At 45.8% G+C, this 60948-nt stretch overlaps 1 protein-coding gene across 4 annotated transcripts; it reads right to left on the bottom strand.

The window, feature by feature from the left end:
- Window positions 1–681: 681 nt before the first annotated feature.
- MBD3 (methyl-CpG binding domain protein 3) lies at window positions 682–56391 on the bottom strand. 4 transcript variants are annotated; one of them, XM_029613991.1, is made up of 8 exons: window positions 56031–56386; window positions 55177–55197; window positions 53194–53353; window positions 20276–20413; window positions 12637–12733; window positions 11492–11669; window positions 10753–10929; window positions 682–3400 (listed from the first exon to the last, which is right to left on the bottom strand). In XM_029613991.1, exons 1-7 carry the CDS (start codon window positions 56138–56140, stop codon window positions 10758–10760), a joined length of 876 nt encoding a protein of 291 aa, XP_029469851.1. In that variant the 5' UTR covers window positions 56141–56386; the 3' UTR covers window positions 682–3400; window positions 10753–10757. The 4 variants fall into 4 exon arrangements, with proteins under 4 accessions (XP_029469851.1, XP_029469852.1, XP_029469853.1 ...); XM_029613992.1 differs by having other exon boundaries at window positions 12643–12733; window positions 56031–56370; XM_029613993.1 differs by lacking the exon at window positions 55177–55197 and having other exon boundaries at window positions 56031–56391.
- Between the last annotated feature and the right edge of the window lie 4557 nt (window positions 56392–60948).

Genomic DNA, 60948 nt, shown 5'->3' with positions numbered 1-60948 from the left:
GACCTCACTCAACTGAGGGAGGATGATACGCCTTTTATCTCAGGTGCATCTTGCCAAGTTTTCCTGTTCACCTTACCAGGTTGTATTCCACAATACAAGATGCTTGCCTTTCATCTGCTAGAGACAGAATACTAGCAGGCTGATGTCAGGATAGATGCATATAAGAAGTGACATCAGCAAGCCCGTTGATCTCAGTCACCATCTGTTGGTTAGTGTGCATAACCCATTTGTCTAGACTGGTCTGACTGGATGAAGAGAAAGATAACATTTTGAAAACTGCACTCCTGGCTCTTACATGTGGCTCAAGTACATACAATCTTGACAGCCTTTGTACCTTTAGCTACAGTGAAAAGGGACAAGGCTGAGTTCAGGGAAAAATCAAGTACCCAGGGGTCTTTGAGAATTGCCCTGCCTTACTAATTTAAAAAAAAAAAAAAAGCTGTTTACTTTGCTGAAAGAATTTCAAGTATATTTTAAATTAACAAGTTCTCAACTTCCATAAAAGCATTTAGGATCTTAGTGAACGATTTCATTCACCCCGCTCCCATTCTTTGGAGAAATTTGTATTCAATCCAGCCCTTAATACACTCAATGTAAGGTGAATGTGTGTGTGTTGGGGGGGGGGGGGGGGGGGGGGGGGGGGGGGGAGAGAAAAAAAAAAGACAAACTCTGGTTTCTTTCTTACATTCTTTATATGTACATAATACAAACATACGTAACCAAAGCAATTATCACAGGTATCAAGGAACCAATGTGCATCAGCACCAAACACATTTTTGCTGAAATTTAAATAAAAAACAAAAAGTAATGAAAGAAGCTTTCAGAGATTATAAACCAGAACTAGATCAGCAACTTTCAGCATCAAATATACAATCTGAAATTTAGAAATAACGTAAGCTTCATATTTCAAACACATTTCACCTATGCTGAGCACCTTTTATTTTCATCATATCTGGCCATCTGTTTGCATGAATTCGTGGCCCTCCCTATACACAGACAGGCCTGAAATATCATAGGTGAGTATCACCGTCCTCTCAGCATGTCTGCCACAGATCCATGGATTAGAAGGGCTCCTGACTGCTGTTCTGGGCGTGTGGTACTAAGAAAATACCTTGCCCACTTCTTTAACCTCGGGATCTTATGGAAGCATCAGTTATGTCAGCATCTTCCTGTATTATATATTCCTATACAAGTAGTCCTAATACGCAAATGTTATTTTAAAAATTCAAATGCCCATTTGTGTTTTTTGTAACATCTGCTTTTTATGCTTCTTGTGCTTTTCTTTTTGTCCAAGGGTACACACGTACCTAAGAGAATTCGAAGATTACAAAATAAGAACATCTCTTCAGTTTTGAGACTGTTCCAGTTAGTCACATTTGATAAGATACCTTCATGATTAAGTATCCTTTAGAAAAGACACCTCTGATGGCATGCCTAGTGAGCCATAATCCACTTTACAAAACATATATATATATACTGATGAACCTTATCCACCATCTCCCATCCCTTCATGCCTTTCTATAAAGAAGCATAGCCTGTATTCATTAAAAGCAGGCATGGGCAAAATGATCACAACCTGAAAAGGATAATCCTGGGATCCAGTAAGTTGAGATGTCCCACTATTCTCTTATCAATATGGGTGCAAGGAGTTCTTCTCAGAGAAAGCTGCAGCATCAGGCATTACAGTACTTTCATAACCAAGATCTGTTACATGAACGATACCACAAGTTTTTCTGTGCATTTTAACCAAGATCAGCAGCGCTGATCTTGCTTAAAATCTGGATGTAATCTTATTTTTAAAATGATTTATGTAATTGTATAATAAGGGTGGTGCATTCAAACTGTTCTCTCTCCTTTTTTATTTTTCCTTTTTTTTTCCACTCAGACTGAAGGTTTTGCACCTCCATCATCTTCTGGAGACAGAGAAATACTGATGGACTGCAGGTGGCACCTCATGGTATAGGACAGTATCAGTCAAAACTTCTCCATCTGCTAGAGTGGAGGCAAAACCCAGGAGTCTGGACTGATCCGGGTACACACAGGAAACATTTTTAAAATGATTTATGTAATTGTATAATATGGGTGGGTAAATACATATATATTTAAAGAAACAACAAAACCCAGAGATGATTTTGTTTTATTAAAGTCACAATAGTCTAAGCACATAGGGGGCACCAACTCACAGGACCACCATTGTTTTAACTGCTGGCTTTTGCAGCACATTCCCGAAAAAGCTCTGCCTGAGGCAGATGTTGGGAGAGGGGGTTCATTACCATTATTCTAACTGGAATGGCCTATAATCTCATCAGCTCCTTCAATTTCTGAATGTACAGCAGATTCAAAGGAACACTATGGAAATACCAGAGGTTCCCCCTTACTTATTTGTATGAGGCCCATTTGTTGTAAGAAAGTGGCATGCCTACTTTACAACCAGTAGCCTCCAAAATCTAGAGATAAAGTGGGAAAGAAGAGACCAGAAAAACTTCCAACATATACAAACACAGTAAAGATAAAGATTTTCAAAGTTATTTAATGTGAGAACTCTGTTAGGGATTAGGATAAATGACTGTTCCTTTCACTTTTCTGCTTATGTAAATACATTTAAGTTGCAGTGGTATAATGTGTATTCCCTATGATACATGTAGATAAAATAATGCAATTTTAGCAGTATGTTGGAAAAGGATGCGGCGAAAAGAAGTGAGAACAAATCTCAAACAATTTCATGTGTGTCTCCAAAGAATAGAAGGAAACTGAAAATTATATGCAGAGTCTGGAACTTAGAGATTTTCTTTCCTCTGGGGTGCAGATTCCATGTAAAATCAGGAACAAGCAGGCAATGAATGTTCTAATTTCTAGAACATGAGTAGTATAACGCAGGCCTATTCAACAATGGAAGAAAAGGGAGGACAGCATCTTGTGGTACTATTTAAGACACTTCAAAATCTGGACCTCGCTAGGGTATTTTTCTTCAATTAAAGTTCAACATACAAGGAAATGTGGCATTACAGACTCTTCCTAAAAACCTTCTCTACTGAGCTTATAAGCAGAAATGAACTGCCATTGTAAGCTCTTCTCATACTCTGGAATTTGACAGGTCAGACTGTAGGGGAAACTGACTTGTGACCCACAGATAACAAAATCAGATCTCTTTTCCAGCAATAACCCATTAAATGCTCATAGACACAACTTTCCCTTTCCAGAAGACAGAAAGGGTAGTTTGCCTATTTAGTGGCTTCAAATTTACATAGTCCTAAAGAGCCATAGCCCTCTGACTTCATGGCAAGCAGACATGGTGTATACTCATACGCAGGCTGGTTGGTACAATTCAATCCTGTCGTGTAAATCCTTATACTGGCCAGGCGAAGCTGGAATGTGTAAACTCCTGAACGGATGGAATGCCCTACAAAACAAAAACACCACCATAAGGAACTTTCCTGTGTGGAAAGTTAAGACCACAGGCCACTGCTTTGCCCAAATGTTGCTTCCTCTGTTGGCTGACTGCAATTACTTATCTTCTCTTCAGACAAGATAAAAATATACAAACACCACCAGCCCACTTATGCATTGCCCCAAAAGAAAAACCACTTCTCTAACCCAGGTCTAGGATCCAAAAGCTTCATTTTGGATCTGAGTGCCAAGAATAAGAAATCACTCTGACGTGCATCCTATTCATTTTATCTACACCTTCAGAACAGAAGATCTTCTTTTGCTAAATCTACAACAGAGCGGACACTTCCAAGAAAGAATGCAAAACAATGTGCGATCTAAGAAAGCTTGAGGCCTGGGCAAATACCTGGCAGTTCAGATTCAATGTGAAAAAATGCAGAACCATGCATTTGGTGTGCAGAAATCTAATGGAGTGGTTACACGATGAGGGGCAAGATATACAGTGCCTTATCAAAGCCTTTACACCTTTGTACATTTTTCACATTCTACTGCATATAAAATACAAATCAAAATGCATCAAATTAGGAGCTTGTTCTACATAACACATGCTATACTCTTATCGTGAATGAACAATTTTATAAATATTCCAAAGGTAATTAAGAATAAAAAAAAAAAAAAAAAGAAGTCTTGATTGCATAAGTCTTCACACCATTTGATTCAATACTTGGTGGAAGCTACTTTTGCAACCATCACCATGAGTTGTTCAGAATAAGTGTCTATCAACATTGCACAGGGGGATGGTACAGTTTTTGTCCATGCTTCTTAGCATAAGAGCTCAAGCTCTTTCAAGTAGGCTGGGGATCATCTGTGAACTGCAGCCTTCTCGGCACTGAGACCAAAAATTCCACAGACCAGAAAACCTTCTCCCTCATACACGCAGTGTGCCCTATGTTCTCTACAATGCTTATGCATCTTATGGATTTTCTTTAACAGTAGCTTTCTTCTTGCCACCCTCCCATACAGGCCATTCCTGGGGAGTAATCTTGAAATTATTAAACAGTAGGAAAATTGGTTCTTACCTGCTAATTTTTGTTTCTGTAGTACCAAGGATCAGTCCAGACAGTGGGTTGAGCCTCCTGTCCAGCAGATGGAGCCAGAGAAAAACTGAAAGGGTATCCTAGTAGAGGACAGTGCTCACCCTGCACCCCTCAGTATAAGCGTTATCAAAGCAGTGTAAAAACAAACGCAAATTGAACCAGAATAAGATCAAGCAAGTAACAAATCCAACAAGGCTAATATAATGAGAACATGGAACAGTGCAAGAAAAAAAAAACAGCTCTTGTCTATGTGGTAGATACATCCGGTGCCTCATCACTGTGATACATCAAAGTTCTGCAAGGAAGAAGGCATTCTCCAGAGCTGAAAAGGAAAAAACTACGAGCGGACTGACAAAAGAAATAAGGGAGGGAGTCTGGACTGATCTGTGGTACTACAAGAACGAAAATTAGCAGGTAAGAACCAATTTTCCTTTCCCTGTACGTACCCGGGATCAGTCCAGACAAGTGGGATGTACCAAAGCTTTCCTATGTAGGGTGGGACAGAGACAATCCCGCTTGGAGCACGTCTGCCGAAAGAACCAAAAACTGGCGCCAGAACGTCAAGACAATAACGCCGAGCAAACATATGCATAGATTTCCAGGTAGCTGCTCTGCAAATTTCCTGAGGAGAAACCAACTGGCTCTCTGCCCAAGAAGTAGCCTGCGAACGCAGAGAATGGGCTTTTAGTCCCTCTGGGACCGGCCGGCCCTCGACAAAGATACGCCGATGCGATCGCTTTCTTTAGCCAGCGAGCAATGGTGGCTTTAGAGGTCTTCTGACCTTTATGAGGCTCACTCCATAAAACAAAGAGATGATCGGAGACTCTGAAATCACTGGTAACCTGCAAGTACTGAAGGAGAACTCGCTTAACATCCAAGCGGAGATCAGCACCCGACGTGCCAGCAATATCCTCCAGAGAAAAAGCAGGGAGCTCCACTGATTGCTTGACATGAAAGGAGGAAACTACCTTTGGCAGAAACCCCCCAATCAGAGAATCTCAGGATGGGCTCAGGATAAAGCCTGCAGCTTGGAAACCCTCCTGGCTGTGCAAATAGCCACGAGGAACACCGTCTTAAGCGTGAGGTCCTTGAGCGTGGCTCGATGGAGGGGTTCAAAAGGTGCCTTCGCAGAGAACCCATAGGACCAGGTTAAGATTCCAAGATGAGCAAGTAGCTCGGACCGGCAGATTCAAATGCTTAGCCCCCTTAAGAAATCGAGCAACATCCGGATGGGCAGACACAGAGTAACCATCCAGCTTGCCCAAGAGGGAGCCGAGAGCCGAAACCTGAACCCGCAAGGAGTTGAAAGATAAACTTTTAGAGAGTCCGTTCTGAAGGAAGGAAAGAACCAGAGACCAGGGCCCTGCACGTCGATACCCCAGCCTCCATGCACATATTATCAACACCCTCCAAACCCGAACATAAGACAGATGTCGAGGTTTTACGGGCCCGCAACAGCATGGATATCACTTCCTCCTTGTAGCCCCTGCTCAAAAGCCAGGCCGCAAGACAAAAGCGATCTGCCTGATCTAAAAATACTGGACCTTGTCGCAGGAGGTTGTGGAGGTGAGCGAGACTAAGAGGGCCGTGAACCACGGTCTCCCAGGTCACTCCAGTGCTATGAGAATGACCGGCCCGTGGTGAAGTTCTATCCTTCTGAGAACTTTTCCCACCAGAGGCCAAGGAGGGAATATGTAAAGGAGGACATCGCTGGGCCAGGGCAGGACCAGAGCATCCACACCTTCCGAGCAGTGTTCTCTCCTGCAGCTGAAGAACCGGGGAGCCTTCACGTTCTTCAGGGTGGCCATCAAGTCCAAGTGGGGAACCCCCCCCCCACCTGCGGACGACTAGATCCATCGCCTTGTCTGACAATTCCCACTCTCCGGGGTCGAGATGCTGACGACTGAGGAAGTCGGCCTGAACATTCTCTTTTCCTGCAATTGGGGAAGCCGCCAGGCGGTCCAAATGGCGCTCTGCACAAGCGAACAGTTGGCTGGCCTCCAGGGCTACCAGGCGACTCCTGGTGCCCCCCTGGCGATTGATGTAAGCTACCGTGGTGGCATTGTCAGAGATGACTCTCACCGCTTTGCAACGGATCAAGGGAAGGAAGAACCTGAGGGCCAGTCGAACTGAAACTGCTCCCCAGCCGGAGAGGCTGGCATCCGTTGTCACGACAATCCACTGAGGAGTCTCCAGGGGCATGCCCCTTGACAGGTGGTCGGGAGAAAGCCACCACTGCAAGCTGATTATGGTAGACTCAGGAAATGGTAGGGGGGCCTGAAACTCCTTAGAAACCGGCTTCCAACGGGCCAGTAAAGCTTTCTGCAAAGGACACATATGCGCAAACACCCAGGGCACCAGATCTATAGTGGAAGCCATAGAGCCCAGAACTTGAGGTAATCCCAGGCCGTGGGTATCGGCAGAGATAAGAGATGCTGTACCTGCTGCATGAGCTTGAGTGCACAGGCCTCGGACAGGGAGACCTTGGACATGCGAGTGTCGAAGTGAGCTCCCAGAAATTCCAGAACTTGAGAGGGCAAGAGGTTGCTCTTGGAGTAGATGACTATCCACCCGAGGGAGGTGAGTTCCGACACTACCCGACTGACCGCCATCACACACAGCTGCTTCGACTTCACCCGGATGAGCCAATCGTCCAGGTAGGGATGGACCAAGAACCCCTCCCTCCGGAGAAAAGCCGCCACCACCACCTTCACTCTTGGTGAACTTGCGAGGGGCGGAGGCAAGCCCAAACGGAAGAGCTTGGAACTGAAAGTGCCGGCCCAGTATGTCGAAGCAAAGATACTTCTGGTGCTCCTTGCGAATCGGGATGTGAAAGTAAGCCTCTGTGAGGTTGCGTGAAGCCAGGAACTCACCGGAGTGAACCGCCGCAATGACCGCCCTCAGGGTTTCCATCCGAAAATGGGGAACCTTGAGCGCCCGGTTGACTCGAGGTCCAGAATCGGTTGGAAGGAACCGTCCTTTTTGGGGACGATGAAGTAGATGGAATAATGGCCGAATCCCTGTTCCTCTGGGGGAACAGGGACTATGGCCCTGTGTTCCTGGAGCCTGTCGAGAGTCTGACACACCGCTGGCTGTTTTCGACTGCCGCATGGAGAGATCAGGTGGCTGCCGGGAAGGTCCCGAGCAAATTGTAACGTATAATCTTTGTCAATCACGTCGAGGACCCACTGATCCTTGGTGATTTTGGCCCATTCCCCAAGAAAAAGGGACAGACGTCCACCTAAGGCGGGAGCGAAGGAATGGGCCTGCCTCATCTCATTGTGAGGACTTGGCGGCGGATCCATGGGGATTCCATTCCGGAACGGTCGACGTCCTCGAAAGGAATGAGACCATGCCTGCGATCTGAAGGAGGCAGGAAGCTGAGAGGTCCCCCACGTTCTGTTGTACCTGCGCTGACCCCTGAATCGAGAGCGCGAAGGAAAAAAGGATTTTGACTGTTTAAGGCAGTCCCTCAGCAGCTTATGAACCTTGTTATCACCTAAGGATTTAATAAGCTGTTCCAGATCCTCCCCAAAAAGCAACTTACCCTTGAAGGGGAGAGTGCCTAACGGACTTGGAAGAGGAGTCTGCTGTCCAGTTATGCAGCCAGAGGAGCCGCCTGGCGGAGACTGCTGAGACCATAGCCCTGGGCCTGCACCCAGAGGAGATCATAAAGGGCACCAGCTCCATAAGCAATCGCACCTTCGAGCCGCTCCACTTGTTCGGCCTCTGCAAACGGGAGGTCCTGGGTGCTGAGTAGTTGAACCCACCTGAGGCTTGCCCACTGCATGAGACTGCTACAAACCTTCACCCAGACACCTAAGGCCAGCACCTCAAAGATCCTTTTGAGATGTACTTCCAACTTGCGATCTTGAAGATCCTTTAAGGCTGTGGCCCCTACAACTGGAATGGTGGTGCGTTTGGTGACAGCAGACACCGAAGCATCAACCTTGGTGACTTTGAGCATTTCAAGAGCTGTAGCCGGGAGGGGATATAACTTATCCATTGCCCTGCCCACGCGGAGACCAGACTCGGGAGACTCCCATTCCCTGAGCAGAAGCTGCATAAGCATAGGATGGAAGGGAAATGTACGGGATGGAGCCCTTAGACCCGCCAGGACTAGGTCAACGGTACGGGAGGTGGAGGCAATGGCGGGCTCTTCCGCGGGCACATAGATTCCAAGTTCATCCAGAACAAAGGGAATAAGCGGGTCCAGCTCCTTGCGTTTGAACAACCTCAAAACCCATGGGTCATCTCCCTCCATGGGGGAGGGAGTGGGATTATCAAGCGAAAGATTCAGGTTGGCATTTGGATCGGGCAGCGGAGCAGGAGGAAGAGGGTCAGGTGGGTCCAACCCACCGGGTACAGTCCTGTACATAGTAGTACCCTGTGAGTCTGGGGTGCCAGAGCCCTGGCTAACACCCAAACGAGGGATTTTTGCCGGTGGGGGGGCCCAGAGTGGGATCCTCCTGTACCTCCAAGTTTGCTAAAAAGGACTTATGTAAGAGAAGCACAAATTCTGGGGAAAAAGGAGGTTGTGCTCTGCCGGGCCCCTGGGGGGGGTGGGGGAGGGGCCACTCGGAAGGTCAGAATCAGCATCAGGAGAGCCCATAGGGCTTAAGTCAGGCGGCAAACAACAAAAATCTGGCTCCCCTCCCCCCCCCCCCCCCGAGGGACAGAGTCTGCTGCGAGGTCCTGGCACAAAATGGCCACAGTTCCCGCAGTTTTGTGTGTGGACGACGGCCTGGACACATGCTTGCCGACCTGTCCTCAGGTCGTCTATTTCAAAAGAGCCACGGAGGGTCCCTCCCCTCCGTACAAGCAGAGCCCGTCGCGGGAGAGCCACGAGGCAGGCTCCCTGCAGGCAAGACAAAACGCTGACCTCTGCATCGGTAAGTCAGCTGCGCATGAACCAGCTGAGCCTGCCTGCTGTGAAGCAGGAAGCCGACTAAATGGCCTCGAGCCGCTGCTTTCCCTGTCAGATGGCACGGAGCCGTGAAGAACTGCCTTATTCCAACTTTTACACCGAATTCAAAAGTTCTCCTTTCTCTCTCTTTTTTTTTTGAGAAACAGCTAAATAGGCTGAAGGGTTTGTGCCACAGCAGAAGAATTAAAACATCTCTGCAAAGGACCCGGGGAATAGTCACATCTCTGGGTCACCAATGCAAGAGAGGGGGCGTGACTGGACCACCAGTATCACCCCTAGGCAGGGAATTAGGCTACCGGGAAAGAGACCTAGGCTGAATTGCTCAAGGGGAAAACCCCCCCTAGGACTCTACAAGAGCCTGGAGACAGAACTGTCTCCAGAGAAAAGAAAATTCATTGTTCCTGTTTTTTTTTTTTGTTTTAGAAATACTTGCTTGACCCAGTGAAGAGAAAACAGAAGTCTTCGCAAGAAGAAATAAAGAAATATCACTAAGGAGAGGGAACCGCAGGTTCGTCCGTCTGCATCTGCTGGAGCCAGAGAAATACTGGGAGATGCAGGGTGAGCACTGTTCTCTAGAAGGATACCCTTTCAGTTTTTCTCTGGCTGCATCTGCTGGACAGGAGGCTCAACCCACTGTCTGGACTGATCCGGGTACGTACAGGGAACAACATTTTCCCAATTTCAGCCAGAGACCTTGGGTTGTTCTTTAAAAATAATCTTAAGCCTCACTGACCTGCCACAGCAATTTCCTTAACTCACAGCTACTGATTTTGGAACTGCTTGATCATGGCAGTGCCAAACTGTATCCACTTATGATAGACCCGACAGTGTACCCCAAGTATACTCAAAATACATTGAAATTTTCTTATAATCTTCACCTAAATCTGTGCCTCTGAATAACATTATCCCAGAGTTGTTTTGACAGCTCCTTGTTTGGCATGTTTTGACCTTTGCTTCAAATTCACTTCATTTGATAAAAACAGCTTGATTCTTCATCCATAAGGATTCAAATCAACTCAACTACTGTGACTGACACAGACAGGCTCTATTTGATGTATAAGGGGCCTTAAGGTAATGTTTTTAAACCACTAATTTAGATTTGCTATGACAAAGTGTGTGAAGACTTATGCAATCAAGACCTTTTTTTTTTTTATTAATTACTTTTTGAATATTTTTATAATCCTTCTTTCATGATGAAAGTGTAGATTATATTGGGTAGATTAGTAAAACAAACTTACTTTAATATATTTTAATTTGTATTTTTTAGACAGCATAATGTGAAAAAGATCAAGGATGTGAAGAGTTTTACATGGCATTGTAGTATATTCATGACAGTATTACCTGGACTATACACCATCCATATCTTGTTCTCTGTCCTCTTCATCTTCCTCATCCTCCCCTTCCTTCTCTATCGTGGGCTCACTGTCCTTTGCAATTTCTTCTACATGCGCCAACATGTCAGCCATCAGTGCCTCCTCCAGCCTCTTTCGTACCTGCTGCACCAGCTCCTCCTGTTTCCTGGGGAATAATACCAGGGACCCTTACAAGTTCAGGGCTCATCTTTCATAAACTCAGCAGGAACAAAAATTGGCTCAAGAGCTAATCAGTCCTCCCAATAATGAAGCACTGAATATCACCACAAAATTAACAGATTAAAATATGTCAAAGGCTTGATAGAATTTAAGATTAAAAATTAGAATTAAATGTGCAAATTAAGCATTTATTTATGTTTAAAGGTTAAGACTAACAAGACAAAAATAAGAGAAAGGAGAAAAATTTTAGTTAAACCTGATTACTTACCCTACTCTTCCAGCCCAGAGTGAGTTAATGATAGGGAATGGCAACTCCAGGGTACTGACACAAAATTACACAACCTCTGTCTTCTAGGGTGCTGGTTCAGATCTAGCCAAGGTCAGCAGACACTTGAAATGGTTTAAGAGAAACAAGCTGGTGGTCTCTCCAACATCCAGTGACCATGTGCCTACACCACTAACAAACCCCATCCCAAACTGGCACTAACACGTAGATAGGAACAGGAACCAAGCATCCACCTATTGCATTCGCTGGGGCTCTGTCTTACCTAATGTCTTCATCTGTCACCATAAACGCTTTACAAAGCGGCTGAGAGGTATTTAGCCAAACGCCAGGGTTCTTCTCCACAGCAGCAGAAAGCTGTCCCGTGATTGGCATAGTGCTGGTATGCAATGCACTGGCAATAGCTGAGAGAAGGGTCTCGTCTGTGCAACCTGGCCCAACACCTGCAAATTTTACTCACACACTTCAGTATCGTCATTAGCTATTAAATTACCAATGAGAACTTGCTAAACAGCACACGCAACTGAAAAAGGTTTCTTTCTATAATGGACATGCCATCTTTCAAGTGACCTCAGAATGACCCACCCAATTACACACTACAATTACAGCTCAGACATTTTGACTTAACCTTGAGAAGTTCATGCGAAAGAAGTCAAACATTACCACTGCTGGTTCTTCTATCTGAGCAAAATAATACTACCTCATCCAACTAATCATTTTCAACAGAATGAAATGTCATCAAGCCCTCAAATCTGAAAACCTACTTCTGGCCTCATATACTCCTTGCCCCAAGTTCTCCTGTTTACTTTTTAAACAAAATTCATAAATTGCTCCCTCTACTATTCAAGGACATTTTAAATAATTAAATATGACACTTAACACTTCTAGGTTACCAGTGCAGCATGACGAGACTGGCCACAAACAAAACAGACATGCTGCGGGCATATTTGCTCTGAATTCTCTCTCTCACCTTATTCGGTTCTTGTAAAACTACTGTTCCAACAAATGGGGATATCTTTATTAGCACCTGGTTAATTTTAGTTATGAATTTATTTTTTGGTGCTATATCCTTGGAAAAATATATAGAAAATTAAAACAATAAGTAACTGCACAATAAAGAACAATGTGGATCTTTGTGCTGGAGCTTCTCAACTCTGGCCCTTGAGGGGTCATGGATAGGTTGGTTTGGCTCTCAGGACATCTACAGTGAATATTTAGCATATCTGCACATGCATAGTCCAAAAAACAGATTAATTTGCATGTGTCTTTACTCTGAAAATTAAATCTGTTTGCAATCCTGGGTGCTACAGCTAAGAACCCTTTCTTTCAACCAGGTGATCTATGTGCTTCTATCAGAAGGGAGAGAATATGTTTTTAAAGGAATGCCCAACCAGGAAATATTTTCCTCACCATTACCTTGCAAGCCCTTGGGGAGGTCCATGGTTTTCACAAGCTCTTCTGCAATGTCAAAGGCGTTCAGGCCACTCAGTTTCTTCTCCCAAAATAGCTGACATAACCAGAGAGAAAGGAAAATTGGTTCTTACCTGCTAATTTTTGTTCCTGTAGTACCATGGATCAGTCCAGACTCCTGAGTTTTGCCTCCCCACCAGCAGATGGAGATAGAGAAGTTTTAACTGACTCTGCCCTATACCCTAAAGGTGCCACCTACAGTCTGTCAGTATTTCAATGTATCAAAGCAAAACTCTTAAATAGTAGAATAAATCACCTACACCCCCCTCCCCAACCAGGGGAAGAGAAACCTCGCGACTTAAACTGTCTTGCTCACAAACCTCAAAAGGAACAGAACAAGTAAGAAAATACTCTGCAGGGCTAACTAATATACACTAGAACAAGTGGACTCTCAAGCAGGGCAGGACTCTGGACTGATCCATGGTACTACAGGAACGAAAATTAGTAGGTAAGAACCAATTTTCTTTTCCCTGTACGTACCCGGATCAGTCCAGATTCCTGGGATGTACCAGAGCTCTTCTAACATGTGTGGGACCCCGAGAGGGCCGCTCGAATCACACCAGCACCGAAACCCCCAGAGTCTGGGGCCTGGACATCCAAACGATAATGTCTAGCAAAGGTGTGCAAGGACTTTCAAGTGGCCGCCCTACAGATCTCTTGCGGCGACACCAGTTGACATTCCACCCACGCCGCCGCTTGCTCGTAGACCAACTGGACTCGGGCAACCATGTAATAAGTACGCTGAGCTAATATCTCTCGACGCTTTATGTCCCTTCTTAGGACCACTCCAGAGCATGAACAGATTGTCTGACACCCGAAAGGAATTAGTGGTCTTCAAATAGCTTAAGAGAACCCAATGGGGGCACCAGACAAGGATGCCCGTTATCGCTGTTACTTTACATATTGTCGATTGACCCCCTTTTACGTAAAATAGCCGAGGATCCACAGATCACTGGGTTTGGAAGTGGAGATCAAGAGTTTAAAATATCAGTGTTTGCAGACAATGTTATGGTCTTCTTGACCAACCCCCAAAAATCTCTTACGGGGGTTTTAGCTTGGCAACGACTTTTTGGCTCCTTTGTGGGCTTAAAGATAAACACGGATAAGTCGGAAGCTATGGCCTTAGACCCCTCTATAAAGGGGGACTAGGAGGGTACCTTCCCCCTGAAATGGGTAGGCTCAGAGATGCTGTATCTAGGGATCCACCTTCCAAAGGATGTAGAGAGCCTACACAGAGCGAACATTGATCCTCTCCATCATATGGAAGAAAAGTTACGGATCTGGACTAACCTGCCCCTATCTCTGTCGGGAAAAATCTATTTACTGAAAATGTGGAGCTGCTGCGCTGGCTACGTGTTACAACAAATTCCCTTGTGGTTAAAGAAATCAGAGCTTACTCGTATAAATAGAGCAATATGTCAGTTCCTCTGGGGTGGTAGACGGGCTCGGCAAACCCTCCAAACCTTGATGCGGCCCAGAGACCAAGGAGGTTTGGCATGTCCGAACTGGAGGGAATATAATCTAGCATGTGTGTTACTCCACGTATATGACTGGATAAAGGAGACGTCTATATGTACACCTTATAAGTCTCTCTGTGCCTGGTTATGCCCACTACGGCCCATAAATCTCCTCCAAGTCCCAGGGGTGCGGTTACCGAGCAGTACTAGGCATAGCCAGCTTTTGAAAATCAGTCACCAAGCATGGCGGTTTTTAACTAAGATAAAATGTGGGTTGACATCTATATCCACGCCATTTCTTACGTTTATAGGGAATCCAGCGTTTATGGATGGAAAGGAATCTATAGTTTTTAGCAAATGGGCAGAATTAGGATTGACCAATGTGTATCAATTTCTAGACCTTAGGCAGGGAGGAGTCCTGAGTTTTCAAACACTGCGAGAAATGCATGGGATGGATAATAAAGATTTTTATGGATATCTGCAGGCTAGACACTACATAAATTCCTTGCAATTAGTCCCCAATTTACAGAGATTTGAGGTCTTTTTTTTGTTGCCAGTGGGCATAAATCAAATTCCTGTGCAACTTTCTCCAAAATGCTTCGCAGTATCCCTCATACTCACACACTCCTCACTATTCAAAGCAAATGGCAAAAGCAAGCTAATATTCACCTAATAAGCTTCAACAGCAAGAGGAAATGTGGAAAAAAGGATTCACACTCACAAAGAGGGGAGTAGCTGGCTTGTTACGGCGGTTACTACCCCAAATCAAATAAGCCTGATACTTCACTTTCAATGCATATACAGCATAGTTCTCTGATTCAACGGCAGGGGAGAAGAAAAACTGATACTTCACACATCCAGAAAAGAGGGTTCGCACTCGCAAAGCAGGGAGTAGCTGGCTTGTTACGGCGGTTACTACCCCAAACCAAATGTGCCTGATACTTCACTTTCGATGCATATCCAGCATAGCTCTCTGCTTCAACGGCATGGGAGAAGAAAATCAACCAATAAGGGCTGTATAACAGTCTGGGTAAAACAAATAAACATGGGTGCAGATTGCTTATTGCGGCGGCTTCTACCCCTAACTAATCAAGCTAGATATTTCACTTGGATGCAGCTCCATCACTGCTCTCTACATTAAAGGTGGGGGTGGAAGGGAAATAGAACCAAGAGCTAAGAGAAACAGATAAGTATGAGAGAGAAAATTTGCGGGGCAGACTAGATGGGCCATTTGGTCTCCTTCTGCCGTCATTTCTATGTTTCTATGTAATGCTAGAGGACATTGTTTGTATACTAAAGGGATGTTTTACTGTATCTGAAAATGTCAGCTTAAGAGAAGTGGGGTTCAAAATATTGCACTGTATGTATATGGCTCGAACTGGCATGTATGCAGCTCGTCTTTGTGACTCGGACTTGTGTTTAAAATGCGGGGAGGACCCTGGTTCCTTCTTCCACTGTATTTGGTCGTGTAAAATTGTACAGGGGTTCTGGGATGCCATTCTGCTAGAGATGGGAAGAGCTTTGGATCTCTCCATTCCAAAGGAACCTCGAATCTGCCTTTTCCGCCTATATGATGGCCCGTTGGAAGCTTTAGCAGAGGCTCAAAAATTATTCCTTAGTAAGGCCACCTTGGCAGGCATACAAACTATAATGGCAGACTGGACGACTGCTGCGCACCCACAGACATCTCAATGGAAAAACAGGTTGGACAATATGCTGCAATACGAACTTATGACGGCCAATAGTCAATCAAACGAATGCAACGCAGATGGGATGAGATATGGCGTGGATACTGGGCTCGGATCCCACAATCTAAAAAAGACTTATACAAGAAACATTGTCTCCAAAGATATACAGCCTCTTCGAGGGAACCCAAGATGTCCACACTGATGTAAACATAAAAATGGACAATGTACCTTGTTTCAAAGAGGGAGGGGACGGACGGACGGGGGAAATCGCAACTGGTTTTGTAACTGTTGAGTTCCAAGGTTGTTCGCTTTATTCATGAAAAATTCAATAAAGAAATACTAAAAAAAAAAAAAAAAAAAAAAAAAAAAGAGAACCTGGACATCCAGTTTCTTCAAGACCCAGGACTTAGGGTCAGAATGATCGAGACCTGGAAGAGAAGGGAGCTTCACAGACTGATTAAGATGGAACAACGAGACAACTTTAGGGAGAAAGGAGGGGACAGTCTGCAACAAAACTCCCGAATCCGTAATTCTCAAAAAGGGCTCCCTGTAAGATAATGCCTGAAACTCAGACACCCAGCAAGCCGATGAAATAGCCACAAGGAAAACCATCTTTAGAGTAAGGTCCTTCAACATCGTCCTCTTCAGAGGCTCAAACGGCTACGCACATAATGCCCTAAGAACAAGGTTAAAGCTCCATGAAGGACACGGATTCCATACCGGCGGGCGCAAATGTTTCACCCCTCGGAGAAAACGTGCCAAGTCCGGATGGGCCGCTAATGGTAGCCCCTGAACTTTACCCTGAAAGCAACCTAGGGCTGACACCTGCACCCTTAAAGAGTTACATGATAAGCCCTTAGACAAACCAGCCTGCAAAAAGGATAAAATATCCGACACTGAAGCCCGAAAGGGGCGCACCTCGTGTTCGACACACCAAGTCTCAAAAATCCTCCACACCCTGGCATAATATCCTTTGCTTTTTAGACGTTGCCTCTCAAAAGCCATGCCGCGAGACAAAATTGATCTGCCTCGTCCATACAAACAGGTCCCTGGCGTACAAGATTGGGAAGGTCCCGGAACCTCAAAGGACCCTCCACCACTAAGATGATCAGGTCCGGGAACCATGGACGCCTCGAAGGCACCTGTTGACCCTTTTGAGATAGAGGATGAGTCGAAAGGTGCCTTCCTTTTTTGGTACCACGAAGTAAATGGAATATCGTCCCATGCAGCACTTCGCGGGAAGAACTGGACAAATTGCAACCAGATCAAGTAGTCGCTGCAAGGTGTCCTGCACCACTTTTCGCTTTTCTGTGTACGAGATTGGGGAGACAAGGAAACTGTCATGAGGGCGTCGTACAAAATCTAACACATAGCCTTGCCTTATTATGCTGAGGACCCACTGGTCTGAGGTTAATTTGACCCATTCCTCGTAAAACAGGGACAACCTGCCCCCTACAGACGGAACCGAGGAAGGGAGCTATCCTGGCATCATTGGGAAGATTTAGATCCTCCTGGTGCTTGGGGAGCACCTGCTCTTCCAAAGCGTCGCCCTCGAAAGGACTGTGACCAGGATTGTTGCCTGCCCGAATTCTGGCAAAATGAAGACCCCAATCGCGAGAACCAAAATCTTCTATTTCCTCGCGAACGTGACCTAGGGGGAAAGGAACTCTTCGATTTAGGCTTGTCCTCCGGAAGCTTATGGACCTTGTTTTCCCCTAAAGATTGAATCATATCCTCTAGGTCATTTCCGAAGAGGAGTTTGCCTTTAAGAGGCAGGGATCCCAGCTGAGCCTTAGACGAAACATCCACTGCCCAGTTCCAAAGCCACAGCAATCTGCGAGCCAAGACCACGGATACCATAGACCTGGCCGAGGTTCGCAAAAGATCAAAGCACATCCGCACTGTAAGCCTCTGCCGCCTCCAGACGACTGGCTTGGATAGCCTCCTCTTCTGAAAGGGCAGAGCAACCTTGTAACTGTTGGACCCAGCGGAGTCCTGCCTGCAAGGAAAAATTACTGCACATAGCAGCCCAGACTCCCAGCGCTGACACCTTGAATATTTTCTTAAGCTGGATCTCCAGCGTATGATCTTGAAGGTCCTTGAGGATCAGTGGTCTTCTTGACGATGGCCAACACCGCTGCATCCACCTTGGGAACCCGCAGGAGGATCAGAGCCTCTTCTGGTAAGGGGGTACAACTTGTCCATCACCTTAATGACCTTGAGGTCCAAGTCTGGAGTATCCCACTCTCTAAATAACAAATCAGTTACTGAGAGGTGAAATGGAAAGGACTTTGTCGGACCACTGAGACCGACCATGACTGGATCAATAGAGCCCATGGAGGTATCTTCAGGAGGGACCTCAATCCCCAACTCCTCCAAAATAGTGGGAATCAGAGGACCAAGCTCATCTTTCCTAAAAAGGCGTACCACCCTACGATCATCTCCCTCCACCTATGGGCCGGGGTTAGATGAAAGACCCTGAACCTCCTCTGCAGCATCCTGAGGAGGCTGGGTCCCTGTCTCTGGGACCGCTGGCTGAGGAATTTGAGGAAGAATCCGGTGGCGGATGGGAGGAGCTAGTCCGGAGAGTGCGCTTAGGTTTAGGAGCCCCTGCCGCCTCCGCGGCCCTAGCTCGCTTGAGGGGTAGCGCCGCTGTTTTCTCCAAAGACTGGCAAGCGTGAGAATGACCACTGCCCCCTGCATGTTTCTACGCGGACCTCCTGGCCTTAAAAGCCTTATGTAGTAGGAGAATAAACTCCGAAGAAAACGAGGAGGAGTCAGAGGCCCCCCTCGTCCTCCGTTTCAAAATTTCCAGCCCTAGCACCACCCCCCTCTGGGGCAGAGGGCTTCAGGGAAAGTGGGGGATGGGGATTGCCCCCCTCCATCGCTGCCTGCGTTGCCGTGTGAAAGGTGGACAAAATGGCTTCCGTTCCCACTTAGGCAGCTGGCCGCGGCCGTTCGGGCCTCGCAGGCAGTCGGCGCGGCCCTGAAACGCCAGCCCCAACTGTTAGGAACGTGCCTTCCCCCCCAGGGAGGCAAGCGGAACAGATCCCCTCGCGGGACACGCGAGTATCCCCAACAGGCTATACCACGCGGCATCTGTGCTAGAATGCAGACCGGCCTGACCACGGCAACTGAGGCAAAGGGAAGGCACAACCGAAAGAGGAGCTGCTGAGGAGAAAAAATGGTGCGAAGCGAGAAGGAAAGCTGCAAAACAAAAGGAACAGTCAGACTTTTTTTTTTTTTCCTGGTCAGGCGCTGTCCACCGCGCAGGTCCTGAACCAACTGAGGAGAGTGAGCTGGGCTCCACGGTATCACCTCAGTGGTTTGGGGGAGCTGCAGCAGGATCCTCGACCCCTGGCTCCACTAGCCTCAGTACCAGAGTGGATGGTCCCTTCAGGACCTGCCAACCCCTTGGGAGGCTTCACACTAAAACTACTTTTTTTTTTTTTAATATAAATAAACCAGCTAGAATAGCCCTAAATGCTATCTAAACTCTCTAACTTTTTTTTTTTTTTTTGACAACAGACTGCAGGATTTTGCACCTCCACCATAAGCTGGAGACAGAGAAATACTGACAGACTGTGGGTGGCACCTTAGGGTATAGGACAGAGTCAGTCAAAACTTCTGTCTCCATCTGCTGGTGGGGAGGCAAACCCAGGAGTCTGGACTGATCTGGGTACGTACAGGGAAAAGTGTTGATAATATGAATTTGTATAGTACTTTTCACCTAACTAGCACTGCCACATGCTTTTCTGTTTCTAATTTTTAAAAAATGTGTGTTGCAGCCTCTGTGATGGATGACTTAGCAGCATATTTCTGAAGCCTAGTTGGCAAGCTTAACAAGCGAAGGAGGGTGCCCCTATTCTTATCAAAACAAGGTAAACATAGGCACTGGGAGCCAAATAGTGTCTTGCTCAAGATCACAATATGTCAAACAGGAACCCAGGACGACACCTGATATATCACTCTGTGTTCTAACCACTACAGTGTATCTTGTTCTACTAATGAAATAAACCTAGAGAGTATTTTAACACAGGATAAGTGCCTTCTCTTCACATTAATAGAGAGTAACTTTCTGTTGAGTGGCAAGATAAGATTCTACAGTGGATATCACATGTCAGGAAAGACCTCTTATAAAAGGTTAACTGAAATTTGACAGCTTGGACGCTATGTTCTTCCACCAGGGTAGTAGTTTTACCTCTATTACCATACTTATATTTGAAAAAAAAGCAGTTTTAAAGGAAAAAAAAAAGTTTCTTGTAATCTTAAATTACACAATTTTTCCAAAAATGTCTAAATAAAAGTGAATTTAGCTGATCCTTCTTACAAGATAGCACCTATATTAGTTCTTTTGTGACCAGACTTGATCCATGAAATAGTAAGGTGTCTGTCTACATATACAAGAGATGGATGCTGTATGAACTCACTAACCTGCCGAGGTTGATCTACAGCTTTTTGCGGGTCACTCTTCACTTTGTTGCTAGGGTGGTTGGTGACCTTGGTAACTGGCTGTTTGAAGATTGAAGCAGTCTGTCTTACCGGCAATGCTGTGTTTAAATCTGGTTTACCCTACAAAGTTTAAAAAAAACAAAACAAAAAACAGCAGTACAGTCCAATTTTACTAAAATGCAAGACTAAGATGGAAAGAACATTTGCCATTTATTCCTTACCCTTTCCCAGATGTCTAAGATTTGTATAAAAAGTACAACCAAATTTCACATAAATGGAGAGCATTTCCACGCAAACATTTGTAGATTACAGTGTTGCATCCTCTACCTGTTCCTGTTTCTCTGCAGGGTCAGGAACTTACAAGTACACAAATTCTTTGTAAAGTCTCAGGACATGCAGACATTCTACATCAGATCATACCTCCTTTGCACACAGGAAGTAAAAAGGGATGCATCATTTCGACACCTTACAGTATGTCAATGCATTTATTTCTCTGAAGGAGAGGCTAAATTAACTCATGGTTTGCCACCTATCCTGTTGGGATTCACAGCATCCATATTCTTTCCTTCATGGCTCACATCTACTCAATCACAATAAATGCCCAACCTTTCGGATTCCAGCAAACAATGTTGAAACAAAATAAACTCTAGCTCTGTTGGTTATATAATCTCAAGCCGTTATAGGAAAATTGGTCCTTACCTGCTTATTTTCGTTCCTGTAGTACCATTGATCAGTCCAGACTCCTGGGTTTTGCCTCCCCTCCAACAGATGGAGACAGAGATGTTTTTGACTAACACTGCCACTTAAGTTGTAGTGCCACCTGCAGTCCGTCAGTACTGAACTATACCCAAGCCAGATGAATAGGAACGCAACCAACATTAACAATCTACAATTTCCCCCAAAAGAGCAGAGGGAAGAAGAAAACCTTGGAAATTAAATAAGAACCCTTGCCCGCATAACACACCTGCGCAGGACCAGAACCTGAAGCTAAAACACTGATCGAGCAGACTCTCAAATTCCCCTATCCCAGACTGGGCGGGACTCTGGACTGATCCATGGTACTACAGGAATGAAAATTAGCAGGTAAGGACCAATTTTCCTTTCCCTGTTCGTACCCAGATCAGTCCAGACTCCTGGGATATACCAAAGCTTCCCTACACTGGGTGGGACCCCGAGAGTCACGCTCTAAGTACACTTTCGCCAGAACTCCTTGTTTCTGGGACTTGGACATCCAGATAGTAGTGTCTGGCAAAAGTGTGCAAAGACTTCTAAGTAGCCGCCCTACAGATCTCTTGTAGCAAAACCCGCTGACACTCAGCCCAAGAGGCCACTTGTGATCGGGCAGAATGAGCACAAAGCCCAACAGGCACCGACCAACTAAGCGATGTACGCAGAGCTGATAGCCTTCTTCAACCACCGAACAATAGTGGCCCTAGGAGCTCATGCCCTCTCCTGGGGCCACTCCATAGCACAAAGAGATGATCCGACAGGCAGAAACTGTTGGTAACCTCCAAGTAACATAATAGGACCCGCCTCACGTCCAATCTTCACAAATCTCTGGACTGAGGAATGGAAGAATATGAATTCGGGAAGGAGGGGAGCGCTACAGACTAATTCAAAAGGAGGGTTTCTCTACAGGATACGGCCTGAAGCTCTAAAATCTGCTGAACTGAGGATAAAGCTACGAGATAAATCACTTTCAAAGTAAGATCCTTTAGCGTCGCGCGCTTTAAAGGCTCAAACGGTGGCATACAAATGGCCCTCAAAACCAGATTGAGGCTCCAGGAAGGACAAGAATTCCGGACAGAACGACGTAAATGCTTCACCCCCTGAAGGAAACACACACAACGTCCGAACATACTGCCAAGCAACTCCACACACTCTACCCCAAAGGCAACCCAAGGCTGCTACCTGAACTCTCAGAGATTTAAAGGATAAACCTTTAACCAGACCATCTTGTAAAAAGCCCACGACATCAGTCACAGAGGCATATTTGGGGGGGGGGGGGCGGGGAAGTAGAGGTTTTCCCTGGACTGCAAGAGTAGCAATCACAGCATCCAAATAACCCTTATTCCTTAGGTGTGCCCTCTCAAAAGCCAGGCCACTAGACAAAAACAAACAATCTGCCCCTTCCAAACAAACGGGGCCTTGACAGAGATTTGGCAGGAGCTAAAACCGCAAGGGGCCGTTCACTGCTAGGTTGACCAGGTCTGCAAACCACGGCCGCCTCGCCCATTCTGGTGCTACGAGGATTAAAGTCCCCTCGATAGGCCTCTACTCGGTGCAACACCTTGCCAATTAGAAGCCATGGTAGAAACATATACAGCAGGACATCAGACGTCCAAGGGAGGACTAGAGCGCCCACCCTTCTGCTCCCATCTCCCGACACTGAAGAACCTCGGGGCCTTGGCATTGCGGAAAGTCGCCATCAAGTCCATACAGGGCTGGCTCCACCTGCTGCATATAAGGCGAAAGGCCTTCTCCAAAAGCTCCCACTCCTCGGGATCCAGCTTGTGACTGCTCATCAAGTCCGCTTGAACGTTGTCCGAGCCTGCAAGATGAGAAGCTGCTATCCTCTCCAGATGCAGCTCCGCCCAGATGATCAATTCCCAGGCTTCCAGAGCTACTGCTCAGTTCTTGGTGCCTCCCAGGCGATTTATGTTAGCCACGGCTGTCACATTATTCGACAGGATCCTTACTGATCTTCCCCTCACCAGGGTGGAGGAGAGCCTGGAGAGCAAGTCACACGGATCTGGTCTCCAACCAGTTGATGGACCATGAGGACTCTGCCACCGACCAATGGCCCTGGACCGATCTGTTCTAACAGACTGCACCCCAACTGGAGAAACTGGCATTCATAGTTACCACCGTCTAAAAGGGAACTTCGGGGTCCACCCGTCAATGAAGCTTGTCCAGGGTGAGCCACCAGGGGAGTTTGGACGGCGTAGATTCTGTAAGCGGAAGTGGTAGCTGAAACTGCTCGGAGATCTGATCCCAACGGGATAGTAAGGCTGACTGAAGAGGCCTTATATGAGCAAAGGCCCTTGGGACCAACTCCAGGGTGGAAGCCATCAACCCAAGAACTTGCAGGTAATCCCAGACCCTAGGCATGCGCATGGTCAACAGCAAGCGAACCTGAGCTTGCAATTTGTGGATCCACTTCTCGGTGAGGAACACCTTGCCCAACCTAGTGTCGAAAAGGGCACCCAAGAACTCCAGGATCTGGGAGGGAACCAGATGATTCTTGGCCAAACTGACTATCCACCCCAGGGACCGCAAGAGGTACAGGCCTGATCCACCGCCTCTTGACAGAGAGGCTCTGAATTTGCTCGAATCAGCCAGTCGTCCAAATAAGGGTGCACCAGACCTACCTCCTTTCGAAGGGCAGCTGCCACTACCACCTTGGTAAAGGTTCTGGGTGCTGTTGCTAGGCCGAAAGGCAGGGCACAAAACTGGAAATGTTCTCCTAGGATCATGGAGGAATCTTTGGTGGTTGGGCCAAATCCCGAAGGGCAGGTAAGCCTCCGTCAAGTCCAGGGATGCTAGGTACCCCCCCCCCCCTTGTGGACCACTGCAATTACCAACCACAAGGTCTCCATGAGAAATCACGGCACCCGAAGCGCTCTGTTCATCTTTTTCAAATTGAGGATGGACCGGAAGGTGCCTTCCTTCTTTGGCACTATTAAGTAGATGGAATATGTGCCTGTTCTTGTGGTGACAGACTGTGGCTCGCACTGCTAGCTCCTTTTGCTGGTAAGAGCATGGGGAGATGACCAAACGAGCCCAGGGAGGTCGAGCAAATTCTAAAGGATAACCTTGACTTATTACATCCAAGACCCATTGGTAGGAAGTAATTTTGGCCCACTACTTGTAAAAGAGAACCAGCCGACCCCCTATTAGCAGCACAGAGAAGGGACCGGCTTGCCTCACTGGGAAGATTTTGCTCCTCCCACACCCTAGGTGGAGCCACCCCCAGGGGTTGGGAACCACTGGTCTAAATGTAGGACCCACTAAGAAATCCAAGACCAAATTTAGACTCCATAAGGGTACTGGAAACCGCAAGGGAGGATGTTTCGCTCCTTTCAGGAAATGGGTCTGCTCATTCTGATGTGACAAGGAACTACCATTCATCTAGCCCAAGAAACAGGTGAGAGCCACTATTTGTACCTTTAAAGAATTAAGAGCCAAACCTTTATTCAAGCTATCCTGCAAAAATTCCAAAATGAGCGGGATCTTGGCCAAATGAGGAAGAGAACCTCGATCTTTACACCAGGCCTCAAATGCTCGCCAAACTCTCATATAGGCCAAGGAAGTGGAGAACTTTCTAGCCCTAAGCAAAGTGGAAATCACTGCCAAGTAACCATGTTTCAGCAATCAAGCCCTCTGAAGGACCATACTGTAAGACAAAACTGAGTTAGATCTTCATGAAGAACTGGACCCTTGACTTAGCAGGTTCCTGAGTGCCAGAAGTCAAAAGGGAGAGTCCCCCAGGAGTCACTACAAATCCGCATACCACAGCTTCCTGGGCCAATCTGGAGCAACCAAGAGCACCATCCTTCTGTGGCGCTTGATCCTTAGGATCAATCTGCCCAACATGGGCCATGGAAGAAAGGAATACAGCAACATGTCTTCCAGTCACTCCTGCACTAGGGCATTGATCCCCAATCACTTCAGATCTCTCCTGCAACTAAAGAATTGTGGAAGTTTTGATTACGAGAAATCACCAGGAGGTCTAGGAATGGAGGACCCCAGCAATTCAGAATCAGGCCTTGTCAGACTAGGAGTTTTCAGCTATTCCCCTGGTTCCAGACTCTCCCATGGTGAGAAAGTCTGCTCTTAACTTAAGAACATGCCATACTGGGTCAGACCAAGGGTCCATCAAGTCCAGCATCCTGTTTCCAACAGTGGCCAATCCTGGCCATAAGAACCTGGCAAGTACCCCAAAACTAAGTCTATTTCATGTTACCGTTGCTAGTAATAGCAGTGGCTATTTTCTAAGTCAACTTAATTAATAGCAGGTAATGGACTTCTCTCCTCCAAGAACTTATCCAATCCTTTTTAAACACAGCTATACTAAGTGCACTAACCACGTCCTCTGGCAACAAATTCCAGAGTTTAATTGTGCGTTGAGTGAAAAAGAATTTTCTCCAATTAGTTTTAAATGTGCCACATGCTAACTTCATGGAGTGCCCCTAGTCTTATCTGAAAGACTAAATAACCGATTCACATCTACCCGTTCTAGACCTCTCATGATTTTAAACACCTCTATCATATCCCCCCTCAGCCGTCTCTTCTCCAAGCTGAAAAGTCCTAACCTCTTTAGTCTTTCCACATAGGGGAGCTGTTCCATTCCCCTTATTTTGGTTGCCCTTCTCGGTACCTTCTCCATCGCAATTATATCTTTTTTGAGATGCGGTGACCAGAACTGTACACAGTATTCAAGGTGGGGTCTCACCATGGAGCGATAGAGGCATTATGACATTTTCCGTTTTATTCACCATTCCCTTCCTAATAATTCCCAACATTGTTTGCTTTTTTGACTGCCGCAGCACACTGAACCGATGATTTCAATGTGTTATCCACTATGACACCTAGATCTCTTTCTTGGGTGGTAGCACCTAATATGGAACCCAACATTGTGTAATTATAGCATGGGTTATTTTTCCTTATATGCATTACCTTGCACTTATCCACATTAAATTTCATCTGCCATTTGGATGCCCAGTTTTCCAGTCTCACAAGGTCTTCCTGCAATTTATCACAATCTGCTTGAGATGTAACTACTCTGAACAATTTTGTATCATGTGCAAATCTTATTACCTCACTCATCGTATTTCTTTCCAGATCATTTATAAATGTATTGAAAAGTAAGGGACCCAATACAGATCCCTGAGGCACTCCACTACCCACTCCCTTCCACTGAGAAAATTGCCCATTTAATCCTACTCTCTGTTTCCTGTCTTTTAGCCAGTTTGTAATCCATGAAAGGACATCGTCACCTATACCATGACATTTTACTTTTCCCTTTAAAATTGTAATAACCCTTTTCCCTTCCACACCCCCCTCTTTCAGGCCATTCCTCCCTCTCCCTGATTTACCAATTTGTTTAAGTTACTCCCAAGTTATCTCCTCCCTTGTTCTATGTAAGACAACTTTTGTTACTGTCAATTTTTCGGTTGCAATGTAAACCGGATTGATAATGAACTCTGTTAATTGAACTTCGGTATAAAAAGTTATAAATAAATAAAAAGATATTTTCAAATTCTGGTGTCACCTCACAGTAACAGCAGCACAAACACCTTCCACTGCCAGGCACATTGAGAAGTAACACAAAACCCCGCAAAAAAGACACTCAAAATCTATACTGCAATCCCATCGTAACATAACAGTAATAACACCAAGGACTTAAACAATAATCCTACCTGTGAAAAAGTAAGGGTAAATATTACACTGAGTCCTAGAATACCAATACACCACCTACTGAGGAAACAAAACAAACCAGATTGCTATAGATCCCTATGCTAGCAGAATCTCTCATCATGGTCACACACACAGAGCAGAGACACCCTCACCAAATACAGAATACAAAATAAAGGAGCACAAATTAGACAAAAACTAAAATGGAAACCTCAAGAAGCCAGACTGTGTATTAATGGAAAAACAGAACCACCATTCCTCATAAAACAAATAAAATCAAGAAACAAAGCATCAGTTATAATAGTAAAACCATACTAATAAAAAATATTTTAAAACTACTGATAAATAGAATTTCTATTAACTAAAATCATATACTTTTTTACAATTTCCCAAACACCAATAAAATATTTCAAAACAGCACATATATCAAACACCCAATAATTAAAACTAATAAGGATTTTAAAAAGCCCCTGCTGTCCATACGTGGGAGCTTTTGATTTCCAGTCACCCTGATATTATCAAGGATTAGGAGGTTATCCTCTCTCACACGTCCATTCTCTCTCACACATACACTGTCACATACATACACGTTCATGCTCTTATACCCACCATAACCTCTTGCTCTCACAGACACTGACACACTCTCAGGCTTTAAGACACTCTCTCCCCCTCACACATATACCCCCCCACACACAAACTCTTACTCCCCTGGATTTTCTCATACACTCATGCTCTCACTCTCACTGGCTCCCTCACATACACACACCCAGGCAAGTTCCCAATCATTCTCACACAAACACACACACCCAGGCAAGCTCCTAGTCATTCTCACACACTGAAACTGACCCCCAGGCAGGTTCCCATTCATTTTCACACATACACAGACCCCCAGGCAGGCACCTATTCTCACACATACAAACCCCAGGAAGACACCCATTCATTCTCATACACAGACACACCCCTCAGGCAGGCACCCAAGCATTCACACACATACACCCCCAGGCAGACTCCCATTCATACACACACACACTAAAGGCAGACCCCCTCTCTTTCTTTTGCCAGCAACCTCGGAACCTCACTCATTCCTCTGCTGCCACTGATGCCGCATGGCTATTGGGGAGGTGCTGATTGTTGCTACTGGCACTGAAGCCCATTCTGCTGCCTCCTCTGTGCAGGCCCTGTGGATTTCCACTTCCTCCATGTTGATCTCGTACATTGTGAGATCCACATAGAGAAAGTGCTACTCTTGCACATTACCAAAGATTACGTGTGCCAATCACTAAAAAGTAATTTATTTATTTATTTTTTTAACCTTTGCTGTCTGATCTTAGTTTTCTAATCGGTTGGTCACAGGCTTTTTTGTTCCACCTCCCCTTTCTTATTTTTTTGCCAATTCCTTTCATATTGTCTTTTTTCTATTTCTTTTCTCTCCATCTATCTTCTTCCCTCAAACACACAGTCAGGTTCTCATTCTCACATGCTCTCTCATACAATCATTCATACAGTCTCTCACTGGCACATGCTGTCTCATTCTCACACACAATCTCTCGACTCATCTCATACACGCGCAATCTCTCGACTCATCTCATACACGCGCACACACAATCTCTCGACTCATCTCATACACGCGCACACACAATCTCTCGACTCATCTCATACACGCGCACACACAATCTCTCGACTCATCTCATACACGCGCACACACAATCTCTCGACTCATCTCACACACTCTATAGGCCCTCAGCCTCTCTCTTACCTCTGGGCCTCCTCTTCACAGGTCGCTGCAGGATGGGCTCTGCAGCGGCCCTGATCTTCTCAGGCCGATCCGCGGTGGGGACCCTGCTACCGGGCCTCCTCCTCTTCTCAGCCCGCTGCTCCTCTTCTGCACTCGGCTGATGCTGCTCCTCCTTCCTGCCAGTGCGGCTCCGGCAACATTTTTCTTCCAGGGCCGCGTGGGCAGGAAGGAGGAGGAGGAGCACCTGCACTTTTAGACGTGACCTTTTTCTTCGGGCCGTGGTGACGTGAGCTCCACCACGGCCCTGCTGATCTTCCTGCTGTGTATCTCCGGCACAGCACAGCGATGCTTAATTACTCAGCCACCAGTGGGATGAGGTCCACTGGCAACCGCATTGGCTCCCTCTGACCTCTCCTCGGTATACCACGTCACGTGCACCGGGCTTGCGCGACACACCGGCACAGTGCAGGCGACACACTAAAGTGTCGCGACACACACTTTGGAAAGCTCTGCATTAAGCCAGGTCTTTCTATATGTTCTGTGATTTTGATACTTAGAACACTTTCCACTATTTTTCCTGGCACTGAAGTCAGGCTAACCGGTCTGTAGTTTCCCAGATCGCCCCTGGAGCCCTTTTTAAATATTGGAGTTACATGGTCTTTTCCTGCTATGTGTGAGGCTGGGATCATCTGGAGATGCACTTCCGCCCATTCCATAAGCTTATCTATTCCCTGTGACACTTGCTGGCTCTTGGTTCTTTCCTGCCAATCGATGTAAGCCACACTGGTTGCATTGTCTGACGTTATCCAGAATGATTGACCCTGCAGCCTGTTCCAGACAGACTCCTCCGTATTCCAGTGCCCTTATGCTATCAGCTCCTGACAGTGAAACCCCCAAGGAGGCTCGCATCTGTTGTCAGGTCTAGCCTGCGCGGTGGTGCTAGGGAAACTCCCATCCTTAGATGATCCACCACCTGCAGCCACTACTGCAGTTGGAAGGAGACCTACATCGGCAGGAAGAGCTGAATAGAATAGTCCTGGGACTGTGGTTTCCACCAAGACAGCAGGGAGCGCTGAAGAGGATGCATATGTGCCCTTCCCACGGGGCCACTTCCAGGATCGCTGCCATTAAGCCAAGTATTTGCAGGTAGGACCATTTGATCAAGCGCAGAGTGTTCAATAACAGATGGGAGCTGTGTCATCAACTTCTGAATGTGCATTTCTGGCACAAAGACTTTGCCCTGCCTCATTTCGGACCAAACTCAGAGGTATTCCAATGACTGAGCAGGCTGAAGACTGCTCTTGGTCAGATTCACCACCCTGCCAAGCTCCTGCAGCAGGGAGATCACCTTGAGGGTCATACTGCAGCTCTTTTCCAGCGACTTGGTTCGAATCAGCCAGTTGTCCAAATACAGGTGTATTTCAATTCTGCTGCCCACTACCACCATTACCTTGGAAAAGATCCTTGAGATAGCAGCCAGACCAAAAGGCACAGCCCGAAACTGATAATGGCATCCCAGAACTGCAAACCGTAGAAAGTGTTGATGCTCTAAATCGGATGGGACTATGAAGGTACGCCTCAGACAGATCCAATGAGGTCAGAAACTCCTGACTGCAAGGCCATTATTACAGAGCACAATATTTCCACTCAAAAATGTGTCACATCCAGATGACTATTGACACCTTTGAGATCTAGGATGGGATGAAAGGAGCCCTCCTTCTTGAGCACAATGAAATAAATGTTAACCACCACCCGTATTTTCTGGCGATTTGGGGAGTGGAACCACAGCTCTCAGACTGAGAAGCCTTGCCAATGTATTTTCCACTGCCTACTTCTGTGGCGAGTGGCAGAGAGACACCATCAACACATCCCAAGGAACACTGCGAAATTCCAGCACATATCTGTAAGAATGAAGAAATTACTTACCTGATAATTTTGTTTTCCTTAGTGTAAACAGATGGACTCAGGACCAATGGATTATGCTCCCCTGCCAGCAGATTTCAAAGTTTACGTCACTCCTGCAGTGACCTCAGTCCTTCAGCATTCTCTTCAAAAGCCACTTGATTTAAAATATGATTAAAAATGGATAACTAACTGTACTCAACCAAACACTGAACCCCAGTAAGAATAGACGCCCTAATCTGGGGACTGGATGATGGCTTGCCCATAATCTCTTGGAATTAATATCTACTCCACAGGCAAATCCATGGCACCGTTCTTGGGCAGGATGCCGAGTTTATCTGTCTACCCTAGGTAAAACAAAATTATCAGGTAAGTAATTTCTCCATTTCTTAGCGTGTAGCAGATGGACTCAGGACCAATGGGATGTACAAAAGCTACTCCTGATCGAGGCGGGAGGCTGCCCGCGGTCCAGTAAACATTGCCATTGCAAAGGCTGAATCCTCTTGGGCCTATACATCCAGGTGACAGAACCTGAAGGTGGTGTGCAAGGAGGTCCACACCACTTGGCAGAATCAGTGGGAGACAGCATTCTAGCCTCCACCCATGAGCCAACCTGAGCCCTAATGGAATGAGCTTTAAACCTGAGAAGATAAATGGCTTTCCTACCTCCACACAGGAAGGACCACCTCCTTAATCAAGTGAGCTATGGTGGCCCGCAAAGCTGGTTCACCCCACTTCCTTCCACCGTGAAGGACAAATAGACAGTCTTTTGGACCGGTTTTGAAACTTCCAGATACTGCACCACAAGTCTGCTGACATTCAAATGACAGGTGGCAGTATTCTTCTGCATCCTTGTGCTTATCTAGGGATAGCAACGAAATGGACTGATTCAAATGAAACTCCGAGACTACCCTGGGCAAGATGGATGGAACGGTATGAAGCTGTAACACTCCTGAAGTCACCTGGACAAAAGGTTCACTGCACGACAATGCCTGTAGTTCAGAGATGCGACGTGCCGAGCATATAGCCACTAGGAACACCGTTTTCAAGGTTAATAAACGCATGGAAAGACTGTAGCAGTCAAAAGGAGGGCCCTGCCAAAAATTCTAATACTAGATTAAGATTCCACAAGAGAACCGGCCACCGGAGGAGTGGCCAGAGGTGCTTCAACCCCCCTTCAGAAAACGTGCCACGTCCGGATGAGCCAACAGGCAGCTTCCGTTCACCTCGCCCCTGAAACAGGACAGAGCCACTACCTGGACCCTTCAAGGAGTTAAGGGTCAAATCTTTATTCAAGCTGTCCTGCAAAAATTCCAGAATTAGTGGGATTTTGACTGCCCAAGGGGGGTGGGGGACATCGCATTCCTCGCACCAGGCTTCAAATACTCTCCAGACATGCACATACACTAGGGACTTAGAGAACTTCCACGTGCAGAGTAAGGTAGCAATTATTGCCACAGAATATCCTTGCTTCATCAGGCAAGCACTCTCAAGGGCCAGACCTTAATACAGGATGAGCTGGATCCTTGGGAAAGACCAGTCCCTGCTGTAGCAGGTCCCTGTGCAATGGGAGGTACAGGGGAGGTCTCCACATGTCCTCAAACCACAAATGCTTGGGCCAATCTGGAGCTACTAGTGGGACTAATCCCCTGTGGTGCTCGATTCTGCGCATGACCTTGCCCAGTAGGGGCCACAGAGTGAAAGCGTGGCCCAACTCTTCTTCTGGCCAGGTCTGAATGACAGCGTCGATCCCCAGGGACCACTGATCTTTTCTGTGACTGAAGAATTGGGGAACTTTCACATTATGAGATGCGTCCAGCAGGTCGATGGACAGGAGACCCCAGCGATCTATCAGCTGAAAGGTTTTGGCAACGCCGCTCACTCTCCTGGATTCAGAATCTCCCTGCTTAGAAAGTTTGCTCTGATGTTGTCTTTTCCTGCAATGTGGGAGGCTGCGATCATCTGTAGATGTATTTCCACCCATTCCATAAGGAGATCTATCTTCTGTGACACTTGCTAGCTCTTGTTTCCACCCTGGCGGTTGATGTAGGCTATCGTTGTTGCATTGTCAGACAATGCAGGGACCGCTTGACCCTGGAGTCTGGGGCTGAATTGTAGACACACCAATCTGACTACCCAGGCTTCCAGGCGGTTGATGTTCCAGAGGGCCTCTTTCTCAGTCCAACATCCCTGGGCCATCAGTTCCTGACAGCAAGCTCCCCAGCCCCAGAGGCTTGCGTCTGTTGTGAGGACAATCCGTTTGGAGAGGACAGGGGTACACACCTGCCCAGATGAGCTTCTTGCAGCCATCACTGGAGCAGAGAACATACTCCCATTGGTAAGTGGAGGCTAATCGAATAGTCATGAGAGTGCGGGTTCCAATGTGACAGTACAAACCCCAAACATGGAGATAACTCCACACCGTTGGGCATATCGTGCTTATCAACTGACGCACTTGGGACATCAATTTCCTTATCCGCGTGGTCAGAAGGAAGACCTTGCCCTGCTTGGTGTTGGACCAGACTCTCAGATATTCTAAGGACTGGGAAGGCTAGAGACTGATTTTGTCCAGCTTTATGGCCAGAGTTCCTGAAGCAAGGTGATCACCTTGTTGGTCAACCGGAAACTCTCTTCCACAGACTTGGCCCGTATCAACCAGTTGTCCAAGTAAGGTGCACCAGGATTCCCTCTTTTCTCAATGCTGCCGCTATGACCATGATAATCTTGGAAAGTGTTCTGGGGGTGGTGGCTAGGCCAAAAGGCAGCGCTCGGAACGGACAATGGCGACCCAGTACCGCAAAGCGTAGGAAACTGTGCTCTTGACAGATTGGGATATGTAGGTAGGCCTCAGATAGGTCCAGGGAGGTTAAGAACTCTCCCAGTTGTACAGCCATTATCACAGAGCGTAGGATTTCCATGTGGAAATGATTCACTCATAGACGTCAGTTGAAGCTCTTGAGGTCTAGGATGAGATGAAAGGAACCATCCTTCTTGGATACGATGAAATAGATGGAATACCACCATTTCCATTAATTAAAACTTAAATACCTAACACAAAAAGGTCTAGGCGATTTACAACATACATACATATCATTAAAAGAACACGACAAAAGAAAACACAACTCATCAAGTTTCATAGAAACCACAGTCAACAATATTATGTAAACACATAATACAATTATAATCAGACAAAAATAAGTCCTGAATCATACCTCAAAAGGGATGAAAATCTGTCAGTCACAGATTCTAGAAAATACTAAAGACCAGATGGAGCAGAAAATCTTTCAAAAGCCTCTTGAATTTCTTTACATTATCCAAGGAACGCAACTCAAAAGGAATGAGATTCCATAAAGATGGAGAAACAATTGAAAACGATGTCTCTCTCCTATAGAATAGGCGAGCTTGCCGCATAGAAGGAATATCAAGAAAATTTAGTTGAGAAGATCTCAAACCTCTAGTTGGTTTGTAAATACGCAGTAATGCATTTGTCCAATGTGAACCATCCAAACTGAAGCTTAAACACGATCATTACAATTTTAAATTCAATGCGTTCACGCACAGGTAACCAATTCAATTTACAAAGGATTGGCGAAATATGTTCGGTCCGTTTTGTAAGAGAAACCAGCCAGGCAGCAGCATTTAGTAAAAGTTGCATAGGTTGCAATGTGATCTTGGATAACCCTATAAACAGGCTGTTACAATAATCTAGATGTGGAAACATTATAGAACCAACTACAGTCAGAAAATCATGATCATAGAAAAGATGCCTTAAACCAGCAATCAAACAAAGCTTAAAAAAAACACTTTTGATGACCGCTCTAACCTGTGGTTTAAAGGAAAAGGACGCATCAAGCAGAATGCCCAGACTCTTTAGGGGCTTAGTAATAGTAATAGTTTTAATAATAGTAATATTTTCCTGGAGCGCAGGTACTCCTCTGGCCAAAATACTAGATCAGAGCCCCATTGCCAGCTAAAAAGGTGGTGGCGGGTTCCATAACTGCTCTGTAATTCACCCAGAGTTATCCACCTCCTGAGAGAGGAGTAGGCACAAATGAGCTACCAGAGCACAACAAGAAGCAATCTGTAAGGTCATTGCTTCTGCATCAAAGGCTTAAAGATGGACTCCAACCATCTACTGTATGCATCCTTTAAGGCCACTCCTCCCTCCACTGGGATAATTGTTTGCTTAGGGACGGCACAGACCAGCGCATCCACTTTAGGGAAACGCAAATGCTCTCTCACTGCCGGATCCAGTGGGTATAGAGCTTCTAACATTCATCCCCCTTTAAAACTTGCTTCTGGGGCATCCCATTCCAGGTCAATCAATTCCTGGATGGCTTCCAGTACTGGAAAGTAGCAAGAGGCTTTTCTATAGGGAAATCAGAATGGGATTCTTCTTTGGCTCCACCAGAGTCCGCCCCAAGAACTTCCAGCATCTTCAGGGTCTGGGAAACTAGGGCCGGCAATTCTTCTCTATGGAAAAACTGTAACATGGTCCGATACGATTCTAAACCAGGAGGAATTTTCCCATCGTCCAAGGAATCAATATCCTCCTCTTCGTCTGGGTCCCTGTCAGGGATACCCCTTGGTGAAGTGAAGCATGCCTCAAGGTCTACTGATAAGACTGGGAAAGGGAGGGCTTACCAGCTGAGGTTATGTGCAGACAGGGGCAAGTAAGATAGTAGACTGCACCTGTACGAAGGCTTGAAGGCCCTGGAAAAATTCCACCCAAGAGAAGGCAGCCGGGTCCATGCCTAGCCCAGGAGGTACTGGGGTAGGTGCTGCTGAATTTCCCTCTCCCATGGATGACCCAGTCCAGGGGGTACTCAGATCCGGGGTACTTCCAGTTAAGGCTGTGGCTAACCTATCCTCTGAATGGGAGGAGCTGGGCTTATTAAAGTCCAGGGAAGCCAACTCTCCCTGGGCTTCCTCACAGTGATGACCTAAGTTGGAATCCAGGTCAGACTGTGAAGCCCTAAGATGACAAACAGCGCAGAGAGAAAGGCTCTTATGTTTCTTGGCTGCTGGAGTCATTGGTGGCGGTAACTGTGTGCTCTGTCGGCTCACACTTAAAATGCACACTGCGCATACAAACATTCTATGGAGGGCAATACGGCATGCACAGACGCATTGCCACAACCTACCATACAGTGTGCTAACCAAGCTTAGGTCACCAGGGACTGCTTAACCCGCTCAGAAGCCCACTTCCCCTTACCCCAACGGGGTTGGGAACAATGTTGGTATGGCACACTGAGCAAGGAGACCGGAGGAAGTCTTACCGAAACCCCTCCAAATGTCTCTCAATCGAGAGGTAAATCTATTTTTTTTTTGGACTTACCTGGGCTCAGCGCTTAGTTGAGTACAGAGAGTGTCTCTAGTGGTGGTGGGGGGGGGCGTAGGGCTTTGGCTGTCACTGCAGCGCTCGGCTTCCTGCACTTGCTGCCTTTCAGCTGCTTAAGCAGCTAGGTCCATGCTGGGAACTGGACCAAGGCACACCTCCGAGGGATCTCGGAAATTGCCTCAGAAATTCTCAACTGGGGGAGGGATTCAATTTTTTTCTCCAATTTAAACATAGAATTTTTCCTTCCAAAAAAATACAGCAATCCTCAGAGAGGTATATCCACCATCTGCTGGAGACTGAGAAATAGTGAAGGATTGAGGTCACTGCAGGGGTGTATCGAGGGTGACTTCAGCTTTGAAATCTGACTCAGTCTCCATCTGCTGGCAGGGGAGCATAAACAACTGGTCCTGAATCCATCTGGCTACACGCTAGGAAATTTTAGGCAGCTTAGCTATATCCCCAGAAGACTATGTACCGCGAATAGACAGCTATGGATCAGAACAGGCTCAAATGATAAGTATGGTTCAACATATTGCATATAATTTAAGTACAAAGATTGTATAAAGGCATGATACTATCACATCATTCCCAGGACATCCTGGCAAAAGGAGAGCTGGAATGGCACCAGGGAACATCTGGTGTCTCTGGGGAGATAAAAGATACCAAATGGCTTAGTCTTTAAACACCTGGGAAGATCAAATGCTAAAGACTAGTACAGATACCAATGAACCGATAATAAATTAAGACATTTGGTGTCTTTTACCAAATGGGAGATCAAAAGACTAGTACTGAAATATCTTCCTGGATAAAGTGCAAACACCTAACTTGCAGAGGGATATAGAAGGAATTTCATTTGCTTATTTTAGTTGGATAAGCTGAAAGGAACAGAGAGCAAAAGTTGCTCTTTTTCAGAGTCCCCAAGCCCAAGTCTTCCAGGTTTCCAAGAATACTGCCTTATAGAGGGAAGACGCAAAGGGAGGTGTTTTGTTGTCCTTTGATTAATGTTTTATATTTATTTCTGTCTCCCATTTACCAGTATTGATTTATGTACAACTTACTATGATACTGTATTCAATGTTGATATTACTTTGCTGATTTATTATCCATATATTTAGTAAACTTAAGTTTTGCTTTACTAGATTGTGTGTAGAGTGCTCTATGACAATATAAAAAAATATAACCCCATACAGCCACCGCACACATTTGGCATCACAAGATAATATAAATTACTAGTGTTAAAGTTTTAGAACTTGAAAGGACATGAGGAATTAAGGGGTTAACAGCAGAGAAAAAGGAGGGCGAGTGGGGGATGCAGAAAGTGTTTTTCATATGCAAATACAACAGAGGAGAAAACTCCTTTAAATGAATTGATTTTTTAGTTTAAAAGTAATGAACAGATTGATGAGGAATTAAAGATATTTGCAGAACGTGAACTTGATTTAGCAAGAATGTTTAATTTCATTATTTAGTGAAGTGAAATCTGTAGCCTCAGAAAAGGGAATGTTTACCCCTCTTAATGACTAGCATTGAATTTATATAGAAACTAATAAGATTTGGTTTCTTTAAGCATTGGGTAAATACTTGTGTGAAATGGATCAGCATTGCTCTATGGTTCTGATCTGGAAATAGAGCGTAAGAGCAGCTGTTTTGTCTTTTTAAACTTTTTTTCATTTCTGCATCAGGCAGATGTGCAATCTAGTCCGTATGTCTGATAGTCAAGATCCCGCTACAAGAAAGGGGAGACTAGATTAAAAGAAAATTCTTCTGGTCTTGAAGACTGGAACACCTGTCACATGAGTAAATTCATAAGTTTTTATTTTTTACCCCTACTATATGTAATGAAATATAATTTAGTGAAAGAACCTGCATAGTAAAATGAGTTGAAACATGCAGTTAGTTTTATGAGTGCCTTACTCTTTGAACAAAGCAGATGTTTATGGCTGTTTATATGGAGATCTGATATAAGAGATAAGCTTCCTTATCTTATTGCTTTTTGCTTCAGAAATTAGAGAGAAAAATGTCTATCAGTTTCTTTTACTTAATTTGAATTTTTATCTTATATCAAGTATTTCATTATTATTACTACAACTATTATTATTATTATTAAGATAAATGTTAGTTTTTTACCGAGTTTTGTTACCTATCCACTTGTTAATTGTAAACCGACATGATGCGATATCTATTGCGAATGCCGGTATAGAAAAACTTAAATAAATAAATAAGTATTAATTCATATACATGCATCTGACTTCTTTGCAACAGAAAGACCCCTACAACCTTTCATTTATGGACTGAAATGCTTAGAATTTATGCATATGCTCTGACCTCATCTTTTCTTGATTTTGTTTTATGAAGCAATATGTCTCTATTAGAAACATAATAACAGACTATCATGATGAAAAATGTTTGTGAATCATTTAGTTAATACTTGGTTACATATGTACTTGCAGATGCCACTATTTTGTTGCTCACATACATGATAAAGACTGAACTGATTTCGTTTTTAGTCCTTAGTTGCTATTTCCCTGTGGTCCTGCTATAAGCTGTCTGTATATTCACCCAACATTCAGATAGTACTTTTTCTTTGTAAGAAAGAACTAGGAGAGATTTTTGAAATAGGGGTTTGTTTTTGTTTTTCACCTCTTATACTCTCACACCCTCTGGTGGTACACATGCCACACCTGAGTTTACTTTTCCACATACCTAAAAATAATTAGCAAGCTGCACTGCCAGAGGGAGATGCTAATAGGACCAGAGACCATACTTCATCACAGGGTAGAGACACACTCAAATAACTGCACCTGTGGAGCTTTTGTTATGCAGGAACACTGAGTGCAGTGAACCTGACATTGAATACACAATGAAAGGTGGCCCCAAAAATCAGAACAGGCCAACTATGAATGAGTACAACTATCTGAATGGAGATTGCAACAGATGACAAGAGATAGTGCGGATGCTCCTGGCAGATTAAACGTATGCTTTGCTATTTTAAATTGGCCAGTTTCTGGGTTAATTAAACTCCAGGTGTACTTAAACTTAGATAGGGTTTAAGTAATAATTGATGAAAGTCATTTGACTAATTACAGAGAGAGCACAATAGACTAATAAGACTGTTCTTTTCCTCTTTAGTGAAGGTATTTTATACACAGCTTACAGACATTGGAGAAATTACTTACCTGATAATTTCGTTTTCCTTAGTGTAGACAGATGGACTCAGGACCAATGCTAGCAGTTGGAGACGGATCAGATTTCAATCTGACGTCAGCCCCTAGTACATATACCCCTGCAGGAAGTGCAGCTCTTCAGTATTCTCCTTGAAAAGCATTGTGGATATAGGTGTGACTGACTGATTGATTAACTTAATAATTTGGTTAACTTAATTAACTTCATAACTTGGTTAAACGTTCAAAACTTGATTAACTTGAACTGGTTGATTGACTATAGCTGGAGACCGCCAGTGTACTCAACCAGAAAGCGTCGACACCCAGCAGGGTGGATGCCCTAGGTAAATGAAAACATGGCTTACCCTTGAATCATATGAAAGACTATGTGTGACGGCAGCCAAGGGTGGGATGCTGAGTCCATCTGTCTACACAAAGGAAAACGAAATTATCAGGTAAATAATTTCTCCATTTCCTAGCGTGTAGCAGATGGACTCAGGACCAATGGGATGTATAAAAGCTACTCCCGAACCAGGTGGTAGGCTGCCTGTGGCTCACTTAGTATTGCCCTTGCAAATGCCATGTCCTTCCGAGCCTGAACGTCCAGACAGTAGAATCTGGAGAAGGTATGGATGGAGGACCATGTAGCCGCCCTGCAGATCTCGGCAGGTGACAGCATTCTAGTTTCTGCCCAGGATACTGCCTGGGCTCTGGTAGAATGTGCCTTGACCTGTAGAGGTGGTGGCTTGCCAGCTTCTACGTAGGCTGCCTTGATGACTTACTTGATCCAGCGGGTGATGGTTGCCTGCAAGGCCGCTTCCCCTTGTTTCTTTCCGCTGTGAAGGACAAAAAGGTGGTCCGATTTTCGTACGGGTTCGGACATTTCCAGGTATCTGGATAGGAGTCTGCTGATGTTGAGGTGGCGCAGACTTCGGGCTTCTTCCGAATTCTTCAAGCCATCCGTCTTTGGTAGCGAGATGGTCTGATTAAGGTGGAAGTGTGAGACCACTTTGGGGAGGAAGGAGGGAACCGTGAGTAGTTGGATAGACCCCGGGGTGAGCCTGAGGAACGGCTCACAGCAGGACAGTGCTTGTAGTTCCGATATGCGGCGGGCTGAACACACCGCCAGCAAAAACACCATCTCTGAAGTTAACAGGCAGAGGGACAGGCCTTGGAGGGGTCTGAAAGCGGTTCCCGCTAGAAGTCCAAAACGAGATTGAGATTCCACAGAGGTACCGGCCACTTTAGTGGTGGGTGAATGTGTTTGACTCCTTTCAGGAAGCATGACACGTCTGGGTGAGAAGCTATGCTGTCGCCCTCTCTCTTAAAGCTGTAGCATGACAATGCGGCCACTTGTACCTTGATGGAGTTAAAAAAATGCCATACTGGGTCAGACCAAGGGTCCATCAAGCCCAGCATCCTGTTTCCAACAGTGGCCAATCCAGGCCATAAGAACCTGGCAAGTACCCAAAAACTAAGTCTATTCCATGTAACCATTGCTAATGGCAGTGGCTATTCTCTAAGTGAACTTAATAGCAGGTAATGGACTTCTCCTCCAAGAACTTATCCAATCCTTTTTTAAACACAGCTTTACTAACTGCACTAACCACATTCTCTGGCAACAAATTCCAGAGTTTAATTGTAGAATTGAGTTGAGGGACAGACCCTTCTGAGGTCCATTCTGTAAGAATTCCAGGATCACGGGAACTTTAAATGAGCGTGGCTTGATGTTGTGGTCTTCGCACCAGGCTTCAAATACTCTCCAGAACCTTATGTACGTTAGCGATGTGGAGAACTTGCGTGCTCGGAGGAGAGTGTCGATTACCGCCCCCGAGTATCCGCTCTCTCTCAGACGGGCCCTCTCAATGGCCAGACCGTAAGAGAGAATTGAGCTGGGTCCTCGTGGAGGATCAGACCTTGTTGTAGCAGGTCTCTGTGTGGGGGCAGTGGTAGGGGGATTCCCTGCCAGCAGTCTTCTCATGTCTGCGTACCAGGGTCTTCTTGGCCAATCTGGAGCCACCAGAAGAACTAGTCCCTTGTGTAGTTGTATCTTGTGAATGATTGCGCCCAATAGGGGCCACGGCGGGAAGGCATATAGTAGAGTCCCCGGAGGTCAGGTCTGTACCAGGGCATCGATCCCTTGGGACTGCAGTTCCTGCCTGCGGCTGAAGTATCTGGATACTTGGGTGTTGGATCTGTTTGCCAGAAGGTCCATGTCCGGTGTCCCCCACCGATTCACTATCATTTTGAAGGCTGCGGACGACAGCCTCCATTCTCCTGGGTCTAGACTTTCCCTGCTGAGGAAGTCTGCCATGATGTTGTCTTTCCCGGCGATGTGGACGGCAGATATCTCCTGGAGGTTTGCTTCCGCCCACGCCATCAGGGGGTCTATTTCTAGGGACACCTGTTGGCTCCTGGTACCCCCCTGCCGGTTGATGTAGGACACGGTCGTGGCTGCCCAACATTACTCTGACCGCTTTGTTTCGAAGTCTGTGAGCGAACCTCAGGCAGGCTAGTCTGACTGCCCGCGCTTCTAGGCGGTTGATGTTCCATCCTGTCTCTTCTGCGTTCCACTGCCCTTGGGCAGTTAACTCCTCGCAGTGTGCTCCCCATCCTTGTAGACTGGCATCTGTGGCGAGTAGGGTCCAGGTTGGGGAGGATAGTCTTGATCCCTGGCTCATGTGGCTGGCCTGCATCCACCACCGTAGCTGGGTCCGAACTCTGCCCGGGAGTGATAGACGTACGGTGTAGTTCTGGGACCGTGGGCTCCACCGTGATAGACGTGAGCGCTGTAGGGGCCTCATGTGGGCTCGTACCCATGGCACAACTTCCAGTGTGGATGCCATCAACCCAAGGACTTGCAGGTAATCCCATGCTGTGGGACGAGGATCATTCAGCAAGGTTTGCAGCTGGTTCCACAATTTTGATTTCCTTGTGGGGGTCAGGCTGACCTTGTCCTCTTTGGTGTCGAATCAGACTCCTAGGTATTCCAGCGACTGTGAGGGCTGTAGGGAGCTTTTGTTTGTGTTGACCACGCTTTCCAGTAGTTATGACTCTGCTAGTTGCTTGGCGGCTTTCTTCCAGTGACTTTGCCCTGATCAGCCAATCATCATAAGGGTGAACGAGGATTCCTTCCTACCTCAGTGTTGCCGCCAGCACTACTATTACCTTGGTGAACGTCCGGGGTGCTGTGGCTAACCCGAAGGGTAGTGCCCGGAACTGGTAGTGACGGTTCAGGACTTTGAAGCGTAGGTAGCACTGGTGTTCCTGATGAATTGGAATGTATAGGTAGGCCTCCGAAAGATCCAGGGATGTGAGAAACTCTCCCGGTTGTATCGCCCTTATGACGGATCGTAGGGTTTCCATGCGGAAGCAGGGAATATCTTGAGGTGGCGGTTGACAGACTTGAGGTCCAGGATGGGCCTGAATGTTCCCTCTTTCTTGGGGACGATAAAATAAATGGAATAATGTCCAGTATTTATTTCATGTGGAGGCACTGGGGTTATGGCCTCGAGGGCCAGTAGTCTGGACAGTGTAGCTTCCACTGCCGCCCTCTTGAAGGGGTCGTGGCAGGGGGACTCCACGAACTTGTCCGGAGGGGTTCATAGGAAATCCAGGTAGTACCCCTCCCAAATAATGGCTAGGACCCACTTGTCCGAAGTTCTCTCAACCCATCTGCGGTAGAATAGGGCTAGTCTGCCCCCTATGGCTTCTTCCCTTGGATGGGTTGGCTGAATCTCATTGTGGGGTGCGGCTGGGGCCTGCACCCGAGCTGGTTCCCCTCTTGTTGTGCTTGGTCCGAAAGGACTAGTTCCTGCCCGTAGGGCGGGGGGGCTTGATAGTTGCTCCTGTAAGGATTGAAGCGCTGTGAACCTCTGCCCCTGGAGGACCTGGGGAAGGGTCGCTGGTTTCTCTTCGTCTTATCCTCCAGCAGGCGCGGCAATGGGGACCTTTGAAGGGCATCCTTGTGAGGCGCGTTTTGGAAGACGTGTCGGCCGACCAGCTTCGGAGCCAGAGCTGCTTCCTGGCCACCACCGCAGATGACACTCCTCTGGCCGCTGTGCGCACTAGGTCGGAAGCAGCGTCAGCGAGGAATGATACTGCTGGTTCCATGTCTTCTCCCGGGGTGTTGTTCCTGGTTTTTGATAAGCAGGCACGTGTCACCATGGTGCAGCAGGTCGCAATTTGTAGAGACATAGCGGCTACGTCAAATGACTGTTTGAGGATGGACTCCAGGCGCCGGTCATGTGCATCCTTGAGCGCAGCTCCTCCCTCCACTGGGATAGTGGTGCATTTAGAGACCACACAGACCATGGCATCATCAACTCCTGGGCATGCAAGATCTTCGGTTGCCGGGTCCAGGGCTGCCAAGGCTCGTCCCCCTTTGAAGGTGGACTCCAGAGCACTCCATTCCAGGTCAATCAGCTGTTGTGCTGCTTTCTAACAGCGGGAAATGGCGAGAAGTTTTTCGAAGACCCTCTAGCAGGGGGTTCACTTTAGGTTCCCCCGAAGTCCCTGGGCCCGGGATGGCGAGCTCCGTCAGGCATTGGTTGACCAGGTCCGGGAGCTCGCCCTTTGTGAAGAAACGTCTCATGGTTTGGCAAGGCTCTGTCCCCGGGGGGGGAGCTCCCGCTCCTTCCAGGGGTTCGGCTTCCTCCTCAGAGATGTCCGAGTCCCCATAGGTGGGGCTTCTGGGTAGTGGAAGCCTGTGCCTAGGTCTTGAAAGGCCTGGGGTATGAGGGTCCTCCGGTGGAGCATGTGGCTGGACAGCCAGAGGTTCAGTTTGCATTTGGACAAAGGTGTGAATCCCCTTGAAGAACTCCACCCATGAGATCGACGCTGGGTCAAAGCTGAGAGGCGCTGGTTCCTTGGGGGTCCCCGTCTGTGGGGAGGTCCCCCTGGCTAGGTCCGGGGTACCCCCTGAGGAGCTAGAAGTCGGCCCTGGGTGGGACTGGCCCTGGGCTTCCTCGCACTGTGTGCACAGGGCGTCGGTCTCCTCGCTTTGTGCGGCTCTGATGTGGCATGCTGGGCAGAGGCATTGAGCTTTTATCTCTGTTTCTGGAGGTGCCATGACTGTCGGCGCATAAACTCTTATGCTCTCCGGTGTTAAGATAAGCGTGTGAGTTGTGCACATAGCTATGCACCCAGCCGTAGATATGCGACCGGCTCTGTGCGTGTAACTTATGCTCGCAAGTGCTTTGTGCGCCTAGGTCGGAGTTGTGCGCTCGGGGCGGCGAATAGGGCCAAGATGGCGACGGCGAGCACGCGGGCAATATAGCGACCCCCTCGGAGAGTCTCCACGTGGGTAGACCCTTGGAAATAACCGGGGCCTGGCCCTGCTAGGGCGGATCAACCCGGTGGCACTGGTCACAGCCGGCGACCTGTGCTCCTCCCTCAATCCTCGGAGACCAGATTCAAGCAGATTTCTACCTTACCTTGTCTTCAGCGCTTCCCGGTTTCGTCCCGGGCGGTCTCCGGCTGCGGGGGCAAATACCTTCACCGCCGCGCTCGAGGGTGCACCCGCTGCCTCTCAGCTGTGCCCGAGAATCGGGGGCTAGGTCCTCACCGTGATTCGGCCGCCGGACCGAGGCTTACCTCAGAGGGACCACGGAAATCACCTCGGGAATCTCAACTGGGGGAGGGACCCGTGGGTATCACCGCAGGAGAGCGGGGCTCGTCTTCAGGTAGATTTCTTCTTTAAAATTTGGATTTTCTTCTTTGAATTTGTTCTAACGCTGTGAGAGCGTGCAGATAGTCCCTAACTGCTATTGAGACGGAAAATACTGAAGAGCTGCACTTCCTGCAGGGGTATATGTACTAAGGGCTAACGTCAGATTGAGATCTGATCCGTCTCCAACTGCTAGCAGGAGTACACTATACCCATTGGTCCTGAGTCCATCTGCTCTACACGCTAGGAAATGCTAGATCTGCTTGTATGTCTAATCAGAATGAATTCACAAGCTCTGACCAAGTAGAAATGCAAAAGACTTTATATGCTGCATATTCTTGTTCCATCTCTATTTTCGAGGACTACCTTTAGGAACATCCTATACAAAAGGCTGTTTTTTCATTTAATTGCTTTAAATTTTTGATATTGCATTTTATATGCTTAGTATTAGAATCACTCACAAATATCACATGGTAACATGCATACGCATAGTAAGAGTGAAATAATTTAACCCTTGGGATATTATTGGCTTTTCGTAATATTTCTTAATTACACCATCTCAAGTTTGGTGTATCATAGAATGTCCTATACCATGGGCCCTAATGGCTAATTGTACACACAGTAATTTTCCTGTCAAGGGGATATAAATGTAAGTTATTTTCCCTTCTGACTGACCTGAAAATGTATGCTTGTCTGCACATTTCCTCTCTTACGGGCCCGATACAGCACTCTCCTGTGCACGCGATTCAGTATTATAATTTATTTAAATTAGGCCCGGCGGTAAAAAGAGGCGCTAGGGACACTAGCGTGTCCCTGGCGCCTCTTTTCTTGACAGGAGCGGCGGCTGTCAGCAGGTTTGACAGCCAACGCTCAATTTTGCCTGCGTCGGTTCTCGAGCCCGCTGACAGCCACGGGTTCGGAAACTGGACACCGGCAAAATTGAGCGTCCGGTTTTCGACCCGCCAGCGCGGGCCCATTTTAAATTTTTATTTTTTTAAACTTTCAGGACCTCTGACTTAATATCGACATGATATTAAGTCGGAGGGTGCACAGAAAAGCAGTTTTTACTGCTTTTCTGTGCACTTTCCCAGTGCCCCGAGAAATTAGCGCCTACCCAAAGGTAGGCGCTAATTTCTGAAAGTAAAATGTGCGGCTTGGCTGCACATTTTGCTTTCTGAATTGCGCGGGAATGACTAATAGGGCCATCAACATGCATTTGCATGTTGAGGGCGCTATTAGGTTTGGGGGTTTTGGATGCGCTATTACCCCTTACTGAATAAGGGGTAAAGCTAGCGCGTCCAAATGCCGGCTAACGGTGCGCTCCATTGGAGCGCACTGTACTGTATCGGCCTGTATGTGATTATTTCCAGGCTTGTAATGAGGGATGCACTATGTGTTTTATAGTCCGGTATGATTCCAATGATCATTTATTTTTCTAGTACACATTTAGGATTAAGTTCTCCTTTTGCTAGAAGTAGCTTGGTACTTTGCTGCCTATACAGGCTACAGTGAAAGGTCACACATTCAAAATGGAGATGATTTAAGAAAACCACTTGTTTAGAGCGAGACAGGAGATTCAGAGTCTAATGTAAACAGCTCTCTCCTAGTGCTGATCCTCAAAATGAGTTGACAGATGTCTAAGATTAGTAATAAAATGAATATTAAGTTTTATGAATACATTTTAGTTTGGTACACACATTTTTGAGACATGATGTATAGGAACTGAACAATAAGGTTGGATCTTTAATCACAGAAACAAATCATTTAATTAAGATTTGTTGTTAATACCATGAGGCCTCTGCCATACACTTCAAAACACATAGTTGTGTAGAAGTTACTGATTGTACTCAATTACAAACTGTCCCCTGATTAATTACTTGAACCAGAGTGATGAAAAATGTATCTTTATGGGAACAAATTAAAGTATGGGGAACAAAATTATTAATCTATTTCCTCACAGGATTTGCATGTTGCATTGCAGTGGCTTTCATTATAATTTGTAAAAGTACTATTGAAAAGATTTATTCATTTCATGCCCATTACCATACATGAAGAGCCACTTAAAACAAGAGCTGAGAACTCATATACATAATCATCCAGATCTGTTCTGATCCAAAGAGATGGGGCGGAGTGTACGAAGATAAATTTTAGGCAGCTTAGCTAGATCCCCAGAAGACTTTGTCCAGCGAATAGAGCTATGGATCAGAACAGACTAATGATTGATGAGTGTGGATCAATATATTGCATATAATTTAAGTACAAAGATTGTATAAAGGCATGTCATCACATCGCTCCCGGGATATCCTGGCAACAGGAGCTGGGATGGCACCAGGGAACATCTGGTGTCTCTGGGGAGATCAAAGACTAAGGACATTTGGTATCTTGATACCTGAGAAGATCAAATACTAAAGACTAGTACAGATACCAATGAGCTGATGAGTTAAGACATTTGGTGCTTACCAAATTTGGAGATCAAAAGACTAGTACTGAAATACCTTCCTGGATAAAGTACAAATTGAAACACCTAACTTGCAGAGGGATATATAAGGCATTGCATTTGCTTATTTTAGTTGGATAAGCTGAAAGGAACAGAGAGCGAGTTGTTCTTTTTCAGAGTCCCTGGACCTGAGGCTTCCAGGTTTCCAAGAACACTGAGTTATATAGAAGGAAGATATAAGGGAGGTGTTCTTTGTTGCCCTTTCATTAATGTTCTATCTTTATTTCTGTCTATTTACCAATATTGCTTTATGTACAGCTTACTATGATACTGTATTCAATGTTGATAATACTTTGCTGATTTATTATCCATATATTATCCAAGTTTTGCTTTACTAGATTGTGTGTAGAATGTTCTGACATAATATAAAATATACCCCCATACAGCCACCACACACAATATCCTCCTATCACATTCAGGATCCACTGATCCGGTGTGATCTCAACCCACTTCTGATAAAAGAGAGAAGCGTCCCCTTATCTCCTGTTCCCGAGGATGGGTCGGCAAACCTTCAATGATGGAGGTCGGGAGGTTCCACTACCCAAACCTGCGCCCCTTTTTGGTTGTCAGGGATGAAGAGACTGAGACCTACCAAAAGGTTGCGTACTCTGAAGGGTCGTTCTTCTATAGGGACAAAAACGCCTGGATCCTCTAGTACGACCTCATGTTGAAGGAGCATGGGGTCTGCTTATCCTCTAGCAAACAAGGAACTGGAGATTCACCCCACCTACTGGCCAATTTTTCCAACTTGCTCCCAAATAAAAGTGAGCCTTTAAAGGGCAATCTGGTAAGATTAGCCTTGGAGGTTGCATTAGCCAACCAATTTCTCAGCCATTAACTGACACCTGGCCGCTATAATGGAATTCACTCCTCTGGCTGACGAGCAGACCAAATTACAGCCTGCATCTGCCAAAAAAAAAAAAAGCAGCAGCTGGCTCCATAACTGCCCTGGAGTTCACCCCAGAGTCACTGATCTCCTGGGAGAGAAGTAAACTAGATTGAGCCACCAGTGAACAACAAGAAGCGATCTGCAAGGTCACTGCCACTGCATTAAATGCTTGCTTAAGGATAGTCTCAGTCCTTCAAGGCCACTCCTCCTTCCACAGGAATAGTGGTCCATGCAGAGGCTACCCACACAAGTGCATCTACCTTTGGAAAACATTATCACTTTCTTGCTACTGGACCCAAAGTGTACAGGCCTTCCAAAACCTGACCCCCTTTGAAATTAGCCTCTGGGGCGCCCCACTCAGGATCAATTCTTGAATAGCTTTCCTCACGGAGAAAAACAAAATAGGATTTTTCTTTGGCCCAGTCACAGCATCTGCTCTAGAACTCTAAGCATTTTCAAGGTCTGGGAAATCAGAGCTAGCAGCTCATTTTTATGAGAAAAACGTAAAATTGTTCTATACGGTTCTAATCCTGGAGGAATTTCACCATCTTCAAGGGAGTCCAGATTGGCGTCATCATCAGTTCCATCCAGACCTTCATCAAGAAGTCCTGCTGTCTCCCTAGCAGTTCTCCGGCACTTAACAGAAGGTCCTGGCAAGGGACCTACCTGCGAGTCTACTCCGAGTATTAGAGAGGGCTGAAGATTGAGCCTGGAGAAAGGATTGCAATACCTGGAAAAAGTCTACCCACAAAGACAGGCTTCCAATCCAGGAGGTACTTGAGGTGTACAGACTGAGCTACCATCCCCTGCTGAGGAACCAGTTAGGGGAGATCCAAAATCAGGCGCCCCACCTGAGCCATCTGTACCTAGGCCTATATCCAGCTGGGAAGAGCCAGGCTTAATGAAATCAGAGGAAGACCATTCCCGAGTCTCCAAACACCACTGGCACAAGTTAGCAGGCACTCCTGAATATGACAGGCAGCGCAAAGAGAAAGATGCTTAGGCGCCATTACGGACAACAGTGTGCTTAAGCGGTGGCTGGAAGCGTGAGTCTAACTTTATTTTATTTTTTTTGTACGTCAAAAAATACTATACATCCAAAAATTAGGCATCTCACACCTAGGCGTTCCAATGCCTAGGCATCCCAAAAATAAGAGGAGTAAAACAATTTTAAGCGCACAATGCAACTTGTGCGCATAGGTAAGCGTGCGGCCTCTTAAGGCACCGCTTAACTCAGACGCACATAATACAAGGTCCGACTAAGCGCCCAAAAACTGGATGCATAACCTGGACACACAGCTAGATGCACACACCGAGCAGACAATCCTATAAAGGGCAGCCTAAGAAAGCGTGCAAAATGCCGTTGCAGCCTACCACGCAGCGAAAAAGCCTCAGAGCGGGGCCTAGCCTATAGAGGTTGCTCAACCCATCAGGCTGCCCACGTCCCTCGACCTCCCACGAATTAGGATGAATGTTGGAATGGCGTGCCGGGCACAGAGACCAGAAAAAAGGAAGAAGCCCTACACTACAAAAACCTTACACATCTGTAAATATACTTTTTTTTTTTTTTTTTAATGTTTTTATATCTTTAAAACTTACCTGAGTTCAGCCTTACCTGGCTGAGTACATAGACTGTCTCCATCTGCTTGGGGGAGGGGGGGGGGAAGAGAGAGGACATATGCCGTCACTGCCACACTCGGCTTGCTGCACCCGCTGCCTTTCAACCACTTAAGTAGCTAAGTCCACACCAGCTGAAAAACCAGTCACCAGACCAAGGCAGTCAGAGGGACCATGGAAATCATCTCAATTCTCAATTGAGGGAGGGACCATTTGGGCAAATGAGAGAGGACAGCAGGGCAAATGTAATATCCTTAATTCTCCTTGTTCAAAATGAAACAATCCCCAGTAGGGAGATGTACGTCCATCTGCTGGAAATGGAGAATACTGGCAGGCTGTCACTGCAGGGGTATATAAACTGTCAGGTCAGTTTGCTCTGTCTCCTTCTGCTGGTACAGGAGATTAACCCACCTGTTCTGGATTCATCCGACTGGATGCTAAGAAATGGACTTTTTTAAATATTAGGCTGGTGGTTGTATGCATAGAAGTATGTTCAGAAGGTGGCAAAGGAGAGAGAGAGGGCTGGATATTACCTTTAACTTGCAGCAAAGACCATCCGGGGGGGTGAGAAGGTGTTTTCCCAGCCCTGACAGGGCTACAGCCGCCAGTCCCTGGACACTGACGTCATCGGGGAATGACTGGAAGGAGGTCCTTAAAATCGTCCCCCCTGCAGCGCACAGCCGTTGCCGGCGTGCGGCTTTGTTGGCTATTTCAAGTATTTGGAATCTGGACAAAGACTTTATACCTCTGGTATGTAACTAAGTTTATTTGTTTACTCTCCCTCCTCTGAGGCCTCCATTGCTGAGCTAACAGGGTTGTTTGTAGAGGTAAACGTCAAGGAGTTATCTAATATATTCTTTACCTGATATATAGATTTCCTTGCTTAAATTAAGACCATGCCGCATACAAAGAGAAAGGCTAGGGTCAGGGAGATACCAACATCATCTCCAGAGCCCACAACAACTCGGCCACTGATTCCGTCCTTCTTCATGCCGACACTGGGTATAAAGCCGGAGGAGAGGGCTGCTGCAGAGCGGGAATCGGCTCTACTGGCCGAAGTAATATCACTCAGCCCTGGAGCTCCTAGCAGTCCCTCCCCGCCTCAACACGTGAGTATAACAGGACTTAAAAGATCCCTTGTTGGGACTGGGAGCTCTGATTGACCTTGTTTGACAGCTGAAGGTGCGAGGAGTGGAGACCATCACGCTTGGCTCACTCTGGACTGCGATTAAATCATTAGAAAAAGCTACGGCAGGGGAGAAAGACTGATACTTCACACATATCTAGCATAGCTCTCTGCTTCAACAGCAGGGGAGAAAGGTACTTCACTTTCAATGCATATTCAGCATAACTCTCTGCTTCAATGGCAGGGGAAATGAAGAAAAGTAGATCTATATACAGACAACCACCAACAAGGTCTGAATTATTTAGTCTGGGTAAACAAATAAGCATGGGTGTAGCTTGCTTATTGCGGTGGTTACTACCCCTAACTAATTAAGCTAGATATTTCACTTAGAGGCAGTTCCAACACTGCTCTCTACATTAATGGTGGGGGTGAAAGGGAAATAGAATCAAAAGGTTACTAAGAACCAAGAGTAACAGATAAGAATGAGAAACAAAAAAAAGTGCAAAACTTGCTGGGCAGACTGGATGGGCCGTTTGGTCTTCTTCTGCCATCATTTCTATGTTTCTATAGTTAACTTATCTCAGAATACTTCAAATGTTCAACACTTTACAAATTTGGAAATTCAGTAGCTTCAAATAAATTAAGTATGGAAAAGTGTGAAAGCCGATTGGAAATAATAGAGGTGTTTTAGCAAAAGTTTGTAAAATCTGAATTACTGAATGAAAAAAGTTAGAATTTATGGAAAATTCTATAAAATATTTGAATCTTCCCAACAGTTAAATTGATTTCGGCTAAAGAAATGTTTAATCAGTATTTAGTACAAATATTGAAGATGCAACAGCAAACTTTGCCAGTTTTCTCTAAGGTATATTATTTACCAGAAAGATCTAGTTGATATTTCAGCTGGAGAGGAGATACCTGGAAGATCTCTTAACCTCTCTGAGATTCTGGAAATATCAATAGACACTGAAATTAAGACAAAGGCCACACTATGTGTTTCATTTGTGTTTACAACAGACAGTGATGCTGTGTTGCAGTTATTTTTGAAGCAGTATTTGGAATCCTTTCATGGCCAGAAAAATCAGGATTTATCCAGACCTGGCAAGGATAACGCAACTTAGGAGAAAAAGTTTTCTGAGATTAAGACCAGATGTTGAAGCTATTGGAGCTAGATTTCTTCTGAAGTTCTCCTGTAGATGCAAGATTAATTATTCAAATTATAAATATACCTTTTTTGAAGTTTCTCAGCTCTAAATGTTTTCGGACTCTCATACCCCAATTACCACAGAGACTGGTTAGTAGCAAATTGTAAGCAGCCCACTGTCACCTCTGATTGTTAATGATATGAGGGACGGTGAGATCTGAATTTCTTATTAACCGCTATTTACTATTAGCTCACAAATTATTACCTAAATTATGCAGATGTTGAAACTATGAAAAAAATTCTTTGATAATTATGTAAAAATGTGTAATATCTGTATTTCCATTATAATATATTATAAAGTTTTTTGAAAAAAAAAGAGAAGTATGTTCAGAAGTGATGTCATGCATATTCTTATGCATACTGCAAAGAGGCACTCTTAGGGGTGGAGCTGGAGTGGAAAAATCATTTACATACACACATGATTTTCAAAAGTACATACATTAATGTTTATGTACACATTTACACCTGCTCTCTAGCAGTTGTAAATATACTCACCTATGCCACGCTAAGGCATACACAGTCCCATTAATTTTCAATGTACACTTACACATGCCAGTGAAAATCAGGGCTGAAATCCCACATGTACAAAGTATACACAGACTGTTATAAAATTACCCTAAAAAAATGATTACCAGTATCTTATAACTTGGTTATCTATATCACAAGTTTTAAGACTCAATAGATTAAATATTTTGCACTATATTATCAGTGGTAAAAAAATGCCCAGTTTCTGATGATTTGACCAAATGTGATCATCAAGGACTATAAAGGAAAATGTAACAGATGGGAGTAATTAAGTCAACCCTCTTTCCTCTGAACCTGACGGCACTGAGGGCTACCTTGGATATGCAGCATTTTGAAAGCAGGAACATCCTCAATATTGTGGTTGGGTAAGAATGCATCTTTACATCGATTCAATTTCAAAGGGAACATATACACAGGCAATGGTCTGTATAGTACGTAATAGGGCACGTTCAGAAACACAGCATTAAATATCTCCCAAAAAGGATTTTTGGTGTTAGCAAGATTAAACTGCAACACAGTACATTTGAACTGCAAGATACAATGGTGGTTCAGCACTGACTCAAGAGTACACATGCCCCTTACTGAGTGCCTCAGACATTCTTATGGCTTTCCCCCCAACAGAACAATGACCCAACCCACCTTTAGCTAGCTTGATCAAGACCCCAGGATCAGAGAATAAGCCACCAAATAACTTATAGCCAACATCTAAATGGATTTTGAAATCTGCCTCTGAGAAGATCATCTTAGCAATGTAAGTGATCACTGTATATACATCAGCAAAATAAACTTGGCTCTGAGCTGAAGGACAGTCCTCTTACTTTGGCTTGGTTCGAACAGTCATAGCGCATCCTCTGCCTGTTCTTGTTTATCTTGCTCATTAGCATTTTCCCCGTGCGAAAATCAAAAGTGCTGAGGTCCATCGAGCTGCCCAGATAGCGGGCCAGCTGAGGCTTGCTTCGGAATTTCTTCCCACTGGGGCTAACACAGAAAGTGGACAGAGAAGAGAGGGAAATTGCAACATTTATGGAAATGATATCAAGGGCTAATTTCACTCCTAAAAAAATGAAATTTGTGGATGTAAACTTTAATAAAGTTCTCATGGTGGTGAAGAGGGCAGACACAAAATGAGGTTTCTCTTTCTTCCTTTCCCATTAAGGGGGTACTTTGATGGGACTTGCCTCCCTGAGATAAGGACTCAATCCAGAGAAAATCAGTTTGAAAGGTCCTGAAGCTACACCCAATTTATTTATGGACTTCTTTTTATAACTTGGTGGAGATGGAGGTGAAAGGGGAAGACTATGACATGAACAAAGCAAGTTAACATTTTTAACAGAAAAAGTTCCCCTTATCAATAATCTGGAGGAATTTTGGTGCATTTCAGAACTCGGAATATTCCTCATATGTGAAAAATGTCATCACTTGTGATTTAAATATTTTGCACCTTTATCAATGGTAATAACAAAATGCCCAATTTCTGATTTGACCAAATGTGTCAATCAAGGACTGTAAAGGATAGCATAAGAGACAACTGAATAATTTAGTCAACCCACTATCCTCTAAACTTAGAGAAGTGAACAAGGATGATACTAAAAAGGGACAATGCAGCAACTTTTACTGGATGGAGACCAGTTATCTAAAAGCCCAACAAAAATTTCTCAATAAACAGATTGAGAGAGAAAAAAAATATCAGGCCCATGGGATAGCTGATAGCCAGGAATGAGTTTACCTCCCACTACCCCAAGCTCTTCTCTCTCTCAATCAATCAGATAAAAAATTTAAAAAGTGAAATTTGTCTGAAGTCAAGCCCACTATTTTTCTGAAGCTAATCAGCTCAGAAAGGAGGAACATTTGTATAATGTTAGCAGTCAGCTATTCCTCACATAAAAGCCAACTTGTTCTAAAATTAATGAATTCACTTATCCAAATGCTTCAACTGGGCATACACAGAGAAATTTAGACATTGGTGGCCAAAGTTCCACATTTAATAAAGTTATGCTCACCAATAGGCTTAGGTGAGAGTGACAAATTTGTAAGTATATTTCAGTGCTTTTAATTTCCTCCCCTGATGCACCAGTTGGCTTTCTAGTGCTCTTTACACCTCTTTATATGCAGTCATTTACTGTAACTCTGAACACACATGCTTAGAAATTTTATGTCCAGAGGGTTTAATTGGGTCTATTGAGATAAAGAAGAAACTGTAAATGGTAATTAGACTAAGAAATCAGGAAAAAGAGCGACATCATAATAAAATACTTAAAAATACAAAAGGAAACAGTTCGTTGTCAAATTACTAATCTTTATAGATATGTTTTGATGCCATTGCTTGTATTCAAAGGAGATCATTAATCAGTGCTGCAGTCTTTTTGGTGCAAGACCACAATTTCCTTAAGAGGAAGAATTGACGTAGGAATATTTGCAATTATAAGCATACTAACTGATTCAAATTTTGAGACACCTAAATAACAGCAAATATGAAAATATTAGTATATTACAGTTTCTGATCAGGTTTCAAACTGATGATCACCAAATCTAACAAGACGACTTATCTTGAGCATCCCAATATGAATTAAATGTAATGAGGGGAACAAATTGTATGCATTTCAACTAACAATCCATGAATCTTTCCCTAAATAAAATGCTGCTTAGTAAGAAGAGATATTGTCTATCTATATTATTCTAACAATTAATGATCCCATATGATTATTCTCATACTATCACAACTGAAAAGAAAGCAATTTTAGAAAGAAAAATAAACACAAAATTATATATAAACTAAAATGTGTGTAAAGCTATTGTTTTACCTGCTTTTATGCCCTGACTCTCTGTGTACCAGGCAAACAAAGATGGGGGTGGGGAGATAGAAAAAAAAAGTATTCAATAACAAAAAAATATACATATTTTAAGCAATTTACAGATATCTAAACATTTGCAATTACGGTTTACAGACTACCCCATTTCTTTGCATAATTTCCTAATACCCGATTTTCATAATCTATAGAAAGAATATAAACAAACAGCCCGTCCTCCCCCAAAATAAGTTCAACTTTGAGCCCAAACTAAAAAGCCCTCTGCAATGTTTTTGATTAAATCGTCCTTCAGTCCGATCTCCCTCTCTTTCTGCCAAGCTCTTTATGCATATATATTAGGGAAAACTGGTTCGTGGGCACACACCCTTCATGAACACCAGGCCTGGAAGGGGGCGATGTCCTTTAGTACTGAGAGAGAGAGATCGGACCGACTTCTTATAAAGCAAGTCCCCTCCCCCTAAGCAGCCCCCACCCCCACTAGCATAAACGTAAGTCTGACCCGCAAGTTTGCCCAGCAGCCCTCCCCTCACCCAAAAACTGAGACGTGGGAGGGAGGGTGATGAAGATGGCAGGTACAGGACAATGACACCATACAAAGGCTACCCCTCCCCCATGCGCGCGGTGAGAAACGGCTGGGAGGTGTGATAAAAGCTAACGGCAAGTTCTCCCCTCCCTGGGGCGAATAAATGAACCCTCGTGGGCGCCGGCGGCTCGTGCTGCCTCCCACGCCCCCGGACTGCGAGCCGCAAGCGTGCGTACGGTGGAGGGAGAGTGTCCTCGGCGTCGGTGGCTCGCGGCGGCCCTCCCCCGCCGCCGCCATATGATGCTCCGTACAATGGCACATTCACCTATAGTAATAGACATCACTCTTGCCAGCGGACAGACCCGACTTTCTGGTCACTTCTTCCCTTTTCCAGCCCTGGGGGAGAGCTGAGCACTCCCACCTCTTCCGCTCCATCCCTTCCTCGCCTTCAGGCCGCCTCTCTCGCTCGCTCTCCCCCGCCGCCCGTCTCTCACCCCCCGACACCTCCACCACCCTGGCTGGCTCGCTCCTTCCTACGTTCGCCGCCTCTCCACCTCCCGCCTCAGCGCGCTACCGCGCTCCTGCCCGTACTCAGAACCTCCCCTCTCCGCCGACCGCATCACCCCTACGCCAGACTAGAGATAGAAAAGGGTTTGGCGCAAGCGCCGCATCCGTCCGCCGGGGCGAAGCGCAAGAACATAGTCCCAGGCGGTCACGTGATGATTCGGTGGCGCGCGCGAGAGCGGCCGCGCGACTCATCGCATTTCTTTGTTAGTTGCCGGCTTCCTCGTCTGCTGCAGCTGCTGTTGTTGAGATTGGTTGCTTCCAGCTTCAGTACAGAGAGGCACTTTATTGATTCATAGAGAAGTGTCTACAAATGAGTTAGGCCTGCACCCATAGAAACGACGGCAGAAGAAGACCAAACGGCCCATCCAGTCTGCCCAGCAAGTTTCGCACTTTTTTTTTCTCATACTTATCTGTTACTCTTGGGTCTTAGTAACCTTTTGGTTCTATTTCCCTTCCACTCCCACCATTAATGTAGAGAGCAGTGTTGGAATTGCATCTAAGTGAAATATCTAGCTTACGGCTCGATACTGTAAGGCCGCGGTAGAAACAGTGCGGCAGTGTCAGGCGCACCCTTCCTCCCCGCACGCACAGTTCTCTTGACCTAGCGCCTGATACTCTCTTCTAATTGCATGCAAATGCATGCCGCGGCTGTGAAGCGTTAGGAAGGGTTATGCCCGCGCAACCCATTTTACTGTATAGGCGCTTAATACAGCGCCTATACAGTAACCTGGGTGCGCTGGTACCTGTCATTTCAAATGACATTTGAAATGACAGGCACCAGGAAGTGTAAAAAACAAAATTTTTAAATACCTGTCGGAGGGCCGCGTGGGTCCAGGCGGCCGGCGGGATCCGGGGGGCGGGTGGTCGCGTGTTAGGCCGCGGGCAGGTGGGTGCCTGTTCCAGGTGGCGGCGGGGGCGGGTGGACGCGCGTTAGTTTCAGACGGCCGGCAGCGGGAGCCGGGGGGCGGGTGGTCGCGTGTTAAATCTAGGCCGGGTCGCACAGACGCGCATTCATCCAGGCGGAGGAGCCGGCGACGAGGCCCCGGCAGTGAATGAATTCATTCATCCAGGCGGAGGAGCCGGCTGCTTTCATCGCTGGCTCCTCCGCCTGGATGAATGCGCGTCTGTGCGACCTGGCCTAGATTTAACACGCGACCACCCGGCTCCCGCTGCCGGCCACCTGGACCCACGCGGCCCTCCGACAGGTATTTAAAAATTTTTATTTTTTTTTCTGACAGGTTTTATGTGTCCCACAGCATTACATTTTCTCGATCATCTCTGTATCGCTTTTTTTTTTATTGTGTTTTATTGTTTTTGAGTATCTTAAGCGGTGTCGATGGATTTGTTACTAGACTCACAGTCCTAACACCTACTAGGGGGAGGCGGTAAACTAACACGTTAAGGCCGCGGCAAAACAGCAGGTTACTAAGGAGATAATATCAGCGCCCGTTACAGTATCGGAGGGGAATAGCTAATTCCTTCATTATACAGCTAATTCGTTCATTTATACATCATATACATGCTGCGTGCGGAAAGGGTTATGTGTCTATTTTACGAAGCGCTAAGGACGCGTGAAACTGGAGACTGTATCGCTGGATCGCCTTACTCGTCTGTATTGTACGCTCCCAGCACGTTACAGACGGGGAATCTTTAACCGCACGTTAATGTATCGACCTGTTAATTAGTTAGGGGTAGTAACTGCCTCAATAAGCAAGCTACACCCATGCTTATTTGTCTACCCAGACTATGTAATTCAGGCCTTGTTTGTTGTTGTCTATATATAGATCCTCTTTTCTTCATTCCCCTTGCCGTTGAAGCAGAGAGTTATGCTGGATATGCGTGAAGTATCAGTCTTTCTCCCCTGCCGTTGAAGCAGTGAGCTATGCTGGATATGCCTGAAGTATCAGTCTTTCTCCCCTGCCGTTGAAGCAGAGAGCTATGCTGGATATGCGTGAGGTATCAGTCTTTCTCCCCTGCCGTTGAAACAGAGAGCTATGCTGGATATGCATTGAAAGTGAAGTATCAGGCTTATTTGGTTTGGGGTAGTAACTGCCGTAACAAGCAAGCTACTCCCCACTTTTTTGTGAAAGCAAATCCTTTTTTCCACATTTCCTCTTGCCGTTGAAGCTTAGAGCAATGTTGGAGTTGCATTAAGTGTGTGTATGTTTATTGAATAAGGGTATTATCTCCAGGTAGTAGCCGTCATTCCCGTGAGCCACCCACTCTTCATCCCATCAAGATAGGAATGAACCTCACACCAGAGGATTTTCTCAATTTCTTAACTTTATTGCTAATGCCCTCCTTAACATGTGCATTGTGCTAAAGAGCTTCCTTCTGCCCCTAACAACTTTTGCAATAAACTGAGATTTCTACTCCTCGGTATTATTTAGAACATTTTTTAGTGGCTTGAAATCGATGTAAAGTTTGTTTTATATTTATGAAATGAAGATGGTGCACAGTACACAATCGACTTAAATACCTCTTATGTTCTTGCTTTGGGAAGGTTGTAATATGACGGTATCCTGATTCAGGTCAACTGATAACGGGTGGTTCTATAATGAGGAAGGGTGAGGCGGCAAAAAATGCTTCTTTCAGATTGCACCGTGGTGTCCTCCTCACACTGCCTGCCCCTACAGCAGCTGAGGGACCCTGCCAGAGGCCAGGCTAGTGGCAACTGAAGACAGGTGGGATGCAGCTATAGGCTCACCACCGCCAGAGGCCAGACCAGTGGTGGCTGAAGACAAGCAGGATGCTGCTATGGGCTGGCCAGGCTGGCAGTGGCTGAAGAGGGAGGCAAGAGGCAGGCACCATCTCGTCCCTTGCCTCAGGTGACAGATTGCCTTGAGCCGCCCCTGGCTGATAAAGCATCCTAGTACTATAGAGGTTCTCAGTCTCAGCTCAAAGGCCCAGAATGGACCATCCTCAGATCAGCCCCTCCATTTGTCACAAGAAGCCAAAAAGATTGTCTGTGTTGAAATACCCAAGTATGTCACTTGTGGATTTCTTTAATGTCTGATTTTGACTCTGCTATAGGGTAAAACCTGAAATTTAAGGAATAGCTGCCTCATATCTATACCTGGGAACTTTTTGAGTTCTGCACACCCTGAGATTTCACAAGATGATTGGAGGGGGGCAGGGGAGGAAAAGAAGTATAGCATCACACTTGCTCTCTTCCCCCAACAAACAACAGGCATTCTTTACCACGGGCCCCTGCAATCCTCGTGCACAGGGCCGGTACAAGGTGTGTAGCGCCCTAGGCAGGCTAATATAACACTGCCCCCTGCCCAAGCCTCCCCGAGTTAAACGTGTCCCCTTACAGGGGTAGATATATATAATATACTTCCCTCTTACAGTGCTTGTTCTCTCTCTCTCTCCACACTCTGCCATCTTCTGGTTCATGCTCTGTGACTGCTAGAGCACTTCCAAAGCAGGTTCTCCAGGTCACCGACACTGCCTGCCTAGTCCCTTAGTTTCTTCACCTCAGGTGCTGTTGCTAAAATTATCATGTATGTCCTGCTTCACCATGATGTGGGTCAAAACTTTACCAAGAGGAAACAGAGTGTTATGACAAAGTAAGAAATAGCAACCCTGCACTAACAAGAGCTTTTATGGTCCTGCCAGAGACACAGTAATTTATCTAAATTTCCAGTCTCCAAGCTAAATCCAGAGAGTTCCCAGGTATGTTCATATCCCTTAAATTCAGTTTGTCAAATTCAAGATCAGTCCAGGAGTGAAAAGGAAGAGTTATATGTTATCCAGCAGAAAGTGAAACTGCTTAATCATGAGGCAAGGGTTGCTATACTCCAGCAAGATTATAGTGCTGGGAAAACAATGGAGAAATTACTTACCAGATAATTTTGTTTGCCTTAGTGTAGACAGATGGACTCAGGACCAGTAGGTTTATGCTCCCCTGCCAGCAGGTGGAGACGGAGCAAGCTGATGTCACAGTATATATATAACCCTGCAGTGACCCCAGCCTGCCAGTATTCTGTTCAAAAGCAACTGTGGACAGACTAGCAAAAAACTTGATTAAAAACAGGTAACCAGAACTGTACTCAACCAACCACAAACACTGAACTCGCATAATATTCTAGATAGTAGGTACCCCAAGCTAGGGACTGGATGAACACTTACCCGTAATCCCTTGGGATCCAGAGCCCCACTAGAGAACTATTGACACACTCATGCGGCAGGGAAGCTGAGTCCATCTGTCTACACTAAGGAAAACTAAATTATCAGGTAAGTAATTTCTCCATTTCCTAGCATGTAGACAGATGGACTCAGGACCAGTGGGATGTACCAAAGCTACTCCCCAACAGGGTGGGAGGCTGCTTTGCACACCATATGTGCAAAGGCTACATCCTCCCGGGCCTGCACGTCCAGACGATAAAACCTGGAAAAAGTGTGTAAGGAGAACCACGTCGCAGCTCGACATATTGATGGGAGACAACGACCTAATCTCCACCCATGACAGTGCCTGAGCCCTAGTGGCATGAGCCCTAACCTGAGTAAGCAACGGCTTTTTGACATCCACATTAGTGGCTGTTTCTGTCTCATTAACCTAACGAGCTAAGGTAGCCCACTAAGCCAGAGCGCACTGCTTACTCCCACCATGGAGAACAAAGGTGATCCATCTTTTGAAAAGGTTCAGAAACTTCCAGATACTGCACGAGAAG

The sequence above is a fragment of the Rhinatrema bivittatum genome, chromosome 8, assembly GCF_901001135.1.
Source record: "Rhinatrema bivittatum chromosome 8, aRhiBiv1.1, whole genome shotgun sequence".
In the NCBI taxonomy this organism is placed as follows: domain Eukaryota; kingdom Metazoa; phylum Chordata; class Amphibia; order Gymnophiona; family Rhinatrematidae; genus Rhinatrema; species Rhinatrema bivittatum.
The sequence above is the reverse complement of the archived record's forward strand: the minus strand, read 5'-3'. Positions and strand labels throughout refer to the sequence as shown.

What these genes read in the sequence shown, in the direction of transcription:
- MBD3 (XM_029613991.1), bottom strand. Translation starts at nt 56,140, where the DNA reads ATGGAGCGGAAGAGGTGGGAGTGCTCAGCTCTCCCCCAGGGCTGGAAA. An exon ending in GAGTCAGGGCATAAAAGCAG is followed by an intron (nt 53,354 to 55,176) that starts GTAAAACAATAG and finishes TTTCTGTGTTAG; the next exon opens with CCCCAGTGGGAAGAAATTCC. An exon ending in CTGTAGATCAACCTCGGCAG is followed by an intron (nt 12,734 to 20,275) that starts GTTAGTGAGTTC and finishes TGGTTATGTCAG; the next exon opens with CTATTTTGGGAGAAGAAACT.